Source organism: Castanea sativa, chromosome 3 (genome assembly GCF_040712315.1).
Source record: "Castanea sativa cultivar Marrone di Chiusa Pesio chromosome 3, ASM4071231v1".
NCBI classification, from domain to species: Eukaryota; Viridiplantae; Streptophyta; class Magnoliopsida; order Fagales; family Fagaceae; genus Castanea; species Castanea sativa.
In genome coordinates this window covers 43,434,147-43,501,806 of record NC_134015.1, presented here as the reverse complement: position 1 = coordinate 43,501,806, position 67,660 = coordinate 43,434,147, and the positions used below count along the sequence as shown (strand labels likewise).

General features: G+C 33.9%; 4 protein-coding genes across 6 annotated transcripts; 2 read left to right on the top strand and 2 right to left on the bottom strand.

Moving 5' to 3' along the window:
- Nucleotides 1–11,292: 11,292 nt before the first annotated feature.
- On the top strand, nt 11,293–13,612 carry LOC142627522 (E3 ubiquitin-protein ligase AIRP2-like). The gene is made up of 5 exons (XM_075801398.1): nt 11,293–11,615; nt 12,244–12,406; nt 12,488–12,554; nt 12,660–12,894; nt 13,010–13,612. Exons 1-5 carry the CDS (start codon nt 11,533–11,535, stop codon nt 13,215–13,217), a joined length of 756 nt encoding a protein of 251 aa, XP_075657513.1. The 5' UTR covers nt 11,293–11,532; the 3' UTR covers nt 13,218–13,612.
- Nucleotides 13,613–30,547: 16,935 nt separating this feature from the next.
- Nucleotides 30,548–36,627, top strand: LOC142628072 (two-component response regulator ARR11). The gene is made up of 5 exons (XM_075802030.1): nt 30,548–30,888; nt 33,151–33,303; nt 33,425–33,796; nt 34,690–34,766; nt 35,359–36,627. The coding sequence occupies exons 1-5, from the start codon at nt 30,762–30,764 to the stop codon at nt 36,361–36,363; spliced, it is 1,734 nt and encodes a 577-aa protein (XP_075658145.1). The 5' UTR covers nt 30,548–30,761; the 3' UTR covers nt 36,364–36,627.
- Nucleotides 36,628–37,056: 429 nt separating this feature from the next.
- On the bottom strand, nt 37,057–42,786 carry LOC142628073 (protein WVD2-like 7). Of its 3 annotated transcripts, XM_075802033.1 has the most exons (9): nt 42,252–42,490; nt 40,862–41,422; nt 40,425–40,781; nt 40,214–40,272; nt 40,017–40,091; nt 39,091–39,193; nt 38,916–38,987; nt 38,482–38,589; nt 37,103–37,650 (listed from the first exon to the last, which is right to left on the bottom strand). In XM_075802033.1, the coding sequence occupies exons 1-9, from the start codon at nt 42,321–42,323 to the stop codon at nt 37,435–37,437; spliced, it is 1,623 nt and encodes a 540-aa protein (XP_075658148.1). In that variant the 5' UTR covers nt 42,324–42,490; the 3' UTR covers nt 37,103–37,434. The 3 variants fall into 3 exon arrangements, with proteins under 3 accessions (XP_075658146.1, XP_075658147.1, XP_075658148.1); XM_075802031.1 differs by lacking the exon at nt 38,482–38,589 and having other exon boundaries at nt 37,057–37,650; nt 42,252–42,786; XM_075802032.1 differs by lacking the exons at nt 38,482–38,589; nt 42,252–42,490 and adding an exon at nt 41,527–41,666 and having other exon boundaries at nt 37,057–37,650.
- A 5,829-nt stretch (nt 42,787–48,615) lies between these two features.
- On the bottom strand, nt 48,616–50,119 carry LOC142629548 (small heat shock protein, chloroplastic-like). Its single transcript, XM_075803555.1, has 2 exons — nt 49,633–50,119; nt 48,616–49,200 (listed from the first exon to the last, which is right to left on the bottom strand). The coding sequence occupies exons 1-2, from the start codon at nt 49,880–49,882 to the stop codon at nt 48,728–48,730; spliced, it is 723 nt and encodes a 240-aa protein (XP_075659670.1). The 5' UTR covers nt 49,883–50,119; the 3' UTR covers nt 48,616–48,727.
- Between the last annotated feature and the right edge of the window lie 17,541 nt (nt 50,120–67,660).

Genomic DNA, 67,660 nt, shown 5'->3' with positions numbered 1-67,660 from the left:
AGAAATAGCATTATCACAATAAGGCATTTAATAATGAAATGCTTTGCTTTGTTTTCCCTCTTGCTTTAGCTTACAACAAAATCTCTTTCTCTTCCTTTGGACCAACTTGTCTTCTGCTTTTCAAAGTTTGAAGTGTGCAGATGATGCCAGTATGCCACCTTTATATCTGGACCCAGTACAGCTAGGTCCCCATCTCCATCTCCATCGTTATCTCTCATCAATGCGGTAACAACCACATTCAAGACAATTGGATATGTCTTTGGATTTACTTTTATTTTTTTCCGCTAATGTGACATGGTACTCTTAAAGCATCTTATTGTTATAATTTCGGCGGGTATGTGTAGTCCCTTCGCTCTCTTTTCACACCTCTAAGTCGTAATTAGGCACAGACAAAAAGTAATGCTAAGGACACAAAAAATTTCTCAATATTTTTCATAATATTGAATTCTTATCTAAACTCTTACGAATTCTTATCTAAACTTAACCACTTATATCACTTTTTTACATACCATTAACCATCTATCACATTTAGTTATGAAATTTTTTGTCAATTTTTGTGCTAATAAACTTTCTCTAGAGAGAAATCCTTGGAATAACCCCAAAATGCTGACAAGAGTTAGAACCCTAATTTTAACTTAATTGCCTATATTCACATTTTTAAAACCTCAATTTTTTTAGATACAAATAAATAAATGAACTTTCAACAAAAATTAAAAGAACTTGTATTTGACAGTAGGTTTTGCATTTAAAAATAATAAATAATAAATAATAAATAATATAAAATAAAAACTTTTTTACTTTTTGATATCATGATCTTAGGTGGGGGTGGCGATTCTTGTTCAAGTCGAGTTCATATCATGTCAATTCATGAGCATTTGCACTAACTTAACATGTTTTTTTAAATAGGATAGGATTTCTCAACGTTAACATGACATGTTTACTAAACAGATTACTCATGCTGAACCATTTATCAAATTTTTTCAAAGAGAAAAAAAAATACAAATTTTTGTATTAATTTAATTGATCTGAATTATGAAAGGCCAGACAAATAGATGTTTTTAATATAAAATTCAAAACTAACAAAGCATCACAAATAATCATTCAAAACTAAAGCATATCTCAATATCACAAATAATCAACTACAATATGTCAAACAAAATAAACCACAACTGCTAATATCATATTCCAACAGTCAATTTAAAGAAGATAGATCAAGGTAAAGGTAAAAATAAAGGACAACAATGATGATGCGATGGTGCTCGAGAGTTCAAAGATGAAAGTAAAAAACAACAGTGACTAGGTTTTCGATTGATAAATAGAAGTGAAGGGTGAAGGGATAATAGTTTGGCATTGTAGTGTCAAAAGAGTTACGATGGCTAAGAAAATAAGTTGAGATTGAGGTCTGAGAGTGAGAGGCAGCCATGGGACCTGGGAGAATGTAACTAAGAAAGAAAATAAGTTTATATATCTAGAGTTTTGAAGGGTGTATTGGTAAAAGGACATTTAGTTAAACAGGTTCTGTGAGTTAGACACGGACCCGACACGTTTATTAAATAGGTTAGTCATGTCAACCTTAATATGACACGAACTCATTAAACCCAACCCATAACCTACGAACCTCGTGTTGTGTTAGTAGGTCATGTTAGATTTTGTCACTCGGCCTAGTTTTAGATACTAATTTCTAAATCTAATATATTCCAATATATGCCATATGTTAGACTTATTACAATATACAATACAATTTAGCAAAAATATAGCCATTTAGGTTTTGCATTGTGGACATAGATTACAAGGCTGAACCACATTAATTCTCCTGCCTTAAACGCATTCTCTCTATTTACATCACTTTTTTTTTTTTCTTCTTTCTATCTTAAAATTGGTACAAGATCCAGGTTTCCATCTAGTACCCTAAAAACCACTATCTCACTGATGTCTTTCAACTCCCACGACACTTTCTTCTACCAATGTCAGGATTGCAATAATAGTGCTATTGCTATGGCTGGTGTTTATCTCGTCTATATCATCCTCAAACTATTGTTCTTTTATTGACATCCTCTAAGCCACCGGTGTGGCCATTATTTAACCATGGTGCACTAGTCCTCCAACCACGGTAGCCGTCTTTTGATCTCAATCTATCGTTGCCAGACATCATTCACTACTTTACAAAGTTACATTACAAATGCAAGGCATCTTCAAACTTTCCACCTTTACTTTGAAGGAGAATGTTATGAAATACCATTAGGGTATTACTATATATACACAGACTATGACTTTGTAGAATATCTCATCAGTGCTGGCTCAAGGCCAAGGCAACTTAGGCCTAGGCCTAGGCCTAGGCCTAAGGCCCCACAACCAAAAAAAAAAACTCCCTACTAAAAAAAGGCCTCATCTCCATTTGTAAAGGCCTAAAATTTTATAAAAATATAATATTTTTTAAATAATTGGTACTTTTTTTTTAAAGTAATGTTAAAGATATCACAAATTTTACTATAGGTTTAAGTTTAGATTTAACTAACATGTCACCAATCACATAAAAAATTAATTCAAACACAAATAAATTAAGTTGTTGAATTTTATCAATTACAGTTATTATCACATTATATTGTAAACATTTTGCAATATCTGTAGTATTGTTCTTTTTCATTTCTAACAAGGCTTCCAAAATAGGAGACCAATAGAAATTAAAACCAATTGAAACCCTAAAATGTTTTTTAAAAAAAATGCTGCAAATGTGATAGATCATCAATGATGACTAATCTCCTCTAATAGTTTGAGATCTTAATTTTTGTAAATTAATATCCTACAAAGCCACGCACCAAATAATATTTATCTATCTTTTTCTCTTAAAAAGAATATATAAATTAAAATTTAGGTTACAACTGTACTTAACTATGCATAGTTATATATCCAAGTTAAAGTAAAGTTCTTTTTTTTTAAAATAATATTTTTTTTTATTTCTTTTTGTTTAAATTTATGGTTCAACTATGGTACTCAATTCTCTGTATGGAATTAACCTTAGTTTAATTATTATCATTCATCAATTTCTGTATTTACATCAAATTAATCTTAATTTGATTATTATTATGTAAATTTATTTAATTAATGTTTATATATAAAAAGGCCTCATATAAAATTTCCGCCTTAGGCCTCAAATTTTGTTGGGCCGGCCCTATATCTCATAATATTGTGGTTTTAGAATACTTAGACCTAACACATCTATGTATACCCTCCATTGAATTTGAATTTATTGTACACATAGTAAAAAGCAAAGATGCAGTTTTTTTAGACCTTTTCATTTGTGGACCTAGAACATTAGGTTAAATCATGTTAATTCCATTACTTTTATTTCTCCCTACATCATTTTATTTTCTTTCTTTTTGTAAATTTTTTTTAGAAACTTTATCTAACTCGTGATGACTCTATAAAGAAACAGGCTCATATCATCTCAATTAAACAAACTAGCTAAATTCTTGCACAATGTGCAATGCAACTTATTATTAGTTTTCTCCAATATTTTAATAAGTTTACCAAGAATCTTGTAACTTAATTGGTTGTCACATAAATTTCCAATAGAGACATTCATGATTCAGATCCTCCAACTATTGATGTATAAAAAAAAAATTGAATAAATTTCCTTGTAAAAAATTGTAATCTTTAGTTATTTTATAGAAAAAATAGAAATCACACTATATATATATATATATATATATATATGTGTGTGTGTGTGTGTGTGTGTGTGTGTGTGTGTGTGTGTTCAAAAATTGAAAATTGCATGATATAGTGGTTAATATAGATAAACATGTTTCATGCCTACTAAAAAAATGCATATATCCTACTAAAAATGTTACTAATTTTTTTCCCCACTCTGTTGGACATTGCTTCAATTATTTGCATGATATACTGTTTCAATTGTTTCTCAAATAAATAAAAATTGTTTTTCATATAAATCTTAGAAAAATGATATTAAAATTTCATTATGCTATAACAAAATAAATATATTTATTCTATTACACACCCACACACACCCACACACACACACACATATATATGGCTAAAAGAGTTAGGAAATTTAAAGGACTAAACTTTATTTTAGTGAATTCACAAATATTTAATTTTTTATGGCTTTTATATCAATTGTTGTCAAAGCAACTAAATATGAGTAAGAATGTCATATTCTAAATTTTTTATTATTATTCCAACTAAAAATTATCTTTTATATAGAGTTTATAAAAATAATCATATAAGATCATTTGATATAAATAATTAACGTACAACTATAGATATTAATATATGTATTTAATCTATTGTCTAATTTGATGAACTAATACTTGATATAAATGCAAACTTTGTTGGTTTAGAACCCTATATAAAAAGAACTTCAAGGAATGCACCACATGACACAATCTCATACTCTCAAATATGAGGTCTTCGCTTATATATATAAAGTTTGTTTAGAACCCTAAATAAAAAGAACTTCAAGGAATGCACCACATGGCACAATCTCATACTCTCTAATATGAGGTCTCTGCTTATATATATATATATATATATAAAGAGAGAGAGAGAGAGAGAGAGAGAGAGAGAGAGAGATTATTCAAAGTTCTTAGCATTAACATTAATAAAAAGAAAAATCGTCAACATAAAAAATTTCATTTATCCATAAAATACTATTGTTTTAACTTTATTACATACTAAAATAAGCAAAACAAGAAGAAGAATGATGAACATACAAAATAAGCTGAAACAACCGGGGTTTTTGTGTGTGTGTGTGTGGATAATTCAGTAGTTACAATGGGAGATGAAGGATTTAAATCCTGGATGTCATTGACAAACAATATGTTTTAGGGGAATAAGTCCACCAAATTTATTATTAGTATGATATATCCTTAAAAAAATAAATATTAATTGTGAAAAATGGTATTAAAATAAAGTTTTATAATTTTGTAATAGTTTTATAATCATGCAATACTTCGAGACTTCAAGTCATTAAATTTACATCTTATTTGTTTCTTAAAAGAAAAAAAAAATTACATCTTATTTATTGCAAAAGAAAGCAACATTCAATAATAATATCCCTTATCATGTAGACATTTTAAAAGACACGAAGGTAATATTCACATTTAAAATATGAAAAGTAATGCTATAATCACAAGTTATTTTACAATATTTTTACAAAATGTTAATGTGTCCAATTTCTTATTGGTTTTAATTTAGGCCTACTATTAATATCATCTTTTCATTTACCAATAACCACTACTCACCACACCAGTATTTTGTAATTTTTTTTTATAAAAAAGTTTGTATCTCTAGCATAACTCAAAACATGAAAGTAGATGTGAGAGAATAAAACCCAGGTATAATTACTTTAGGTAAATGAAATATTATTATATTAATATGCTAACCTGGCAAGAGATAATCTTCATCGGGCCCAAATGTCACTCCTTGTAAGAAATGTTTTTTACTTTTTCCGTTTAACTATAATAACGCTATTGACACAAAATTTAGGTACATATTTTTATGTGTTATACTTTAATTATATATATGAAATCAATTATGTGATTGTATTGATTAGTTATTTATATGATGAAATTTAATTGTCCAAGATAGCTTTATTTTCTTGCATTGGCCAATACAACTATAGGTTGAATTTAATTAGAAAACCTAATCTAATAATTTTCATCTTTGTGTAGTCGTGATATGTAACACTTCTCTCACACCTAGTGTGGGACTCACCCCCATTTGAAAGGAGTATTACATATGATGGTTACACGTAAAAGTAACCACTTCCTAGATTATGCCACCCAAAAAAATGTATCTAAGGAATACCCTAAATAATAAATAGAAAAGTAATATTTTAATCCAATAATTTAGTAATGTCACAAATTAAATCATAGGCCAAAAACCTAGTTATCTTTAAGTGTAGTATATTAAGTTCCCAATTAAAACACATAAAGGCCAAAAATTTTATAACTTAATTGGCACATTCCCAGGCACAAAGTGCTTGAGGTCTAAAGAGGAAAATGTACAAGCTGCATAGTTAGCAACATATTGTAACTATCTAAGTAAAATAAAATTAAAACACAAGTATTGAATTAATTTCCTTGAAAAATATAACATTATTTGTGCTTTGATTGGACAATTCAACCATACATTTAAATTTAATTGTACCTTGAGGATAAGGTGTTTCAAATTTCATGGTTTAATTTATCAATTTTAAAAACTATAGGGTTTGAAATGTTAGGCTTGTGTGCTAGAAATCCCTATCCACTTCTTTAATATATATAGAGTCCGGTTAATGTGTGAATATTAATATGTACCTTAAAGATACACGTTAGTAAATCTCATATATATATATATATATATCCCTACTAGGTAGATACTCACAACAAGTTTAGCAAATCTATTAGAGCAACCACATCAGCTCGTCTAAAAATTTCTGTCTATTTTACACTAAAAATCTATTTTTTTCTATTTTACACAATCACTTTTACAAAACAACCATATCAGTTTATTTATTTTACACACTATTTTAATTAAATAATCAAATTTTTATTATTTTTTTACCTTAAATTTATGCGTTTCTCTCTCATCAGCCTGTGTTGGTTTCTCCGTCCCCTGTATTCTCCCCTTCCCTCATCTCCTTCCCTCAACCCATAAAAGAATACATGTGGTTTCTCCCTTGCAATTTGATCTCCATCCTCTGTTTCTCAATCTGATCCAGCCAAAACCCCACTAATCTCCGTCAACCCACCACTAATCTCCATCCTCTATTTCTCAATCTGACCTAGCCAAAACCCCAATGTTTCTCTCTTGCAATCTAATCGCCAACAAGACGAAATCACTGGTTTTTTGGGTTGAAAGCTCACTTGATCTCACCCATGACCCAAACATGGGTTTTTTGGGTTGAGGTGAAACGGTTCGAGATGAAGTTGGGTCAAGGTGTAACAAGTTTTCTAGGTTTAGGCAAAGCGAGTTTTCTGGGTTTCCTTTGAATTTGGTTTGTGTTTTTGTTTATTTTGGGTTGATTTTTTTGTTGATTTTAGTTTAATTTTCTGTTGATTTTTGGGTCAATTTTGTGTTATAAGGTGTTGTGATTGGCTGCGGTGGTGATGTGGGTGTTGCTAGGTTGCGGAGGTGGGTGGTGCTATTGCGGTGGTGGGTGGTGTTGTTGTGGTGGTGGTTGGACAATGATCGATGGTTGGTGGTCGATGAGTTTTGTCCCGTTCAGAGGAAGAAGGAGAGGGAGAGAGAGAGAGAAGTCAGATGGAGAGAGAAGAGAGGTGAGAGAAAAAAAATATAAAATAATAATTTATACAGCTACAGTAACTATGTATATTTACACGGTTACTGTAGCAATTTGAACAAAAATATAAAATATACACACTTATGCACTAACTGATGTGGGCTGTTTTTGAACAAAAATATATAAATTTAAGCATTTTTTTTATTATACACACTTATACACCTATTGATGCAATTGCCCTGCACTAACTTTTTTACATTTCACTCACGTAACATTTGAGATAGTACTTGATCAACTGGACCTTCAGCCACACAAAAATCAAGAGGGCAGTGTATTATTCGGTGTGGAGAGACCTTTCCCAAATTTAATGGTACTTTAAAAAAAAAAAATTATTGAGGAACAGATATAATGGTACTTTAGGTGATGGATTGAAACCCAATGCTACTTTGTTTGGGGCCTTCAAAGTTCAACTGCCGACTCATTTATTTTTGTTACGTGACATAAACTTTTATTCAGTCAACATCAACCGAAAGAGAAATTGAAGCCAACGACCAGTGTCAGAGTGCCTTCGCTCTTCATGCAGAAAGCAGTATCGACTTTTTTTTTTTTGACAATAATTGCATAAAAATAGGTAGTATCGACTTGTATCCAAAACCTAAACCTATTAAATTAGGTAGGTAATTAATATTAAAGTTTGGCTTCTATATATGATGTCCCCACACGCTAAAAACGTAGCACTCGACCATCATATCGTACGTGCAAATGCTGAACAACTTTCTTGTATGTTATAATAAAATTTGAACAATTTGCTCTACTCCCTAGTGTCCTACAAATCACGATGACAAAATGGCATAGTCTTCCTCCGGTTAAAAAAATAAAAAGTAAAAAAAAGTTTATTGTCTTATTGGGACTATTTTATGATAATATTGAAAACTTTTTTTGGTGAAAGTAAAGTGGTTCATGCCTTCATGGCATAGTTATATTTTATATAAATAAAATATAATTACATAGCTGTATAACTACATGAACAAATAAGTTAAAAAGATTGAAAAGAAACAAAAACAAAATCCATGCCAAACCAACATTAGGGACAAGAATATCTATTCACGTTTTACTGTAAAATAAATAATACAATAAAGATTTGCAATATCCCGTGTGTTGTATTGGTAAAAATGTATATTTTCAAGTGTTTAGTTTTAATCTTGAAAATATTATAAAAAATATATTTTTTATTATATTTTTGTGTAATAAAAAAATAAGTTTAGATAAAAAAAAATCGTGAGAAAAGAGAGTTACGATGATGACAATGGAAGACGGGCAACGTTAATAGGAGGTGTTGGTTGGGATAATAAGTTTTGAATAAAGTGTAAAATGTTATGACTGCAAATAAAAGAGTAAAATATTTTACGCTAAAAGTGCATCTATAATTTTGTATTATAGTCAACTTGAAATTTGACTAGTAATTTCAGCTACCCTAAACATTCACAAATGGAAAAAATGTTTTTCAGATATCAATTTTTGTCGAACCAAACGCAACCTAAGAGTAAAAGTTTTCCTTGAACTTCAATTTTCAACTCGATTTTGTATTTTTGTGATCTAGAATATAATAAGAACTTGAAAAAATAAAATAAAAAAAAAGGGTGAGCTTTCAAAGAAAAAACAGCATGAAATTTATAAACCCAATAATCTCAGGTCAACTTCAATGAATGAAATTAACTTGCTAGAGGTAATAATAGAGACTTATCAAGAGGGGTGAGTGGGGTTTAGAAATAGAATGCTCGTGTTTTCCAAAGACAAGTCACAACAAGTACTAGAATTTCTTGTAAATGACAAAACCATATTTTCCTTTTTCTTGGTGATGACAAAGTCACAAAATCAGCATCTCAGATTTGTTGGTGGACCATGTTTCTCATTTCCAAAACCCCCCCATAATTGACTATTGATCTGGGCCCCTTGACGGCTTCACCCAGCTTATGTTCAAACAAAGGGAGGCCTTGAATTTATGGACCTGTTCAAACTAATGGGCCTGAATGTAATTTGATAGGCTGAGCCTCAAATCACACCTATTAAATACATGGATTTGTGTTGAATATATTAGAATAAAATTATATTTTAAATCATTTAATTTAGGCTAGTTTCAAATTTAACCATTTAGAACTGTTATAACTTATAAATTAAAGATAATAACTTGCCCACTTTTAAATCGAACTTAAACTTTTAAAATTGAATCGATTAAAATTTTAGAATTTTGGGGTTTGATTTAAGCTTTGATTGGGGTTTTACCCTTTTAAACTCATTGGATTTTAAAAGATTAAGATTCAATTCAAAACTAATGGATCCATAGGTTTAATTTGTGAACGGTTTAAAATTTTTAGGGTTAAATTGAAAGTTTTAAAATTATACAGTTTAATTTGAAACTACTCATAAATATATGAGTTTAAAAAAAAATTTACATAATATTATATTTATCATTCACCTCTCAACTCTTTTGTTTGACCTAAATTTCTGAAGGGCTCATGCATGCAATTGAAACAAATGTTTATTTTTATTTTTAGTGTGGAATATCTTAGATTTATTTGATTTAAAATATAAGTTAGATAAATTAGAGTTATTATTATTTTTAAATAAAGCCATTAAGGAACTATACTTAAATTTAGGACCCTTAAATTTAAATTTGACTGTTTTTAGTTTTTGAAATTTAAAAGATGACCATCATTAATTCATTACCATTTGTATTTTTATACAAGATATAAATTCTACTCTACTCTAATCTAAGGACATGTTTGGTAAACTATAATAGCCGCTGTAATGTAATAGTTATTCCTATGATTTAGTTGTTCTTTAGTTTGGTTATGTTTTTATTACAAGGAATAGTTATTCCTTATGAATTGCTATTCTTCAAAATGAGGAATAACAATTCCTCTTTAAAATGTTGTATTAGTTATTCTTTAGTAAGTGCAATAATTTCAAAACTTAATATATTTCCAAATAAACAAACTTTTCATATACGTCTAACAATTATAAAAATAAAAAATCATAAAAAATAACACATATCTCTCTTAAATTTAAAAATAAAAAATTTAAGGAGATATAATTGAATGAGTAAGATATTTTCTAAAATAAATATTAAGTTTCATTTTAGTGTTATAACTCACAACCAAACTAATGAATATGTTTAGTTATTACATTACAACACAACACATTTTATTACTAGTAATAAAAATTACAATTTCTGTCATAATCCTCATTCAGTGTACCAAACGTACCATAGGTGCATATGTGTGTAAAACTCCATTCTAGAGACTTGAACCCCAATCTTTGCCCTTCACACCCCACAAACACTTATATTTGTATAGTGGCCATTGTGCCAATGGTGTGCTGTGGTAATTCATTACAATTTGTTAACTTAGGCTAGTTTTCTTACCCGTGTGTCAAATAAAGAAATGAGATTATTTTTTTGTTTGTTTGTTTAATGAGGTGTACATATTAATACACCTTTAATTAATAAATATTTTCTTTCTTAATAAAAAAAACAGTGAAAAGTTGTCACCAGTTACCACCTCCTCCCACCCCCAATTTTCTATTGAACTTTAAGAATATGAATTGAATCCACAGAATATGTCTTATGGTGGTCGTTGATTTCTGTTAAACCTAATTATTTATAATTTCTATTTATCAATCATATAGTTAGTGCCTCAACAAATAAAATATAATAAAAAATTACTATAAAGTTAGTACCTCAATTTTCTCATAGTATAATTGGGGGAGGGAGAAAGAACTAAGAAAGAGTACTTCTTCTGTTTGGACTTTCCAATTGCATGCCTCTTTTTGACCTTAGTTTTTATTTGTTTCTTATTATTTTTTTTTTTAACAAAGTATATAAATAATGGGAAATTGGGGCTTTTATTGGGCAAACAATGCTTAAAACAAAGTCAGACTTAGAAATAATGGCAAACCCAAATAGCAGTTGAGAAAATAATGTAGGCAAATGGTTAAGGAAAGCAAAGATACACATACATGTAACAGAGAAGGTATCCCTTTCTTTTCTTGAAGTGTGAAAGGTTATTAGTTTCAACACTAAGCAACCTTCTCTCTCTCTCTCTCTCTCTCTCTCTCCCTTTATCAAGTTATCTCTTTTTAAAAGTCTCAATCTATAATCTCCTCCTCCAATATTCTTTCAACAGAACAAAGCCACTCTGCCAGAAAAAAAAAAAAAAGGCAAGTCTTTTTGTCTTTCTTTCTCCCTTTGTTCCATTTTTGTTTTTTCAAGGAATTCATAGACACAACAAATGTGGCAAAAACAGCCCAGTCAATCATGTTTCAGAGAATCTATCAAAGCTCTTGAAGCTGATATACAACATGCCAATACCCTGTAAGTTCTATATTTTTTTATTTTTTTATTTTTTTGGTCTGAGGAAGAGACTGTAAGCTTCACATTTAGATTTTTGTTTTTATTTTTAAAACCATAAAGTTCTATTTTTGGTATATTGTTCTTTCACAACTCAAATTCTGTAGAGGCCTTTTGCATATTAGTTATCCTTAAATGGCAAAGAATGGTTGATTCGTTCCTGAATTTCTGTTCTGAATTTTTCTTTGTAGTTTAGCCTTTACAATTGGGATGGTTAGATGTTGTTTTTATCATCAAATAAAGGTTAGGAGGGTGAATTTGTATGTGAATTTGGGGTTTTGTGGATATAAGCATGTATTGCAGTCTGCTTTTGTGAGGGTTTTCTAGTTGGAAATGTCTCAATTTCAATTATATGAACACTATAGCCATTATATTTCATAAAGTTGTTTCTTTCTTGAAATTTCTACCTCTAGAACACGACAGAGAAAACCCATTAGGCTACACATACAATGCCAGCACCCCAGGTCCCCAAAGCTGTTTTGCCTCTATATTGCCTCCAAGTTGTTTGCTTTCATGGTTTTGGTAAATATTGAAGTTAAACATTGACTAAGAGAATTTCTTTTATTGGGGTTTTGGGATGGGGTTTTTGCAGGGCAGCTGCTCTTCCTAGAGATTATTGTGGGGATTGTGTTCAGATGAGATTATCTTACGGCCCCTTTGCCCCCTTTCTTCTTTATTTGATTGAGTGGATGGATTATAGTTGTACAGATACTCTCCCCAATTATTTAGGCCTTCTCAACGTACTTGTATATAAGGTGGGTTGTTACCTATTTCTTCTCATTGTCAGTTCAATTCTAATTTTTGCATTGCTGTTAAAGCTCTACATAATTGTATAGGTATACGTTGATGGAATGCCAACAATGTCCTCAAAAGAAAGGAAAGCAACCTTACGCGAATTTTATGGTCTGTTCTTCTTTGTGGCTTCTTGTTAACAACCATTCAATTTCCTGGTCTCCATATTTTGTGTTCTCAACTTCTAAATGCATTTAATTGTAAAATTTCTTGCAGCCGTGATATACCCTTCTCTTAGGCAACTTGAAGGTGAGTTTATTGAATTGGAAGATAGTACCTCCAGAAGCCAAACGACAGAAATTTTAACCAAAAAGAGAGTAGAAGAGAGGAGGAATCTTTCTGATAAGGATCTAGAGAGAGATGAAGAATGTGGGATATGCATGGAAGATTGCACAAGGATGGTCTTGCCCAGCTGTGGGCACGCGATGTGCAACAATTGCTTCCATGACTGGTAGCCCCAACTCCCACTTGCATTGTTAATGTTTTTATTAAGTACTAAGAATTTCACTTTATCTTGATTGTAGTTGGAATATATCTATAACATTGTGTTTGATACTAAACTGCAGGAACGTGCGGTCTCAGTCCTGCCCTTTTTGCCGCGGCAGCCTGAAGAGAGTTAGTTCTAGAGATTTATGGGAACTTATTAGTAACAGTGGTATGATTGATACAATTACTCTTGCAAGGGAAAACTTGACGCGTTTCTACCTTTATATTGAAAACCTGCCTCTTGTGATGCCTGACACACATTTGTTTGTATATGATTACATGCTCTGATTTAAGATGAAGAACGAAGTAGTACACACTACATGAAATGCTGATAACCCTTTGTATATAAAATATAGAGTATGATGAAGCTTAAATCTTGTCTACCATGGTAGGTTGAGGATCTATTACATGGTAGCAGTATATATATAGTTAAGTGAACTATCGCATATCCCTTCTCATTGACTTGGAATGAGGGTATTGATAATCAGGTGGCTCTTAGAACATTCATGGAATCTCTCAATTAGCAGTCTAGAGTCTTGGACAAAGGCAAGAAGGTATGCTTGCTTGGCATTCAACTCAGCTTTTTGAAACCTGAGTGTTGAGAATTTAGCTATGCAAGTGGCAAGAAATTTGATTAAATTGTGGATTTCTGTTTATAATATTATACTACTTGTTCCGACCCAGTTTGTTTGTTCTCTATTTCATTTTGGAATGCCTTAAAATATTGTTTTGTTTCTAAAAATAAAATTAATTAATTTACTAATATTCCTATTATACTCCTATTTTATTTTCAAAACTATTTGAAAAGAAAATTAACAAATATTTAAAAAATTAATCTAATTAAGGCACCTTTTTAGTTGCCTCATTAAGAATATTTTTTTTATAAAAAAGTTGATAAATTTATTTAAGGACAGTTTTGTAAATTTATATATTTTTACAAGGCACATAAAATAATAAATGATATTTTTTTAAAAAAAATTAACTTTTCAAACCGGACAAATAAAGTAACGGTGGAAGGATGATATATGCCAAAAGTCATGGGTCAAGTTTATGTTATCTAAGACTTTTTCTTCTTCAATTCCCGTAAAGGCCAAAATAGAATCCAAAAAAAAGATTTGCCATTATTAAAGGGCACTCGATGGTTCTTTTTTTGTTTTTTTTGTTGATAAATTAAATTATGAAAGGTTATTACAAATTATCCCCATTCTAATAACCCATTTCAAAATTTGATCCACAACTTTTAAAACATACCGCCCTCAGGTTGGACTATATTGAAATCGATAGCGGTCGGTTTGACCTCCTTTTTAAAAATTAAAAAATAAAAAACTACAAAAAATAAAAGTACTACATTTGAATTTTGAACCTTTGTTTTTATTTGTCCACCAAATTTGATTATATTTTCAAAATAATTCTTCTATTAATCTTTGTTATTGATCTAGCTAGCCAAATTTTTTTTTTGTGGAGAAAACTGAACCAGCAAACTAAACACTGCCCTCTCTCTCTCTCTCTCTCTAAAGAGCTAGAGTGCTAGCCAATAATGAAGATGGATTGAATGATTATTTTGAAAATGAAATCAAAGCTTGGCAGATCAAAATGTAAAATTTCAAATTTAGGATGCCAAACTAAAAATAATCATAAACTTTAAGGTAAAAAAGTGATTTAACTTTTTTCTTTTTTTAATTTTTATATTAACTGATTTTGTAATTTTTATTTTGAGAAATGAATTTGTTATGGACACAACTTTTTCACAAACTATTTTTTAAGTAGGTTTTAGGTGGTAGACAAATTTAGTTTGTTATTGTGAAATTGTTGTGACCTTAGCTTAAAAGAAATTAAAAATAAATAAAATCTCTTGCTTGTATTAATTAGTTGAGTGCATCAAACTTTGAGAGGAAAATTGATTGAATCCAACTTATTGTTTAATAGAAGCATTGAAAAACAAAAGAATCTAAGTTATTAGAAAATCTTTTTTCCACTAATGCCTTGTTCTATTCACAATCAAAATTTTGATTCCGCCAAGATGATACAATGATTACCCAAAAATAAAAAAGAGGCAAAATTCGCCAAGAATAGGACTCGATTTCTATGAAGTTGAGCACCGTGCAATATTTAAACTAAGCTGTATCTCTCATTTTCATTATATTTTATTACTCTCAGTTGCTTGTCTTGCTCTCTCTTTCTCATTGCTTCCTTCTTTTCGTTTATGTGCTTGCTTATTAGCTTGTCTTGTTGTGATTTATCCTCTACGCTACAGACATGAGTATGTTTCTACTTAAATTCATGGGCCCTTCTTTTTTTTTTTTTTTTTTACCCCCTAGTTCAGTTTTCTTTTTTCCTTCTTCTCCTAATAGTTTATCAAAATGTAATTATACAGCTAATGTAAGAATGTGTTTGGATTCACGTTTTACTGCTGTGTTTTAAGTCTGTTGCGTTTTCAGTTAGTTTTTTTTTTTCTTTTTTTTCTCCAGCACGTGAACAGTAAAGGTTACTGTTCATGCACATGAAGTTACTATGCGGAGACCATAAGTACTATTCATGTACTATTCACGCACTGTTCGTGAGACCTACAAGTACTTTTTCAGAAAAAAAAAAATTAAAAATGGGTCTTACAATACTATTCACACATTTAAAAATTATTTTGCTACAGTGTTTTTAGTTTTCAATTTTCAGCAATAAGTTCTATCCAAACAGACTCTAAGTTTGTTTTTGTTTATACTTTAAATTCTTGGGTTTCCCTGATTCTTAATAATTTCATGATTTATGACTAACGTTGTTATTTCCATAAACTCTCAAGTGACTCTGATTTTGTGAGTGGTGATGAAATTGACACCATTTTTATTTACCACTTACAACCGATAGGGAAAAAAAAAGGTTGTAGATTCTTTAAAAATTAACCCTCACCAAACAATTTCCACAATCGCTAACTTCAACAAATCGCCATCAACAATCATCAAAACATTAAATCCGCCCACCCAAATTACCACCACTCCCTTAAGCCCACGCCGCTGCCATCGTCCAAAGCAATATTGACCATTAGGAGGTTGTGGTGCAATTGGTGGTCAAACATGACAAAGACACCACACCCCACACCCCACACTTGAAAGTTTTAGTCATTCAACTCCTTCAACACAATGTCGTAATCACCATAACTCCAAAACTGCCGGCCAAAACCCATATCCACATTGCCACTTTGACTCCAGTTTAATTCTGTAAGAATGTCACCTTTCTCAGCATAATGTTTGTCAATAATAGTTGGAGTAAAATTATGGGGTTCTTCAACCTTAAGACTGAAGATAGCAAACATTGGACTATGACGATGGTTCATGCTTGCACATATATTGCACTAAGTCAACATTTAATAATGCAAAAGTTGAGGGACAGGTATTTGAATTCTTGACCGCTAAATAGGGATGTGCTTGAATTGGATTATATATATATATATATATATATATATATATATATATATATATATATATATATATATATATTTTACTCAAACTGATCTTGTTGGACAATAATAATTCAATCCAACTCAACTCATCAAAAATGTAGAATTCAATCCAACCCAACCTAGGTTGGGGCAGAATGTATGTACATATTTTATTTATTGTAAAAAAAAAAATTAGGCTTTTATTAATTATTTAAAAAATTTTCAATATAATTATTATAACTCATATAATATGCTTAAATTAAATTTCAAATTTGTCAAAACTAATTCTCAAAAATATCAAAATCAATAAAAAAAAATTTTAAACAAGAGTAACAAAATAAACTTATGTACATAGTGAGATGAGTTAGGTCAAATAGGATGAAAAAAACCTATCAACTTGAACTTAAATCTGATTTAATCCAAAGCTCAAAATAAAATTACAACCCAACCCACAAAAACTAACCTAAAGTATTTAGATTGAGTTAAATTAGGTTGGTTCTTGGGTTGATGAATTTGATGCACACACTACTGGGAAGTACCAATCAAAAATTTTAAAGTTAAAGCTATCGTAAGTTGACAAAAAAAAAAAGTTGTTCCGAGTCACCGACTCTTTTGTCATTTGTGGACTCCCTCCAAAAGTCATTAATGGAGTAGGTGAATACTTACAGTGCCTACTTTGTTACCTTACAAGATTTCCTGTGTACCTACCTACGTTTTAATGAGGCATTTACAGTTATCATCACTGCAAGCAAAACATTATGCTATCTTGTCCTTAAACTTAATGGGTACCTTAAATTACCATTATTGCGTCCTTAAGGTACCACTAGGTCTGAGTCATAAGTTAAAGTTAATTAAACTACTCACATGGTAGGCTGACTGTATGGTTTTGACCAGCTGAAACAAATTAACTGAAGTCATCTCTGGCCTCTATTGATATGAGCTTGACTTTGACTACTAAAGTTAGGTCAAATTGATTAATTTAGGTACTTTGCTTGCGACATGGAATTAAAAGCTGTGCTCCTGGAAAAAAAAAATTATAAATTTAATGAAAAGATCTTTGCGCCTGTTCTGATTGTGTTCGTTCGGAAACATGAGTGAGTTGGGCCTGCATGGCCCATTTTTTGTGAGAAAAGGTGAGTCCAATTATATTGATCCACCATTTTTTATTGGGCCAAGAACCTAAACTAGCTAGCTGCTCTGGCTCACGTAAGGGTGTTAGCAAGTCATGTTTGTATCATGTCAAAGCAAAATTGTTTGATTACATGGATCAGTCCTAATTTAACCCATTTAATAATTTGGTCAAAATATTTCAATCCTAATACCACCTATTTATTAAGCCGATCGACACAACACAATTCATTTAAAATTTTGTAATGGACTTAATATGGGCATGACCTATTTCAACTCATTTAAAAAAATGACCTAAAATGATAACATATTTTTATATTTTGTTAAAAAAATAGATTATACTTATAAAAAAAAGATTATAATAATTATTAATAAATTCTACAAAAACTCCATTTCATAACAACATTAATTAAAGTAGTAATAGCATATAATGTAGATAATAATATTTTAATCTAATGAAATTCCATCAGAATTTATGAGTACAATATTTAAGAAAAATAAAGGTTTTTTTTTTCTTTTCCATTGTTTTGGGTAAAATGATTAAGGACAATTTTGTCAATATAATCATTACAAATCTTTTAATTATTCAATTGTATATTTATAATTTAAATTTACATTTGGATAAAAATAACATTTATTTTTATGAATTAAATTATTTCGAGTTGGTTGTCGTTAAGTAGATTAACATAGAATTGACCTAATTATTAATAGTTTGAAGGAAGTGGATCGAAATTTTTGGTATGAACTGGTTTACACTAAATACTAACCGGTAAAAAATCATGTCGTATTCCCTAGTCATATCAAACAATTGCCACTTTGAGCATTTATATAAGTCTATCCAAAATAACATAAGCCCCACAATTTGCCTAACCAACCCCAAAAAAACCCACACATGCTTATGCAAAATTGTACAAAATAAGATTTTAACTATAGTAACCATGCAAATATATACAATTACTGTTCATATGTAAATTTATTTTTTAATATTTTCTTGAAGAGAGTAAGAGATGATTTGGAAGAGTAATAAAAATTGATAAAAAAATAAATAATTTAATAAAGTGTAGTGTAAAATAGATAATATGAAGTGAGTTTTTTTTTAAAGTAATTATATATGAGAGTTCTATTTGTAGGTGCCTTTAGGGAATTTTTTAATGGACAATTTAAAAAAATAAAATTGATACTACTTTTATGAGAAATATAAAAATGTATCAAAAAAGTCAATTGTTTTTTTTTTTCCTCATAAAAAATTTCCAAAAATAATTTCTAAACCAATACTCTTAGGATATCCTTATGTTTTTTTTTTTTTTCTCTATATAAAAATAGTTAAAATAGATTCTTAAAGCATTCACATTAAAACCTTCAAAAAATTTAGCATTTGACAATTTAAAACACTACATTTTCTATTTTAAAGTCTCACTTTAGTACTTTACCACTCATCCAACATCAAAGGTTCTATTTTTCACATCACCTAAAAACTATTCAATTTTTTATTCATCTCTCTCTCTCTCTCTCTCTCTCTCTCTCTCTCTCTCTCTCTCTCTCTCTCTCTCTCTCTCTCTCTCTCTCTCTCTCTCTCAACCCACCATTCACCATCTTCACAAACTCACAACCAACAACCACCCAATCACCACCACCAACAAGCCTTCATAAAACCCAAACAACCACTACTCAACGTCACAATCGCCACAACCCACCATCCTAACCACCACAACCAAACCCAACTCAGTTTCAACCCCAACCATCCCAACTTGATCTTAACACCAACTACCTTATCTCTACCCACCCCAACCTCAAACCCAACCACCCCAAACTCAACCCTAGCCACCCTGACTCAAGCCACCCTAGTCGGTCTCAACTTACCCACCCCACCCCACCCCGATCTCAACCCACCATAGCCTTCATGAGCCACTGCACCACTAGTCACCACAAGAGTGAGAAACACGAATAAGAGAGAGAGAAGAGAATGAGAAAAGTTGATAGAAAGTGAGAGACACGAATGAGAGAGAGAAGAAAAAATAATTTAATAAAGTGAGATGGAAGAGAAAGTAATTTTTTATTAGTAGCAACTTGCTACAGTAGGGTGTTAGTAATAGCAACTTATTGTAACAAGTTGCTAAAAAAATTTGAGTTTGACACCCTTGATAAAGATGGTTTTTTGGTGGAAGTGTTGCTAAAATAAGTTTTTAGCACTTTTCACACCTTTGGTGTGTGAATGCTTTTATGGTGTAATCCATATGCAAGTGCACTTCAACTCATGCAACCAAACATTTTAACCCAAAGCCTAGGATGGTGCGCTGAGCCCGTTAATTACTAAGAAAATGGGCTCCACAACTTCTAATTTACTATATATTTACTTTTCTTTTTGGGCCACTAATTTACTCCTCATTCCACAACCCTATTTGCAGTAATAAGCTTTGCCTAACATAATCACAGCCGTACAAACCGTTCTCATACCTTATTTATTCATCCTTAGTTTTTTTAAATCTATTATGATTAGGTGTTTATTTTTGGATATATGTGTACAATTTGATTTGATTTTTTAAAAAATATATAAAATATTATTTAACCCTCATGGCATTATTTATTTATATTTTTTTCTAAGAAGTTTTTAGAATTTCATGACTTCATGGTAAAGGACCCACATTTGAGTGAGACATATCTGGGTACGAAAAAACCATAGGCTTTCCCATATTGCAAAGACAAATTGCTCACTGCATGATTCAGCATCTTGGTGGGGTGGCAGTTAGAACTTAGAAGAATAAAAAAAGATTTTAAAAAGTAAAAAAAAGAAAAAAAAGAAAAGAATAAACAGGTAAAGAACAATAGTCGAAGCATCATAAGCCATATTCTAAACTTTTAATTAAACAATTAAAAAGCTAAACTCCACTTATGATAAGTTGCATGTTGTTCATCCTCTCATTTGTTGGTCTTCGATAATGATCACTCTCTCTTCCAAGAAAAATAATTCTCTTGGATATAAAAGAATTTCTTAGTGGGCATTTTCCTTTTAAGCTCCATTTGATTTTTTCTTCTTCTTGACAAACCCTACTCTCTATACCCCACTCTCAAAAAAGGCATACCTCTAAAAAGTTTAAACCCCTATTTGTTCAAAGTTAAACCCTGAACCAGCATTATCAACTTAGGCATTAAACTAATACACAAAGTAAAAACACCGACATTAGTCTAATATGAAAGGGAAATTTGTGTTAGATCCACTAATGGGGCTCAACATGTACTTAGAGAAAATGCTTAAATCACTCACAAACCATTTTTTTGATCGAGTATTCAATGAAACACACAAAGTGCGCAAATAAACTTGCTCTCGTTGGTCCTTAAACATAATTAACTCATCATTATGGTGTACATAGATAGAAGCCGTTCTAATCTAATTTTTCTAAGTGGAATTCTAGAAGATGCCAACTTATATATATATAAATATATATATATATATATATATATATATATATATATATATATATATATATATATATATATATATATTATGTGTCAGCAATATGAAGCACATGGCACTATCATGGCCGCTTTTAAAGCCTTTGGGGCCTTTTAATTTTGTGTAGGGTTTTATCGTGGCCTCATTCTTTCAAAATGATTAGCTATTGGTCGATTGTGTGATCAATAGTTTTTTTTTTCTTCTTCTTTTTAGGCATTTTTGTATTAATTCTTCCATTGATTATTCGACAACACAATAAACATTTCTTTGTTATTCCTTGACGCATTTATCATTATGCCATTAGTGCGAACATTGTACTGTTTAGATACCCCATTTAGAGTAAATAGAACCTTCTGTTTTTTCACTAGAGTGAAAATTCCTCGAACCTTCTTCCTTCCAAATTAATTTAAGGTTCTTTATTTGCATGCTATGCACTAGACCAATAAGACCTAAATCACCAAATATTAGGTGAAGGAAAAAGTTTTAAAATATTAGTAATAATACATATACGTGTGTGGCTTTGCTCATTGCTGACATATAATAGAAAAAGAAGTATCTAAAATGTCATTAGGTTTGCAGATTAAGTAGCACTTCTTTGTTTTTTCAATGAAGATGTCTATAGTTCAAGACCCTCTTCTTGCTGTACTATTAAATTATCACAAAAAAAAACTCACGGCTAAATTGAAATCTCACATACACAACAAAGACCCATGCTAAAATCCCTCTAAAACTCACGCTCAAATAACTTTGTAAAACATTTTACAAAAACAGATAGTGGCTCTCTCCTCCCCCATTTGGTGGTTGGGTTACCAATCTAGTATTCGGTGTTGGCAGTTTGGTTGTAGGAGCCATCAGTCTGGCCACCAAACTTCCTACACCAGCAGCTCTAATGGCTAAGCCACCAATTTTGGTAGTTTGTGCTTGCAAAATTTTTACATATGATATCAAACACTTGAAAGTATTTTACATTGGTTAAATAGGGTATCAGTATCAACTCTCGTAAAAGAGATATTTCAAAGCAAAAAGATCCCGATTAAATCGAATGCCACTTTAGCGTGTCTTGTCTCAAAAATTACCAAGCTTGATGATTACCTAGTTTCGTCCTATTGGCTCATGTAATACCTTGTACTACACAATCACAAAGATCCTAGCTCGTATACTTAAACCCTACCTTGACCCATTGGTCCACTTATTGCAAGCTGGTTTTGTTCTAGGTAGGAAGGTGGGAAAGTTAGTGGCAATGTCATCCTTTTTTAGGAGATTGTCCAGTCAAGGACTACTTCAAAGAGCGAGTAAGGGTTTTTTAGTAGTAAATGTTGATTTTGAAAGGGCCTGTGATAGGCTCGAATGAAGTTTCTTTTGACAAACAATAACCTGATTTGGTTTTCCTTCGAACTGGATCGAATTAATTATGTAATTCATTTTTTCCTCAAAGTCCAGTAGTGCTTTAATCTATGATTTTTTTTTGAAGAACTCATAAGAAAGATTATATGAATGAATTTAATCACCTTAAAATACAGGGCCAAAATGGGCTTTTACCCATTTCTTACAAACTTTCTAGCACAATGCCCAATGTCCGAAACTAATTAGGAAAATGCCCATATTTTGAAACTCGATTTTTGGAACATCGAGTTGTAGCGAACGTGAACTTAGATTTTTTTTTTTTTTTTGGAACTTGAGTTCATGTAAAGTACTCGAGTTCCACTTGAATTTTTTCAAGGAACTCGAGTTCCATGAACTTGAGTACTTCACGTGGAACTTGAGTTCTAGAATTTTTTTTTTTTTAAATTTTCAGTTCCCTATAACTCGATTGTCCAAAAATCGAATTTTAAATTGAAACTCAATTTTTAGAAAATCGAGTTTCAAAACAGGGGCATTTCCCTATATGATTTCAAATATGGAGCATTTTACTGAAAAGTTTTGGTGAAAGGGGAAAATGTTCATTTTCTCCTAAAATACAGTATCCAAGCTGATGGGACTAACGATACCACTTTCCTTGGACGACCTCATGAAACACCCTCGTCCACCTGCAACACGGCATGGACGAGGGCAGGCAAGTCATTAATAAGAGGATTCAATGCCTCGGACAGTTACTAGCTAACTGTCAGACCGTTGAAGTTTCATCAAGACCTACATTAATAAGCCCTAAGACGTTACAAGAAGAGCATTAAAATCACAATCAATGACCCAACAGCTAGAAACCACAAAGATATATATACACACTCATTAGAAGCAAAGAAGGTACAGAATTCTCACCCAAAAAAAATACTTTTACACAGATAACTTTGGTATTTAGAACTTTCTTATTTCTCTCAAGATTTCTATATATTGACTTTGGCATCGGAGACGTTGTGACAGACACCACACCGGTGACCACCTTAGAAGAACTTTCGTTTTACGCTTGCAGGAGTAGTGACGAGAGCTCAGCAACGTCTGGACAAACCCACTTGACTAACGATTTATACATCATCACAAGCTATATTCCAACCTTTTGAGTTGGCACATATTTAGCTGAAAAAGGAATCATTATACAAGCATCTTAGCATAGGCCAAAAGTAGTAACTGAGTCATTTTGATTTGTATTTGAACCCTCTATCTATTGTTACAAGTAGAAATGTTCACAGTGCGGTGCAGTGCAGTTTCAGGCAATTTTCAACACCGCACTTTGCGGTGCGGTTTAGCCAATACCATAACCGCACCCCACCTCATATTTGCTGTCACATGTGTGGTATGATGTGGTTTAGAGTTGAGCCAAAACTATAACTGCAACGTACCCTATTTTTGCAATCACATGTGCGGTGCAGTGTATAAGATGCGATTTCAAGTCAGTAAAATTTTCAAATTTTGGGCTTTTCTTGCCCAGCCCAAAATTGATTTTTCCTTTTTTTTTTTTGGGTCAAGTTTTAAACTATTGAATTAGTTTTTCTTAATTTTGGGCTGGTTTTCTAATCAACAGTTGCTATGATTATTAAACTTTTTTTTATAAAAAACTAGGGTTATTAAACTATTAATAATATATTTAATATTACAAAATAAATATATTAATATATAGAGAGGGTGCGGTGCATTGTTACTTATGGTGCAGTACAGTTATGCTATTTTGTGGGCGATTTTGGTGCGATTTTTGTAGTTTGTGTAGTTTGGTGAACACCCCTAATTACAAGCCAAGGATTGGCTGATATATGGGGTGTTAATTACCTAAATGGTTTTGTATTTGACTTCTATGTGCTTAAATATATCAATTCCCTTTTCACACAAAAAAAAAAAGATAAGAAAAAAGGGAAGAGAATATTTAATTCATACATTTAATCACTTTCTAATTGTTTTGGTTTTTTTCCCCCTTTGATTTTTGTGATAAAAGGCAGAAAATTTTCATACTACAATGTTGGTTAATAGCATAAATGCAAAAATATTTATATACTTGTAATGAGAGCATTTTACGGGGAAAAAAATAAACTTTTTTTTGGGACTAGACTTTGGAAAAAAATAAACTTTTTTTTGGGACTAGACTAGACATAATAATATATTTTGACAAAGCTTGTTATTTAAAATTTGAGTTTTCAAAGATTACTTGTGGGGTCATGGATTTTGAGATTTGGCCGAGAGCATGTGGTTTTGGCCGAGAAACATGTGGTTTTGGCCGAGAAGCATGGGTCGTCCGAGTCCGAGGAGTACTATCTTCTCGGACTAAAGTTAAACGCAAATCTAGTATAGATCCTAATGATTAAAGATGACATTTCAGGAAGTTCTAATGATAGCAACGAGCACCATGAATGTACAAGAGGGATAAGGGCTCAAAAATATCTAAGGGGAAGCTGCTACCACCGCATTAATGAGGAAGTGACCTCTGAAAAGTATTATGGCAGCCTTACAGCCACCCTAGAAGACTTTTAGAGGGGGCTGATAGGACAAGTATCAGCATAAACCATCAACTGTCCACACGTAATCCACATGTAGGGTAAGGATGAAGGGAGAGATGTAATATAAATAAGGGTAGAGATCCTAGAGAGAGGGAGATGAAAAAAGGAGAAGAGAAAACACTATAGCAATCTCAACAACTCTTGTAACCATGGTCATCCAATATACGCTAGAACAGAGCTCCTCGGACTGTGCCGAGAACCAACTTTCTCGCACAAACCGGGTTCAATTCTTGTTGGCTCATCATCCAAAATCATATTAACTGTTATCCAAGCACTAAAACCTAGCTCTTTGACCCACTCTCTACAAATTTATTGTACTGGGTTCACTGGGCCAAGATCCCTTACATTTTGGGCTTGGTCTGAAAATTGTGTCCCCACATTACTTAAATAAAAAAAAATTATTATGAAAATATACTAATACATCATTTCAATATGAAGCCAAAATTGTAATTAAAATTCAAGTTATTTTTATATCTCATTTTTTTTTTCATTAATATCAAACAAGGAAAAATTATACCTATTTTATGATAAAAATGATACCTATTTTCATTTCATGTATATGATCATTCCTTCCTACCAAACAACTATGATAAAAAATAAAAATAAAACCTTATTTCCATATAGTTTTATATCTATACACATTTTTCATCCATTCAAATTTTTATTATTCATAATGACGCATTATTTAAAATTTTGAATGATGTTATATTGGATACTTATTAAAATTATGAGGCAAATCAATTTTAAATAAAAATATTAACGAGTATCTTTAGAGTATTTGTTAATAAATCATTTTAAAAAAATTTTGATATCACTTTTATGAAAAATATAATAAGTTATAAATAAATTCAGTTTTTTTTTTTCTTTTTCCATAAAAAATTTTTAAGATAATTTTTTTGAAACTAATACCCTTAATAAATTCCTTAACTTTCCCCTACAAAGTAAATAATTGTTCCAAAAGTTGCTATTATGAAGTGATTAATGAATAAATAAAGATTGTCACGGAATCTACTAACTTCATTATGCCTATGTGTCAAAGGTGACAATATCAAAGCGTACAAATCACGCACCAATGCACGGAAAAGTGCACACACTCAAAGACTTGACAAGGATATTTTGTCCATATGAGATTGGAGCGTGTTGTAAAAGCTTTTATAGGATCCAACGTACTAGTTGACAAGGAGAATGAGAAAATGGGATATTGGGTTGGATTTTTGGTCATTATAATATAATCACTATAATATTGAATAGAATTTCACTCACCCAAAGTACATAAAGAGGGCTTAAATTATTTTAATTATTGTGGGCATCAAGCAAATTAAAAAAATGGTTTTCATTGCACCCACTTCTATTATTTTAGGTTTTCTAAGGTTTCCAAAGATTAGTGACCAAGTTGAGTGAGCTTCAATATATGTCTCACATTTATTGGTTGACTAGAACAATTGGCTCGAATGAGAGACTACTAATATAAGGTACTTTTCATGTTGTACGAACTCACAAAAAAGTTGTTTAAGATTTCACTATTACTCTCTTGCTAACTATCCCCTCTAGATCTCAAATGCATTCCACGTGTCTATGCACCAAACTAACCATCTATAGGAAGTTCAAATTGTTTATCTTCCTCCTTTGGCCCAAGTGAAAACATTGTTTAATGTCCCAACTATGAGGATAACGTTTCTCTTATTAAATACTCATGGGAACTATAGAGAAATTATGTGTAGCATGAGATCTTATTTCTTTCTCACTTGGAAGTATAACCATGTATTTTAGCAATTAATCTGAATTTTAGAACTTTCATTAGAATATGTTTAACATGTTAAAAATCAACTAAGCAAATTAAAGAAAACAATTTCCATTGAGAGAATAATTCCTCTAGTGCCATATGATACTTGCCTCTCTCAATTTTCAATTTTAAGGCTTTGTTTGGTTCAACGGAAAATAGCTTTCAAAAACGAAATTATTTTTAAGCGTTTGGTTGCATTCTTGAAAATTTTATGGATAACGTATTTTCTACTACTCTCTCACATTTTCTCATCTCTTAAGCACATATATTATAAAAAAGAGAAAATTTTAGATTAAAAAAATTGTGAATCGAGGACCAATGATGGCTACCAGCCACCGACGGTAATGGTTGACCACTAGAGATTGGGGATGTTAGTGGGGGTGATGGTTGAGTGGCAAATAGTAGAGATTAAAGGGTGCAGGTTTTGTTGATAAGTTTTGGATGAGGAAAAAAAATGGCTTACAAAAAATGAAAGTGTAAACCAATTTTCATTAAGTATGTTTATTTTATGGTCAACTAGAAAACAATTTTCGATTGACCAACATTTTCCATCACCCCAAAGGCTTATACATACAAAAAATATTTTCTGAAGATTAATTTCCGTGAAACCAATCACAGTCTTAATCAAATACACCGTTTATTTGGAAGTCAATTACTAAATCACTTTCATGCATAATGTTCTTTTTTTTTTGAAATAGTTTCAACCTATGACGTTCGCTCCTGATAATAGCTCTTTATCATCCGACCAAGACATCAATTGGTTTTTGGTGTAAGCGGGAATTGAATTACAGATCTGTTATTCAACAATCAGAGACTTCACCTATTGAGTTAACTAGAACCACTCTCATGCATAATGTTAAGTTCATACGTCATAGTCAAGGCTTAGAGAGAAGCATGAAAACAATAGATTTAATGACTAAAAAAAAATTAAATATAGAGGAGAAAAGAGCCTTTCATATGTATCCGACCTTGTTCTTAGTCCACATTCTTTCTTGGATCAATCCCATTTAGTGAAACATTAAGTGAAGTTAGACACTCATTGGTGAATGGTGATAGTGAAATTTGACCTCAATGTGAAACTGCCTACTAGGATAGTATCTATTTTAAGATTTCTTGGATTAAATCCATTTAGTGAAACATTAAGTGAAGTTAGACACTCATTGATGAATAGTGATAGTGAAATTCCCCAATGTGAGACTGCCTACTAGGATACTATTTATTTTAAGATTTCTTGGATTAATCCCATTTAGTGAAACAATGAGTGAAGTTAGACTCTCATTGGTAAATGGTGATAATGAAATTTGACCCCAATGTGAGAGAAGGGAGTACGCATTTATGATACTCCGGGAGTACCTAATAATTTTCCTCCAATGTGAGACAGCCTACTAAGACAATATTTATTTTAAGATTTCTTGGATTAATCTCATTTAGTGAAACATTAAGTGAAGTTAGACACTCATTGGTGAATGGTGATAGTGAAATTTGACCCCAACATGGGACTGCCTGTTAGGATAATATTTATTTTAAGAATCGCTTACTAGGATAATATGATTGGTAAAAAAGGGTTTCAACTTTTCAAATGTAGCGCCCACACAAGAGCAGCACACAAAATTATTTTTAACTTTTGGAAAATCATATTCTTACCCTATACCAGGGTGAGAAGTCTAATCAACCTTTGAATGTCAAAATTAGCTTGCCTCAATAAGCTATCTACTATCATTTATTAGATTCCTTTTTCCATTCAAACATTCTTTCACAGTTTCACACCCCTGCCCTCAAATTGCTCTTTGACCCAAAATTAAAAAAAAAAAAAAAAAAAACCCCACATCATATTCTTCTCCGTATGTCTTTTCTTTGGGTTGGTGAAGTCCCGCAGCATTCGGTACAGTTTTTATTTTTCAACTTTTTTAAAAATAAATATAATTTACTTCAAAGTAAGTTAAGTTTTGAAACACAAGTTTGGTACGTGTATAAAGAAGTAAAGACATGTTTTTAGTTTTTAAATAATATTACACGTATTTTCATATATTTTTTCACCGTATTTCTAATAAATACAAACAACATTACTAGAACAACATTACCAAACAACTCCTAATATCTTAAAGAAGTAAGATTTCAATGGCTTTGTCAATTGACTCGATTACCAAACAGCTCCTAATATCTTAAAGAAGTAAGATTTCGATGGCTTTGTCAATTGACTCAATCGAGTAGTAAGAAAATCACAGGACAAAGTTTGGTTTGAAATGTGTTTGGAGTCTTAAGGTCCAACTACCAAAGGAATGTGACATTTGTATTTATCATGTGTAATGTATATGATTCACTTAACCTAAATAACCAAGTGAGTCATGTGCATTGTACTTAAAAAACATGTGTCATCTTTTTATTGGTAGTTAGAGCCTTAGGTTAGGACTATAAATGAGCTGCATTGAGTATTAAAATTTCAAAATTGTCCATTTAAATTTCTTTTTTGAACACAAGTTGAGCTCAAACTTATCGCCAAACAAGATTTTATGTTAAGCTTGTTAAGCAAGCTTAAGCTTATTCACGCGTTACTTGATTAACTTATTTTTTTCCCAATATATTGTGAAACCATGGCTAAAATGTTTTACCTCTTCACAATTCTATGTGTTTTTACTATGAGTAGACTGTTTATATCATCAATAAGTTATAAATAATAATTTAATATCATATAAACCTATCAACAAACTTGTACAATCCAATTTCAAGTCTATATAAATATATTTTTAGAAAAATATCATATAAAAATGTAATATTATATATAATTAAATCACACCCTCATGTTCACTAGCTTGTTCACGAAAAACCTAATATGTTTGAGTTTAACTCGTTTAGTAATTAATCCTAAACTTAAGGCTTGAATCTAATTTGTTTTTTAAACAAACAAATATAAACAAGTTTTTTCCTGAATCAAACTTGGTATGTTCATAAACAGTTTGGTTCATTTATAGCCTTACCCAAGACTCCAAATATATTTGGAGCCAAAAAATTTTCACTACATAATCACAAAAAAGTAATTCAAATATTCATTTATTATAATATTGAAATCAACCAATCACATTTATCAAGTGTTTTAAAGGAAAACATTAAGGTGAAGTTTTCAACATAATCAATAGACTTTTTATAGGCAAAAAAAAGAGTCAAACTTTTACTTTTGCTATTTTTCTTGCTTTTCAACATAAATCAGTTTTATTCTCTTTAATGATGACTTTAAGAGAACTCGTTAACATACTCTATAGTAAAATTTGTAATACATTTAGAATTTTCCTTACCAATTAAGTATCCTAATTCCTACCATTCAATTTCTCAAAGTTACTTTTCCATTATTTTATGAAAAATATTATGTTCACAATATTTTTTAAAGTAATTTTACAGCAAATTTTAAGTGGTAGGTTGTTATTGACAGTTACTAAAGAACTAAAAAGTAATATCAGTGTAGATTTTAGTTAGCTCAACTGGTAAAATCTCTGATAGTTAAATAAAAGATTTGTAGTTTAATCTCTACTTACATTAAAAAGCGATTGGTGTCTTGGTTTGATAATAAAGAACAATCATAAGGAGTGGACGTCATATAATAAAACTATCTCTCTAAAAAAACAAAACGGCAATTTAGTGATAGGTGGAATTTAGAATTAATAAATTACCAAAAAAAAATTAAAATTAAAATTAATAACAACTCACCACAACTAATTTATTATAAGTACGGTGAAAATATCATAAACTTATAGCTTATCTTATTTTATTATCTCTTTCACACTCTTTCTTTCTTACACCATTAACACGTTTATGTTCCTAATTTTGTTTTTTTGAAAAGAGAAAGTGCCAAACCGAAAGGTGCAAAAGAGGCTAACTGCGCCACAGTGACCGTTAGCTAAGCTAACCGGCGCCAAAATATTCTCGTTGGTGCTATCCCCCACACACATACACACACTCTCTCTCTGTCTCTGTCTCTCTCTCTCTTTGATCCTTCCCTTAAAAACCAAAGAAACCCAATATTTAAAACTCAAAGACATTGATCCTCGTAGTCTGTTTTTTGGTCTTGCAGAGTTTCAACTCTCTCTCTCCCCAAACCACTTCAATTGATACTTTGGTTTTTTCTTTCATGGAGAACGGCTTCTCTTCTCCTCGGAGCGAATCGTTCCCGGCCGGTCTCCGCGTTCTCGTTGTTGATGATGATCCAACATGGCTCAAAATTCTTGAAAAGATGCTCAAGAAGTGTGCTTATGATGGTAATGCTTGCTTTTGTTACTTTTTTTTTTCTCTCATGTCTTGAAAAGATATTCTCTGCGTTTAAGTTTGCTTTTGTTTTTTGTTGTTGATTTTTTTGGTTTCTTTTGCTAATTCTTGTTGTTTACGAGGTGGGTTTCTCAAATTATGTGTTAGTTCCAGTATAATGGCTTCTGGGTATGTTTCATTTTTTTTTTTTTTTTTACATGTTCTATTCTATGTTTTCTTCAAGGGTTTAATTTTAAGTAATAGAATTGCATGTAAAGCTCATCACTTTATGTTTAATATGTAGGTGTTAAGGCTGTGAAATCTTGAAAATGAAATAGAAGGGGAGAGATTAAGGATATTTTTATTTATTTTGTCACTTTCATGTTGTTGCTTGAGGCTTTTAATGTGAAAATTGTTAGTTTCATTGATGAAAATTGATAATCGAATTGATCTGGGTTAATTAAAGGGTATTTGTTGAGAACCTCAATTAACAGAGTCACACCAAAACCGAGACATGGATGAACTGCATAAGTTAAGACTTCTATTTACTGCACTGTAGTCCCGACTTTAAAAATGGTAGTTCTGAATAAAGCTGTAATAGAGAAAAAATTTCTGTCTGTAATTGAAGTATGAGATAGTATTTTAACATTAATTTTGAACACTTATATCTGAGGAAGAGAAAACCTTTTTTTATTATTTTATTATTTTTTATAATTTGATTGTTACAAAAGGCTTCTTAAAGGTGGTGAATTAGGGGTAACAAGGGCTTTCTTTGGTGCCTATGCTATGATACTTGTGTTGTTCGTATCTATACTAGTTGTGATGCAAAAGGCCTTTTGTCCAAGAGCAATAAACAGGCATAATTAGATTCCACCTTGTTGTATTCATATATTTGTGATGATAAGGATAGAATTGGGAATTTGTTTCCAACAGAATTTAGATTTTTGAATTATGAAATTTTATTTTTAAGTGATGCTACTTTTAAAAGAGCAGTTAAATGATAGAAGCTTCTTGTAGATCTGGAGTTGGGCTCAATAACTAGACCTTGGGTGGGCTTATTATCTTGAGTAATTTAGGCTTGGGAACATAAACATATGTGTATATATATGTGTGTCTATTCAGTTGTACTCAATTGACTTACCTCTTGTGAGGCTGATAATCAAAGGACCAACACGTGAACTTTTTGAGTCTAGTACACTGCTCAGCTTGTCACTGAAGAGGGCAATGATTTGAAGAAAAGATTTTAAGCTTGTCTTGACAAGAAACAATTGAGTAAAACAAGATTCCTTGAGTAGGCTTTTGAAAATTTGATGTGCACAAGGTGCAGGCTTAATAACTTAATGATGTAATTGCAGCGGGGTCTGATGAAGAATTTCTTAATTTAATGGATTTCTTCTGTGTTCTGAAATGCTAATTGTCATTTGTAGCATTAGGATTGAATAATGTTCATCGGATCATGCATGTAATGCTAGGCTAATGAACAATATTTGTTGTTAAAGAAGATTCTTGAGCTTAATTGTACCTACTCTAACCAAACTTGAACATGGCTACTTGAAATCTGTTCAAGTTTGAATTATTTCAGCTTGTTTTGGATAACTTCTTTTGAGCAGTAGGATTGGCTTCATGAATGTGGGCTCCCAATATTCATTTTCTTTAGAGACCATCTTTCTATCAGTAAACATGCCTTCACATATTTTCAAAATTGAAGTGAACTTCCATATTGGCTTTTAAGCCTATTCATAGTTCATTTTTTTTCCTATTCAGTTTCTTTTTTATATCCACTAGTGCTGTTGAAAACTTTTATTGATGATTGAAACTTCTCATATGACCTTCAAAGTCGTTACCATCTCTTTGTGTTTAAAATAACCAACAGTATTGATTACTTTTCCTAGTCATGTCACACTATATTTAGGGAAGTATTTCAGGTATCTCATTCCTATTTGTATGATTTTCCCGATTCACTCACCATATCTTTTGCTGCCATTCACTTTAATACTGTGGAAACTATGTCTTGTCTTATCTGGTTTCTTATTTATGATAAAAAGAAGAAGATAGAAAAGGCTTTTTATTTGCAATGAAATTGTTGATCCAAACAATTGAAACATATTTTTAGACTTGATTGAATAAAGATGCATTTGTTATTTATGTTCTTGCTATGTTGAAACTTTTTTGAATGACTTCTGCTCACTAATATACTCTGTTGATCAATCATCTCTACCATGACAGCAAAAATTTGAAACTATTCTCACTTATCTTTGTTATTTTGTTTATTTCAGTGACCACATGTCATTTAGCACGGGAGGCTCTGAACCTTCTTCGGGAGAGGAAGGATGGCTATGACATTGTAATCAGCGATGTTAACATGCCTGACATGGATGGCTTCAAACTTCTTGAGCATGTTGGACTGGAAATGGATCTTCCAGTGATTAGTCAGTTCTCTGATACTATTATACAAAATTTTTACTAACATTCTAAAATTTCCATCGATTTTTAATTCACATCCACTGGGATCCTTGCTTCTGACAAGTTGCATTTTGTGAACCTGCACAGTGATGTCAGTTGACGGTGAAACGAGTAAAGTTATGAAAGGAGTTCAGCATGGTGCATGTGATTATCTCCTCAAGCCGATAAGAATGAAGGAACTCCGCAATATATGGCAGCATGTTTTCAGAAAGAAGATACATGAAATCAGAGATATTGAACATGAAAACATAGACATTATTCAAATGTCTAGAAATGGATCAGATTTAGATGATGGGCACATGTATTGTGGGGAAGATTTCAACTCAAAAAAACGAAAAGATTTTGACAAGAATGATGATAAGGATTTCGGTGATCATTCTACAAAGAAACATAGAGTAGTTTGGTCGGTTGATCTGCACCAGAAATTTGTCAAAGCTGTGAACCAGATTGGGTTTGATAGTAAGTACAGTATAAACTTCTAGTCGTAGAGTTTCTTTATGATATGTGATTCCAAAACTAAACATATATTGGATTCTTACCATTAATGTCTTTAAACAAATTAACCATTCACACCCTTTTGGTGGGAGGCGCCATTTATTTGGTCCCTTAACTATCAAATTTGCAATTTACATTCTCACAGTATGACAATGATGTCAATGTGACCCTTTCTTCAGGATCTGTCAATAATGTTCCATTAAGCACCCCAAAAAGATTTTTTTTTTTTTTTTCAGAAGAAAATAATTTTAAAAGGAGAAAAATAATAAAAAATTGGGGATTCAATTTTTTTTTAAGGGAATGAAGTGGTTGCTCATTTGCAGCAATACTGATCACAAGTTGCATTTGGCTCTCCACTACATTCCTTCAGCTTAGATTTAAGGCTTCTCCAACACTGGGTCTTGGTATTTCCCACATTCAGGTTGATGGCTGTTAAGGATTTGTGGAAGGAAACAGCAACCTGCTTCATCAATCCAAGCAATGGGTTCCTGAAAACCTGTTTTCAAATCCACTTCGAACATAGCTGATGAGTTTCCGTATAATTTGAATAATATATGAGTAATGATCTCCCAAAATTTGACCCATAAAATTGAATCACAATTTTACTTTTTTGTAAATATTTATTTTTCCTATTTTCCTACTGAAAATTGGAGTCTTTTTTGGATGGGTTAACGGTGAGATTGTGACAGATTCTGATGGAAGGGTCATATTGACATCAATATCACACTTGAGGGTGTATATTGCAAGTTTTGATAGTCAAGAGACCAAACTGGTGGTGCCCCCATACTAATGGGTATAAGGGGTGTTTTTTTCCTTGTCTTTATGTGGTCCTCAATCACATAGTGTCTTTTTGGCAGAAGTTGGCCCCAAAAAGATACTCGACTTGATGAATGTGCAATGGTTGACTAGAGAAAATGTTGCTAGTCACTTACAGGTAGATCCCCTCACCCTTTCAGTCTTGGTCTTGACAATTTTTAAAAGTCATTATCAAGTAGGCTATTTACAACGTCTTGCTTTTCCTTTATGGTAGTATAGTTTCCAAGGAACAATGCAATTACAAAATCAAGTAAATACTTGGCTCATTAATGATGTATTTGATGACTAGTTTTTTTTTAAATTTTTTATCCCACTGTATATCTGACCTATATCTTTTTTGACAAGTGATTGGTATGATCACACCCAATCTTGTTTTTGGAATTTATTCAAATATATGTATCAAAAATTGATGTCATCATATATACATCCATATTTTATGTGCCTTTTTGACTTTGCATAAGCAGATATCTCGAGTGAACTTCTATCCAATTTTATCACAAGCAATTCTTGGTCTATTTTTAATATTGCATAGACTTTTACAACCTCCCACCTACAACACTATTCAATTGTACAACTAGAGACACTATTTAATCAAACACTAAGAACAGCTTATTAGAAAATAGTCAAGAAGAGTGCAAAAAGTTCTCTGTAATGATCAATCTGTTTGAATATCATGGTGATTCTCATTGAAGATATTTTTATTTTTCCAGAAGTACCGCCTCTACTTGAGTAGGTTGCAAAAAGAAAATGATTTAAAAGCTTCTTTTGGTGGCATAAAGCATTCAGATTTTCCTCCAACGGATCCTGCAGCAAGTTATGGACATCAGAGTTCAATTAACTTGAACCAAAATGATGTTGCAAATGGTTACCAGTTTTGTGGCAGTAACTTTGTTGCACAGGATGCTGAGACAAAAAATAATGAAGGTGATCTCAAAATTGTTTCAGAGATCAAAAGAACGTTGACTGCTGATGTCAGTGATCCTCAGAAGATGAGGAGTTCACAGAGCTTCAGTCATTCTTTTGCATCGCTGGAAACCGAAGCAAGCTATCCGGCATTTGATTCTACCAACCCACCGGAGTTCTCTTGGAGTGAAAACCCTGAAACTCAAATCAAGAAAGAACATAAGCCACATCTTCAGTTGGAGGATGGCTACAGTCAGCTACCACCACATGGACAACAGCATCAAATCCCAATTAATCAATTACAGTCAGATCCAGCAGTTACTTCTGTACTTTCTTTGACAGGAAGAGACATGAGTGGCTCTATTGAAATTAAGCCTTTGTTCAACGAGTGCAAGAGCAAGAATGTGAGCCATGTCAGTCCAACGGAAAGTGCAATTGACACATTTCCCGTTCAAACCAAGAGCCAATTAATAAATCATCAATCTTTTGAGCCCATTTCCACTGTGATTTCAAGCATGAAACCACAGGGCTTCAATCTAAGCATTACTGACTTAGAGTCTTGCCAAAGAAACCTGACATCGGCAAGTGACCCAAATTTTGCACCAATCAATGAGGACTTAACCGTCTGGCTTCAAGGTGATTATTATAGTATGAATTTTGGACAGAGTATAGATTTTATTGACTACGATGATCCGGGCTTCCTGGCTGAAGTTCCATTCTACTTGTATGACCCACTTACTTCTGACTTCCAGTGTCCTATTGACTCAACAACAGAGTGTCCAATTGTTGATCAAGGTCTATTTATAGCTTGACCGTGCTCTGCAGCTCTGCACCTTCTTGCAGGAAGAGAGGTTTGGGATATTATTTCCTGACCACTTTGGACTTGGATGTTTTAATTTGTATAATAGGAGTGTTGTCAAACTTTTAGCATAATAAGTTTGCTTGTCGAAGTTCAGTTCTTGACATGGGACATGCATTAGGAGTGTTTTGTGTGTTTGTAGAAACAATCCAAGCCTATGGGCCTATGATGTGCACAAAAGTCATTTGCCTTCACAAATTTTCTGAACCAAACAAAAGAGCTTTCATCTGTACAAAAATGATCAGTTGTGCCCTTCTAGTAAGCTGATTTGGATTTTTGAACCTAAAAATGACATTACTTTTGGTCTCTAATTTCTGCTACTAGACTAATCACACCATTCTATAGCTGCTATTGCAAGATGCAGATTTGTTCCATCCTGGCAAAAAATTATCTTATGAGACCAGTTTATACTGCACCTCCGTCACAATATATGGATTTCACAGGTGTGTGGAGTCTACCAAATGTGAGGGAGTGCTGCATATGATAGTCACAAGATACTTCCTTCATCTTGGCATGCCATATCAGAAAGCTGGAATCTGCAACTGCTAAGCAGCCCTTCCTCATTCCCCCAAATAATTCTGAGAATTCAGTTAGGTTTTTAGCTTTTAGTCTCAATACAAGCTTAAATGTTTCAGTCACATGGTAATTTAAGCTTTGTACCTTAGTTCAAGGTAAAGCAATAAGAAATAGTATAAACTAAGATCAACTGTACATGCTACCAACACAAATAAGCACAAAGCCAGTCTTATTACAAATATGCTTGCTATTCCACTGCCAATGCTTATCTCCTACACGTTTACAAAGAAAAAAAGTACCGGAAAAACTGCTACAAAATTTCACTTGTCACTGATTTTATTAGAAGCTCTCAACACAAAGTACTAACTTTGCATTGATATCCTCCCTCAGGTGAATCCCATTTCACTTATCACTCTCTCCATACTACGTAATTACAAGGATAGGTCCGGGTTGTCAGGATGTCCAATAATATGCTTATATGAAACAATCTGCTCTCTTCTTTTGATACTTAATGCTGAATATTTGGAGAAGCATTCTCATATGCATTCTTCTTAGGTAGTGAAGTGACTGAACAAGTTGTGGTTCTATCAAATTTTTCTGTAACACGCTTAGAGTTACCATTTCTGACTAAAGGTATTCGAGGAGGCCGAGAGCTTGAATCCTGGACTGGGCTGGGAATTGGCTTTCTTCTGAAATTTGGTGATCGAGGCTGTGTCAATGAGATCTGCAAAATGTGAATGATCAGTATATTTTTCTTTCAGTGACTCTGATTGGATAAACATCTAACCAACCCTCAGAAAACAGCCACAAACTCGGCTTCTCTGCCTGGAAGAGAAGGGGAAGGAGAAACAAATACTACAAGAGAAGATAAAAAAAAAAAAAAAAAATGGTAACAAATTAACAATACTTGAGGGTGTCTACAGAGAATCAGGCCCCTCTCCACTCACCAGCAAGCAGCAACAAATAACATAAAAAGGCAAAAATACACTTTACACCCTCTTAACTTTGATCAATTGTCATTTTAGTCCACTAAGTTTAAAAATTCTCATTTCAGTCCATATTAAGTTTGAACAATTGTCATTTTAGTCCACTAAATTTAAAAATTCTTTTTTTTTTTTGGGTTTAAATATATTAATAAAATAATCTTACATTACTTTAATGTTAAAAATGAGATATAATGTCATTTTAAGGAAGTTAGCAAAAACTTTTTAACTGCAACGGATGGAAGGACTATAGTGACTTTGTTATAGGATGAACTAAAATGACAATTTATCAAAGTTATAGGATCTGAAGTGTATTTTTGCCACACAAAAACAAAGAGTTATTGAACTGACAAAGTAGTAACCATCAGAACTGACATAATAAGCTGGAACAAAACATCCTGAAATTACTTTTCTTTTTCTTTTTTTGCAGTGCTAAGTACCTGTACGGCTGTGCATATAAACTCATAGCAGAGCCTTTCCAAATTACTTAAAAAGCATTTACTGCAAATGTAATGCATGCTTTAACCCAAAATTCTGCATCATAGAGAGTCAAGTTAAGAAGCTACAAGTACCTTCTTTGGGGGATTGCTCAGTGATTGTGATCTATGATTTAAATCTTCATTCAGTTTGGCTTTAAAATCAGTACTCTGTTGCAAATTTTTGATGTCAAAGTGCGATTTCTCCCGCACAGAAGTTTAAAAGGAAAGAAGATTTTAAATGAGCTCACCAAGCAAGTAATATGATTTGTGCATGCAATCACTTCACATCACTATATTATTGGGAAACATACACAACCCTGAAGTTATGTGTTATAACAGATCACCTGGGCAACTCATGCAATAACCCTTGAACCAATATACACAGTTGGACTCCTCAATACATTTCTGCATTTTGTTATTGGCCCCAAAAAGCCAGTTATAGAGTTGCACAATTTTTATTTATTTATTTATTTTCCATATGGGATTCCATCACCTACTCAAAGCTATAGTAAGGCAATGAGATCAACCTTAGGCCTGGTTTGTGGCTGCACTTTTTCTGCCTCCTTGGCATATATTTTGTCTTCCAACTTCTGAAAGAACTGGCATAAATAATAGCAAAAAGATTTGTAAGTAATGACACAATTTTAAATCATAACATATAATAAGAAGTAAAAAACAGGAAACTATTGGATCTAATCTTGCCTCTTTGCGTTTTGCTGCTCTTTCTTCGCTCCTGAAAGTAAACGGAGAGGATATAGTAGGAGTTCGTGCTTTAAATCCACTTGCATATGATGGTTTTGAGCAGCTGTCACACAAACATTTTATGAAAATTTTCTCTAAGTTTCCAAATGAAAATGTTACAGAGCCTGGTAAAATACATTTTACACCCAATTTAGAATATGAAATCATGAAAAAAAAAAAAAAAAAAAAAAACCTCTCTACAAGTTGATTATAATATTTGTCAAGGATAAGCATGATGTTGGTCAATTACTTAAGAAAATTTAGAGGTTTCATATGTGCAGTGACTGTAAACTGAAACAGTATAATTTAGGGCCCATGTGGAAAATGGCATCAGAAAAGAGTGTATCAGTGCATGTTATTCTTTATATCACATTGAGTGTATACATAGGATAATGCAATCTGTTGCAGGTGAAAGTTCAACGATTCTCCACTGGATTTTGCAGTCAGTTTAAATGCAAGAAGTGATATAATTCCTGGGCTCCTTCACAAATAGTTTCAGAATGAAAGTTCAGAGTGTGTTTGGTTCCTTAGGTAGATTGCCTCAATTTGGACCCAATCATGCATCTACCTCACCTAAAAACCACACTTTCCTTCTCTTCTCTTCTCTCTCTCACACACACAAGTGATAGGATTCCACTCTTGTCAAAATCTAAGGGAACTATTTGGCTGTTTGCTCAAAAAATTATTGAAATAAATTGGCTAAATATAACAGTGCTTTATTTTTTATAGAAGTAATAACAGTTCTCTATATGCATTCTAGAGATCAATGAAGTTAAAGTAAATAAATCCTGAAGAGCAAGAGTAGCAAAAGCAGGATCAATTTAGGTGGTAATCCAGTGTCTATACAAAAGGTAACCACTAAGGTGATAAATAGGAAAACTCCTTACTCCATAGAGAGAGAGTGCTCTTTCCCATCCCCTGCTATTCCTCCTGAAATTGACTTGCTAAGTAGTGTTCTAGTCCTGAAATCGATAGATGTAATAATGTCAGTGTAAGGGATAGTTCTTTTGTATGCACACATCAATAGCACAGATGGAAAAGGAACCATTTGAGATATTGCAAGGACATTCAGAATGCAAAGTACCTTCGATCTTCTGGCTGGAGCTTTACTGAACGTTGCTTAATTAACTTATTTACAGATGCCTGCAGTGCACAAAAGAACTCCTCAGTCATGTTAACAGATCTTTCCTGGTAAAGATAACACTCAGATATGTACTTTTGTGGGCGTGTGTGTACAAGTGGAAGAAGGTGAATGGCAGAAAGATTAAACAAATGCAAGTAATAGAAGTAAATACCCTAGTCGAAGTTCGTACAGGAGTTGAACTGTCTTGGGATGTGTCAAACAAATTTTCATCACTTCTTGCACTTCCAACCTCTTGGAAAACAGAATTTGTTTTACTAGTTTTGCCAGTACCAGATGCAAAATTGACTGACATGTGAAGTGATTTTACAGTTAATCTCTTTTTCTCAACTAGATCTCCTGCTGTCCTCTCACACTCTGCCGCACTATTAATTCCGTTTCTAAGCGGCACAGAAATCATTCGTTTGGAAGGAGAGACTGGGAGCTTGGATGCTCGAGTTAAAAGCTTCGAAGAACAATTCGCTTGTCTTTTCTTGCTTGGTGAAGCAGGAATATCCTTACTGGGAGCTACCTGCAATAAGAAAGTGAAGAGAGCAGTATTAGGCACATTTAATTTACTAAAGACAAGTAAAAAAGGCATAACTGAACAACCTTATTGAGTTTCTTCTCTTCTTGGGTAGTCACAATCTTGTGGTGGTCTTCAACTTTTTCAATTAGGTCTATATTTTCAACCAGAGCAGAATCCTCCACTTCAACACCTTCTACCATTACAGCCTCAGCTGATTCTACCTTTGTAGTTTCCAATTCTTCAACATTAGGATTACATACATTCATTTCAGCAGAATAACATATTGCAGTACTAGGGGCATCTTCCACGTGTGGTCCATCAATGGCCTTGTGGCTGTCTGCTTCCACCAACTCTGAATCCATGAAAGACTCATTGTGATGTTTGTCATTAGTTTCTGACTCAGAAACATTATGAGCTGCTGCATTTGCTTCCTCAACCAATGCTGCTGCTCTTTCTGCAGCTTTTTTCTTGTAATGAGCTTCAAAATAAGCTCTCTTCTGAGCAACAGAACCTGGCTTGGAAAACTTCTCAGCTTCCTCTAAATAACGATTGTGAGAGAAGGTTGACCATTTTTCCCAGGCCAAGGATTCTGACATATACCTTCCAAACGAGATCGATTCTCCAAGACATCGATTGGGGTCACTCTGCAATTAAAATTAATTACTCAGAATTTCCTAAAATAAATTAGAAATACATCAAAATTCAAATTAAACTTTGATTATTTAGTTAAAAAAAAAAAGCTAGATACCCAGGACATTTAAACCCCATCAATTACTTGCTCCTCTCTGTGATGCAAAACAATAGAAGCTCAAGATTTTTCCAGAAGGAAGCCATGAAATGCTAATTATAAATTAAAAGATAAGGAAGAAAATTGATGTATAATTATATATTACACCAAGGGCATATCAAAATTCAAAAGCTTCATTGATGGATATATGTGCAAAACAGGAAAAAAAAATTAGGCAAAAACATCCACGATAATTTGGGAATCCAAAACGGAAACACAAATTTCCCATTTGGTTCCCTGATTTTATTTAAAGAAAAAGGTGGAAAAACTGCTTATTGCTTAATAGTGGCTTCCTTGATTAAGCATCTGGAAGCACTTTCTCTCCAATTCTCTCTCACTCTTCCAAGAACCAAACAAGAAGTTATGAACCAAACAAAAAAACCATAAACCGTCTAAGCAATAACAGGCCACAGTGTGTGGTTGTTAAATGAAAGAAACGAAACAAGTACAACAGCCATATTAATCTCAACCCGTTACAAGATTCCCATGTCCTGTCATATTCCGACGTTTTCTCAGGATCCAAACAGACCATAACAAAAAACAAAAAAAAAGACAAAAGCAGTTACAATAAAATACAAAACCCATCAAGAATTTATAGAAAATACAAGAAACCCATTAACTAAACACTAACTTAGAATCCAAAAACCAAAAAGAAAGAAACTTTCAAGAATGTTTGGAAAACTGACCTCTTTAGCTTCTCTTGAACTATCTGAAGGAGGGTGAGAGAACGATCTCCTAAGACACGCTGAATCACCCATTTCCTTGCACACTAAACCAACAAAAATGCCACACCAATATAGTTCAAAGAAATACAACAACAAAAGCTTTTTAGTCTTTCTTAACAAGAAAAGCTTTAGTCTTTATGCAAACCCTTGAAGGCTTTAAATTTGAATCACAGGCTCTCTCCTGGGTCCATTTCATGTTGCAGAAAAAAGGAAGGTTTTTATTTTTATTATTATTTTTATTTAAGGAAAGGAAGTGTTTTATTTAAGGAAAGGAAGTGTTTTTTGGTTGGCCTTTGAAACTAATTTTTATTATTGATCTTCTAAAAAAGCACTATTCTTTTTAACGTTTAGGATTTGAGTTGGGCCACATGGGTGAGAATTTTAAAGCTTCTCTAACGTCTAGTTCCGTTTTTAATGTATACAAGTCAAGGTTTTTTTTGTTTGATAGAATATACAAGTCAAGGTTGTGAATGAGGTGTGTGAAATTTATAGATTGGATTAATCTCTCTATAATACTTTATTGGGTTACTTAATTAAGCTAAAAGTTGTACCATTATTATTTTTTCTGACTTGGGTTAATATTTGAATTTGAACAACCATGGTAAGATAATAGAGGAAGACAACTCTAATTCCAATTATAGACTTTGCAACGTCTTTTGTCTCCAACGGATACAAGTGAGGGGAGGGGTGATTTCTCTTCAACACATGCGTGGGGTTTGACAAGGATCCAGGAAATACGACTTATGCAAGGCTGTTCTTCTGACTTTGGGAGCGCTTCTCTTTCTCATCATTTTTTTTTTTCTTGTGTGTGAGTGTTTGTTTTTTTTTTTTTCCTGCTTTTGTCTTGGGCTTTTTCTCTTTCCTTTTTTCCTTCATTTTCTTGTTTTCTTGTAATATAGAGAATGGAAAATGCATGCCTTATCACAAACATCATACCACTAAGTTCACATAGGAAGACCAATTACAAAGCGCCACGTATTACTCATGGTTTCCATTGTCGCTATTCAAAGACCAACATAAATTTGTCAAGCGTCACTGAAGCAAAAGCATCAAAAGCATACAAGAGCCAATTACACACTAACACTTTTTTTTTTGAGAAGGAATTACACATCAACACTTGTTGGTAATAACACAAGCATGCTGACATGTGTCATCTTAATATTAAGACATTTCAACCAATCAAATGATGTCTTGTGTCTTGGAGACAAAATCTGAAGGTTCCTCCACTCAGATCATGACATGTGTCACAATCAAATTCAGCCACGTGCCAAACTATTATAAATAGGAGCTTTCTTAAGGCATTTTAGACACCAAGAAGCATCCAGAAAGCATAGAAGCTCAGCAGGAACCAAGCCATAAAGCCTCCAAGAACTTTAAGAACTTCAGCTTTCAAATACGAAGAATATTTGAAAAAAAAAAAATCCAAATCATCTTTCTAAATCTTAAAGTTGGAATCAAGCTCAAAAGCCTCCAAAAGTTTCAAGAAATCATTAATCGGTGAAGCTTTATAGATTCAAGCCTCCAAATCTCCAAAGAACTTCCACCATAACCCTTTAAAGACAAAGAGCGCATAAAGAACACAAAGAACATGAATAACGCGAAGAACAGAGAATTTCTAACAAGCTCATAATCAGAGATTCATTGTAGTTTTGTTCAAAAGATCTTTGATCCATCATCCATTCTTCAACCAAATTGAAAGATATTTGATGTTTGAATCAAGATTACATTTCTACAATTCCTGAATCAATAAATCTTTCAAGGAGATCAAATCAGATGATCACTTTTTTTTTTGTAATTATAGAGAATTGTACCAACTATTCATTAATACGAATTCACATTATGCAAAACACTCCTCTCTCATTATGCAATGCACCATTTCCATCCAATACAACCTTAAACACCAAGAATTGAAAAAACACTTAAAATACATCATATTTTACCTCCGTACACTACAACTACCAAAGTTTTTAGAAATTTCTTATCCAAACCATCATCACTCATTCCTAACAAACATTTTCAAAGGCATTGCTAGGTCATACAATCAACAAAACCTAAAGGTGTCAAGTTGACATTCCACCAAATCAATATTTGAAGGTATAAAAGCACAATTCCCTGACATAAAGTATGTTTGGTTGGGATTATTTTGGGGAGGATAGAAAAGGGAGAGTGAAAAATATGAGAGAAAATGGATGGGTGGGGTATTTGGTTTGGAAAGGAGGGGAAGAGAAAAATGGTGGGGCCCGATTATTTTATCTCTAGGCCCACCAAAACTTAAGGCTATGTTTGGTTTTAGCATGACTTAAAACTCTAACCCATATCTCATATCCTATTCTCTATTTCTCTCATTACTCTCTCCCAACTATGTCTAACTCAAAAACTTAGGTGTAGTTTTGAGCTAAAAGACTCATCTTTAACTCAAAATGTGGAGCCCACAAGCTAAAAGTGGGTAGAAAGGTTCTAGTCCTTAACCCGCGTGTTCTTCAAATAGTTTTTTTGCATCCAATCATTCCATTTTATGGGTTTGATGATTATGAGTTTTTGATTTATGGGTTTGTTGATTATGGGTGGATTTATGGGTTTGAGACATATTGATTTATGGGGAGAAGATTGTGATGAGACTGTAGATTTCTAGTGTTAGTAGGAAAAGAAGAAGAATGAAGACTTCAGAGCAAGATGAATTATTGAATCTATTAGATGAGTATGAATAATCATAGTTGAGAGATTATTTCAATTTCTATCCAGACACTCAAAGAATGTTATTGCTATGGCAAAGAAAAATAGAAACAAAAAAAGAGAGATCAATGCTTGAAGGAAAAGGATGTCACTGCACATTTCTAGACCCATATTAAGCTTATTGAGATGTTGTGATTGCTATTCATCTTCAGGTTCTTGAAAAAAAAAATGAATTAAGAAAAAAGAAAGAAAAAAAATAAATAAAAGGAGCCGTTGGGAGCAAAGTAATTGTTGTGATTTGACTCGATAAGACAAGTCATTACCATGGGTCCCACACAATTGCTCAAATTTACAAGTATGCCATTGAATCTCAATTTTCATAACTTGAAAATTCTAAAAATTTGTTCTCAATTTCCATAATTCTAACTCAATTTTTTGAGCTTTGAGTTATGGAAATTAAGAACAAAAATTGAACAAAACAAATTTTCTTAAGGTGGGACCCACAGATTTTGAGAATTGGGTGATGAAAATTGGGTTTTGAGTTAGAGTTTTACTTAAACCAATCATTCTCTAATCTCCCCAAATTGGGGAGAAAATGGGGTGGCATACTGGTGGGTGGTTTTGGATGAAATTGTCCTTCACCACCAAGTTCATTTTTTTTTTTTATAACCTTTTTGTCTTTTATCTTCCTTGTGTTTTTTGTGTGATGCCTCTATTCTCATTCTGTGTTTGGATCCATTGGTTTGTTCTCTTATTTTTTTACAAATGAAATGCCATACACAATTTTTTTAAATTAAAAAAAAAGTGTTACCTTTTGTTTTATTTAATAAGGACATAATCGTAAAATTATACCAACTATATTTTCCATCATCTCATTTTTCTATTCAACTAAACAAATGAATTTTTCATCTTTGTACTTTTCCACCCTCCTAATCAAACATATATGAGAGAAAACTAAATCTCTTTTATCCTCCCACTTTTCTATCATTTCCCTGTTTCTATCATCCCACTTTTTCACCCATCTAACTAAACGAATCCTTATGGTTGGGCGGATTTTAGAGAGAATGGATAAGAGAGGAGAGAAAAGAGGAGAGAAAAGGGGAGGGAAAATGTTTTTTGGAGTGTTTGATTGGGTGGATTTTAAAGAGAGAAAAATTAGTGGGGCCCAAGTTTTTTTTCCTCAGGCCTACCAAAATAATATCTCTCCAATTTGAGGACAAAATAGAGAGTAGAATAGTAGTTGCAGTCAAATGACAAACTATGACAAACTACCCCTTCTTTCACATTTTGATTGTTTCTTATTCTATTTTTGTTTGTTCTAGGTGTGATACACTACTCTTCTTTTTCTTTTTCGTTTTGGTCTTTTTTCGGTCTGGTGTTTGGATATTTTTAGGGTGTTTTGCTCTTTCTTCTTCTTCTTCTTCTTCTTTTTTACTAGGCATGATTTTTCTTTTTTAATAAACTTGGGTGGTTGCATTATTTTTTTTGGTTGGTTGTTTACCTTTTTTTTTTTTAATTTTAATTGGGCACCATTTTTTAATAAAGATATATGAGTAAATTTATACAAATTCTATATTCTATCCTCCCATTTTTCTTCTTAACCAAATAAAAAAGTTTTACATCCCTTTACTTTTCCACACCCGCAACCAAACAAACAAGTTTTACATCCCTCTACTTTTCCACCCCCACAACCAAACACAAATTAGAGAAACTATAAGGGCTTGCTTAGTTAGCTGAAAAAAGTGCAATATTTTGTATTTATTTTCAGTTTTCTGTGGAACCCACCACTAAAAACTTGTTTGGTTTTAGTATTTGTGCTTAGTTTTCATTTTTAGTATCCCAAAAATTGGATTTGAATACAAAAAATAAAATAAAAAACTTTTTAGCATTTTTGTTTTCTATGAATATGAATGTAGTAGCATATTCATAAATATTGTGAAAATACAAAATTACTTCTTTTGAGTGATGAGTATGTGTAAGTGAGGAAAGTTACTTTAAAAAATATATATATATAATGACCAAACTTGGGTATGATATATTCTATACCAAAATTATGTATTCAAAACAACTTACCAAACATTACCAAATATGAAAATAAATGCTTTTTTTTATATTCAAATTCAGGATTTGAATATAGAATAGAGAATAGAGAAAATGAAAAGTGGATACACCACTTTTTGAAACCAAGTAGGCTCTAAAGTCTCTTCCATCCTCCCACTTTTTCATTCTCTCGCCATTTTCTACTCTCTTACTTTTTCACCCCTAACAAAACAGGTTATCAAGAGGAAGGAGCATGAGAGCATCATTGTTTCTAGCAAGTAGCACTCATTCTTAATAGTAATTTACCACTAGTCCTTTATGTGAGGCAATGAATACAGATATAGCCCTACACGGCTAAACCTCTTTTAGTTTTCTACATAATATAAATAGGCCACGTTTTGATGGAATAGGTTGGATAATTAGTGAATATTCTCTTCAAATAAAGCTACAATATGATGAAATATGACATATTATTATTATATTTGATAAGCACACATGCTCAAATCTGAGTGTGGTATGATGATTTGTGATTATGAAAAATAAGATGAACATCTAATTCTTTTTTGATGAATTTATTTATTTTTTTATTTTTTTATGAATGATGAACATATAATTCTAGTTATGATTGTCAAAACTATTTAGTATGTTCATGGTATGGTGATAGCACCATATGTATTGTATGTTTGAATATTCATAACATCATATGACTATTAAATTTTATAAGTATGATTTTTAATTTGGGTGAAATTGGTGCCGAACATCTTTCAATTTTGTAACCTTGCCTTCAATTTTGATTTTGGGCTCTGGATTAGCTAATTATCTATCTAAGTTTATATTTTGCCCACCATGTTTATAGAATTCGGAATTCTTATGATGTACTAATTGGGTTGAGAAAAGCGCTTTATACGAGTTTGGATTTAATGAGATTGGGATTTATGAGTCTCTTTATTAATTTTTTTTTTATTGAAACTTTCATTTATACGTTGTTTGTGAATATAGAGGCAGAACAAGTAACTTTGTCTTTCATGTGTAACTTTGTCTTTCATGTGTAATTATTTTTTCTATTTTTTTAAAATTTCTATTTCGCATAAAATTTTTATTATTTTTAATTACATTCCCAGTATCAAGGTGTTCGTAATCTCAAAATTGCCTTCATGATTACTAAATAAATTACATATTGCAGCCTTTCAAGTCATATTGTTTGGCATATTAGTGCTGATGCAATCATGAAAACTTGTTCACATTACCCCAATCTTGTTTTAATTAGGAGACTGAAGATTAAATAGAATGTTCAAGAAAAAATCCCGAGGCATTGAACACTCTGGAAGCCTCAAGCGCCTGTGATCAAGGGCCAGTGTTTGTTGTCATGTTGTGAAATGTAGTTTTCAGAATGTCTTCAGAACCTACCTTTTACTATTACATGATAAAGATATTCAATCATATTCACAAGGGCCTTCGAGGAAAAACATAGACTATACTAGAAACTAAGGTTACAAACACACACACACACTCACAATTGCTTTGCAGACCTTCGCATGAAGTCATAAACAGGAAATCGCATCCAAAAACATAGATAAATAAATCCAAAATGAAGTGAAGACACCTTAAATTTGCAAATGATTCCCTTTACACTTAAAACTTTGAAAGACATTTGCTAGGAATAGTTAAAAATTCATTAAAAAACAAAACAGAAAAAACATACATTTACTCTAGCGCACAAATTTTCATTCAACATTGATGTCCAAAACTTTGCCATGGCTGCTAGCCTTAGGAATAGTTATATACAAAACCCCATCTTTCACCTCTGCCTTAATCTTCTCAAACTGAATATTATCCGGTAAAGCAATCCTACAGCTATACTTGCCATAGCTCTTAGCAGACCAATCCTCTTCTTCTTCCTTATTATCCTGACCTTCCTTCTTTTTGAGCACCTTCTCAGCCTTCAAAACCAGCATCTTCTCCTCCACACAAACTTTCACATCTTCCTTAGCCATACCAGGCATGTCAAACCTCATCTTGTACTCACTCTCACCCTCTTTGATCTCCCATGGTGTCCTTCCCCTACTGTACCCTCTTCCCTCACTAGGCACCGGCGATGGCCACCCACTAGAATAGGCAAATGGGTCCTCCATCACTCTCTCCATCGTCTCCATCATCTGCTGCACTGTCCTTGCTGATGGAAATCGATCCCATAACCCTGCATATGTACACACAAATTGAAATAAAAAACAAATAAATCAGTACCCAACAATTATAAAACTAAGTTCATAAAAGATTGAGATTAGTTGGGCAACCAAGAATTTTATAACTCAATTGATACTTCCTAACATTTATAATGAATACGTGCAAAATTCAAATCCCTCTACCCCACTTATTAAATATAAAATAAATAAATAAAGTAATAAACCAACAATGGCTAATAGATTAGGCCACAAAGTGTTATTTTTTGCTGCTTTTTGTTTTTTGGTGTTGTCTAAACTTATGTATTTTGATATGTTATGTCACTCCTTTCCCTTACATCTTGTGTTATACATAGTTGTATGTTGAAGATTTTTCTATAATAGTAATATTTCCCAGTACCTACATCGAAAAGAAAAAAGAAGATAGCTAAAAGTTTGGATATAGTTACCTATGGGGGCAACAGGGGCGACTCGGCTCTTGGGGTTGGGCTGCTGTTGCTTGCTGTTGGCTCTCTGCAATTGGTCAAGATTGTCTTTGATCTCCCCTGCCATGGCCCTGATGCTGTTTTGGCTTAAACCTCTGCCGCCAATTGGTTTGAAAAAGTGGGGGACTGTTGAACATAGAGGCTTATAAGAATTACTGGCTCTTCCACATGGCAGAGGCAAAGAAAGGCTCATATTTGAAACAGCTTGGGACATGATTTTACTTATTTTTTATTATCCTGATGAAGAAATGGTTAGGGTGTTTAAGGCTGTTGGTAATAGTCTAGTAGATGTGTGGCAAAGATTTTGATGAGAATAAGAGTTGGGGACCAAATATTTAAAGGGAGGTGATGAGGTTTCTGGAAAGGACATTGCCACATTGGGAGCGTAGTGTAGAAGATTTTGGTTTCTCGAGAAATCCAGAAACCTTAGCCTGAATAAATGAAGATCCCCCACAAGCTGAGAATTTCTGGCAACTTCTGATATGACAAAAATTGACAACTTTTAGTCAAAACGACTCAAAACCGGTTGAGGGGAAAAAGGGTAACCAAGATCTCAATTCATAATAAACGACATGCCGTTCCTACCATCTTCTCAACTACGGCAGAACCTACTACCCAGAAATGTTTTTAATTTTTTTTTTTTTGAGAGAGTTTCAACCTATAGTATCTGTTTCTGATAATTGCTCTTTATTATCAGAGCAAGATATTAATCAGTTTTTGGTGTAGGCGGGAATTGAACCCTAAATCTCTTATACAACCATAAAAAACTTTAACAGCTGAGTTAACTGGAACCCACTGTTTTTAAAATTTTAAAAATATTGTTTCACGCTTCCTATAATCCTATGTGCACAAGGTATTCACTTTAACATCAAATGTCCACAATATCTTTTTATAAATATCCTAATTAACACGGTGACAAATGATATGTATGGAGAGTGAGACAATTAAAGCTCCTTTAAAATTAATATTAGCCATGAAATCATTGAAATGCATTGATTTGGAACGAAGATTTGTTTTCCTATTCTTCCTTTGATTTCTCTACATGTCTCAAGTCACTTTGACATTTGTAACTAAAAATGAATAATTATATTACTCTTAGGCCGTTTAGTTGGAGAATTTCAGGCAGGAAAACTAGTGAAATTTGAGGGTTTTCTCCCTGAGCACTAAAATGTTTTCTCTCCAGATCGAGGAGAAAACTAAGTTTGTTTTGTGGAATGTTGTTTTAGCCCATTCTTTTACGTTTTTACCACTCTTTAAATAGCAACTATGCCCCGCTAACCACACATCTTTTTTTTCTCTCTCTCTCTCTCTCTCTCTCTCCACTACATTCCACTGATTTCCACGGATCTCTGTCTCTCTAGAGTCTCTACCCAGCCAAATCTTCCCTATTATGTTTTTTTCCCTCATTATAATATGTCCAATTTTTTTTATATAAAATATATATAATATAATATAATAACAAGTAAAAGTAATATAATATAATACGTATGATGTGTAAATTTTTATAAAATGTTATTTTATTAATTTTAATTAAAATTAAGTAATTATTTGGTGAGTATAAAAAATTATCTTATATATTATGTAATAAGGGTATAAAAGTAATTTTTTACAAAATATTTCTTCCATCCTCTCATTCCATTTCTCCACTTTTCCAACTCCAACCATATACACGGAGAGAAAACTAAGATTTCTTCTATCTCCCTACTTCTCCATCTCCTCCCCATTTTCTATCATCCCACTTTTCAATTGCCCAACCAAATGGACCTAGGCAAGCCATTATTGAATACTGTTTTGGTTTGGTAATATATATATATATTTATATATTTAGGTACTAGTGTACCTTTTCAAGAATATCACTCTCTTTATGTGTGTGTGTGTGTGTGTGTGTGTGTGTAATTAAATGTAATAATTGTTATTTTCATTGAATTTTAAAGCAAATAATTTTTTTTTAAAGAGAGTTTCAACTTATAGCGTCTACTCTTGATGTTAGCTCTTTATCATTAGACCAAGACAACAATCAGTTTTTGGTGTAGGCGAAAATTGAACCCTAGATCTCTTATTCAACCATCAGAAACTTTACCAATTGAGCTAGCTGAAACCTACTAAAACAAATAATTTTAATAGAATGCATCTTGACAAGATAAAATTTTTCTAAAGTTATTTCTTTTACTAATTATTAGGTCAATTAATATAGTTTAATTTTTATTTTTGTTTGTCCCAAAACATAATACACTCGTCGAAAACTATTTCCTTCTATTTTTTCCTCATCTATCCGTTTCTCCCCATTGTTATATGTCCTTTTCCTTCCCTCTCCACTCACACGTGTGGTTGTAACAATGAACTATTCAAAGAAACAAAATATGGAGATACTCAAGGGTTGAAAGCCAAACTGGAATTCATAAAGAGTTTGAACCATAATGATGTTATAATTAATTTAATAATATATAAAGTTCAATAATATATAATAATTTTTATAAAAAATTAGTGACGTTGATTGTAAAAAATGTTATTGAAATTTAAGTCATTTTCAAACACAGTTTCCCAACCCTCTGTGTGTGTGTGTGTATAAAAGCATCCTTTTAGGAACAGCTTATTTAGTTGAAATTAAATATTTTTTTTTATTGAGAGTATTATAGATAAAGCTAAAAAGTAGCTAAAATAGTCATCCCAAGCTGCCGATTAGCGTCGGTGGATGGCTGGGTTTGTGGCATCGGTGGGCTGTGGTGTGGTTGAATAGTCGGCGTCGGTTGGGTTCATTGACGTCGGTGTGCTATGGTGTGGTTGGTGTACTATGGTGTGGTTGGTGTGCTATGGTGGGTCAATGTGGTTCGTGGTCACTGGTTTGAATACGGTGTTTGTGTGGGTGGGTTTGTGGGTAGATTTGTGTTTGTAGTGGTGGCTCGGGTGGGTTTCGTGGTGATGGGTGTGGGTGTTGCCTGGTGGGTGTGGGCTTGGTTGATTTTTTTTTTTCTTTGTTGTGGGTTGTGGTGGTGGTGGTGGTGGTTGTGTGTGTGGCTGTGATGATTGTGTGTAGTGGATATATTATTTTATTATAGTGAATATATTATTTTATTGTAGTAGATATCTTATTTTATTGTGATTTTTATTTTATTTTATTGTGTGAAAAACTAAAATAGATACATTGCTGCAGCATATGTGTAGGTAAAATAGATTAAATAACTTTATATAGTGCCAAATAGCTTAATTTTTAACTCCACTGCTGTAAATGCTCAAAACAGCACGAGAATTAAACCAGCCAATTGCATCCAAAGAAACATCAGACCCAAACTTGGTACAATGAACAATCCAAAAAAATTTCTTCATGATTTCGTATAAAAAAATTGCTTTCTGGATAGTGGTTATTAATGTTGAAGTTAAATCGGTCGAGCAAGACAGACTTGTTCGGGTTTTAAAACAGTGACCATGACTCAATACCTCTTCTCCAATGTTGAATTCTCTCTCTCTCTCTCTCTCTCTCTCTCATTAATGGCTCAGTAGTTGAAGTAGCTAACCACCATACCATTTCCTTTACAATTCAATGCTCGGTATGGTTTTAAATATTTTGATAACCATGACTTTAGAGCATTCACAGTACGTGTACACAATTTTGAGTACATTCTAATTAAAATCCATACTTTTTATTTTTACTTAAACAACTATTCGCATACATACCCATCAAACTCTATTTATTTCTCAATTCTATTTAAATATTATTTAATTTTTTATTATTTTTTCTTGTCCAAGATAAATAAATATATTTGATTTCACTTTTGGCATCTCTTCTCTTCTATTAACTCTCCTTGTTCACATGAAAAAAAAATCACAAATTTAGAGCAACAACTGTGGATGCCATGGGCAATTCTGTGGTGTAGAAACCTCAGTTGCCTATTTGACTCTATTGAAACAACGGTGGTGACGTAGTTTTGTTGTTGACCACCGAGAAGACCGCATCTCCGATGCAATTTCACTTCACCTTCTTTTGGAACTCGGCCTTTAAATTTGCCATCGAACCATCCGACAAAAATCTACATCAAAAGAGCCATCAGTTATAAATGGGCTTCAATTAGTGATGAGAGACGGGAAGAAAATGATCATAAATGGTTTGTTGAGCTACATTTAATGGGGTGGGGTTCGAAACATATAAATGAGGTATTATAAAATGGGATTCAGATCCTCTAGAGTTCTTAGGGTACTCTACCAGTAGAGTTCATTAAATCCTAACCACTCTTTAATGATTTAATGGTTTAGATTCTGCCATGTCAGCATTTCATTAATAATATTCTTGAAATAATAAAATAATGTTGTAAACAAAACAATTAAGATGATTGTTAATGAAATGCTGACATGGCAAAATCTAGACCATTAAATCATTAAAGAGTGGTTAGGATTTAATGAACTCTACTTGGTAGAGTACCCTAGGAACTCTAGAGGATCTGAATCCTATAAAATGATGCTATTTGCCTATTTCTACATGGAGAGCTTGGTGCGAACAATGATATTCATTTGATTTAAAGGAATTTATGTTGTTCTTACATTATTTAAAATCTTATTTGATTCAATAAAAATGATAACTAATTTTAAATAATATGATGCCATATTTTTTAAAATATTTTTGGCTAAACAATTTTTTTTAGCTTTTTTGAATTATTTGCTTAGATATAACTTTTCAAAACTTTCCTTTTTCTGAGTTCAACTATAGTTTTATCCTTTTTTTTAAAGTTAAATAAGTCAAGCAAATAAGTATCTTTCTTTTTCTCTCTCTATTTCAAACAATTGGTATTAGGGTTAATACTATTTGGAATTGTTAATGAACTAAGATGTTTATGAGTAGTTTGGCGCTTGACTAAGGAAAAACTTTGTTTAAGTTCATTTGTTAAGAAAATAAGCCATGCTCAAGATTAACTTTAGGCTCGACATATTAAGCAAGCTGGGTTCAAATACATAATGTGCTTGTGAACAAGCTTGTGAGTATGTGGCTTAATTTAAATATATATATAAAATTGTTTGTCCATATATATAATGTATAAAATATACTTATATAAATTTGAAATTGAATTGTATAAGTTTGTAAATTATTTGAAATATTAATAATGATGATGCAAAGAAAATCAGTAGGCTGGATGTTTCGGACTTGACAGGACTGCTTGCTCCTTCGATGGCCTGGAAAAGAAAGAAAAGCGATCAAAGATGACCGGGATTGCCAGCCAAGAACCCTCCGATGACAAAGTTAGTCTTCTCTCTATATATTTTCAGAGTTCCAATTTTTTGGGAAATGTCAAGCGTACATTTTTCTGGTCTGAATGGGTGTTTATATAGTGTCCTAGGAACATTTATTGGGATTGTAACCTCTCCTGAATTTGAGGAGGTGCGAGGGTTCAAGGATAACTTCCACAACCGTTTAGGAGTTATAATTTCTCATACATCGGTTACTGGAAGTTATGCGTATGTTGCGGAGTTGTGAAATGTACTTAGTAATTCCCAAGTGTAAAAGTCTCTTTCAGGGGTCCTCTTGTGGACGAATCCCTTCAGGATGAGGATGATAGCTTTCCTAGGATGAGTGTTGCGGGTGTGTTTTCGTCTATAGATGACCATGATCGTTAGCCTCGTCTTGGTGCTTTCTTCTAGACGGCTGCTAGTGTGGATGACCATGGATGGTCTGGAGTAAATTTTTCCTCATTCCTCATCAGTTGCCCCTTCGTCCAGGGGTCATGTAGTACATCACTAGACTTCAGGACGAGTTTTCTAAGAACATTTATTATTATTATTATTTTCTATTTTATTTGTTTTTCAGACAGCATACCACGTGTCATGCTTTCATAGGTGGTTGGTCACGTCGACTTACCTCCTTGAGGTAGATGCCACGTGTCGCCTTCTCATTGGTCTCGTCGTTGTGAATACCGAGACTTCTCTACCTATAAATAGTGGTTTCCCTCTCGTGCCCCTCTCATTTTTTCAAATTTTCTGTTTTGACATTCTCGTCCGTCGCCTCGTCTAGGAGTGTTCTCAGCGTACTTAGTATCTTTCTTCTAGAGCCAGGTATTCCCCTTACTCTCACTCTCAGGCTTTCCTTTTTAAGCTTTAGAACGTCTGAAATGGCTACCTGTTCGTCTAGCAACAGTGTAGACAAGGCCATAGACGAGTACCATGATTCTTCTAGTTATAGCACTTCCAGTAACGATAGTAGTAGTAGTAGTGGCCACACAACAGAGGAATATACCTCTGGTGTTCCTGGAATTCCCGTTGAAACCTTACAGGAAAATATTAGGACGAGGGTAGCCTCTGGAGCTGATACCTCAATAAGCGTCCCGCCGTCATCCCCTTTGGACGAAGAAGAAACTGCGTATAGTTGTGCTATAGAAATCCCTTCTAAGACGGACGAGAAGAGGTTAGATGCTTTTAGGAGTTGGTTCCAAATCCCAGACGACCTGAATCCTAGGTTAGTCGTCCGAAAGGAATGGTGTTGCCAACCCCGTTTTGGAATAGGTATTTACGAAGCTTATTTGCTAGGGGGGCTTAGATTTCCTTTGAATGCCTTCGCTAGAGAATTACTCACTAGGCTGGGCTTGGGAGTTTGTCAGTTTAACCCCAACGCGTGGAGACTTATTGTCTTTATGCAAGTCTTATGGAGGGAGGTATTTGATGGGAACCGTCCTATCACTGTAGACGAGTTTCTATACTGTTATAAACCCTCCGGGATAAGTCAAACTTTGGGTTTTTATCAGTTCACAGCTAAGGGCAATGACTGTAGGTTGATTAAGTCTTTGCCTTCATCTGACAGAAACTGGAAGACAGAATTTTTCTTTGTCTTTGGTTTCTGGGTGAGGCATCCTATTGAGGTTGGTAGAGATGTATTTCCCCCTTATACTGGAGATTTAGGGAACCTTCATCAAGAAGGTATGTTATGTTTTTCCTTCATTCTTTTTTTATTTTGTTTTGTTATATTTTATTTTTAGACAGTTGTCTAACCTTAATTTTCCTCTTTTTTTTTTAGCTGTTAGATGTCCTTCTTTAAGTAAGTTTCACTGTGACTGCGTCCACAAAGCTCATCTACACCCTGAGAGGAATTTTCACTCGTTGGTGACTCTTCAACGCTTGCACAGGTGGGGACTTGGCCCAGATCCATCTGCTGAAGCCCTTACGCACAAGCAAACTGTCCGTAGACGTGAGTGCCTTTCTTACTTGAATTTTTTTTAATTTTATATATATACATATGTGTACATGTGTTTTTCAGGAATGACAACCATGAAAGAAAATAAGGGAAATGAAGTGATTGACGAGACGACCAGACTTGAAGTTCAGCCCCAGCCTCATCCTGTGGCTAGAGACAAGAGGAAAATCTTGTCCAAAAATTTGGACCTGGGAAGCTTACCTAGTGGTCGGGGGAAGAAGACCAAACATGGGTCGTCTAGGCCCGAAAATGCTAAGTTTGACCCTCCTTCCTCCTTGCCGTCCATCACAGTCGTTGATGTTGACTCGTCTACGCCCATTGGCGTCGCTCCGTCCAAGACCCATGCTCCTGCTTCGTCCCAGCCTCCTCAAAGGATTTCTATGAACTTATTGGAGAATGAGGATTTGGCTTGGGAACGATTCCAAGAGGCTGTAATAGGTGAGGACGTGGCTGCGTGCTACGACATGTCTTTGAAGAAGTTTAAGCATTCCGGTGTCCACGATCTTTTTAAGGTGAGCACCTTTGTCTCGTCTTGTTTTAGCCATGTTATCTATTTTTATTTTTATCTCTTGAACCTTCTTGTCTTCCATGTAGGTAATGTTGAAGTTCATAGCGTCCAGGCAGGCCACGGAAATGGACAAGACGAGAATCCTTCTAGAAAAAAGAATAGAAGAGATTAAAAATGACTGCAGAACTTGGGCCGAGGTGGCGGATAAGGCCTAGGACGAGGTTATGGGTTGAGTGCTTTGGTGGGGGAGCTGAAATCTGATGCTGCTAAGAAGGACGACCGATTTGACTTTCTTCAAAAGAAGAACAACGAGCTGAGTCTCCTCCTCAAGAAGGCTAAAGATGACGCAGTGGAGGAGTTTAAAGCGTCCAAGGAGTTTATTGACCTGCTGGACACAAACTATGCAGTAGGGTTTGAATATTTTAGAATGGATGCTATAGACAACTTTCCTGGAGTTGACTTTAGCACCATTAAACTCAACCTTGGCGCTGCTACAAGTTCTCTCCTCCAAACAGGCTCAGACGATGTTAACATTGAGGATGATGCCACCACCAAGCCATCTCAAGACGACCCCAACGTTGATGCCCCCCCTTCTTGAAGATAATTTTTAAATTAGTGCTATTGTTATTCTACTTTTCTTTTGGTCCGTTGTTTTTGGACCCTTTTTACGATGTATTTGAGTACAATTATCTTGTCCAGAGTGTTCAGGACGAGTTTATTAACAATTGCCTTTTAAGGTTTATTTTATAAGAGTTTTTGGACGGTGGTCGTCTACTCTCTTTAGACTAAAGAATATTTTTCTTTTATCCATTATATATTGTATGGACGAGTTTATCCACTATTTTGACCATTTATGTCATTGGCTTTTAAACAGTGTTCTAAGTGTTGAATGGTCGTCCATGTGATTTTCTTATGGACGACCCACCTAGGCATGGACGTCTTTGTTAGCCAGTCAAATTTTTACAAGTGTAACTCGTCCTAGGACGACAATGACAACTACCAGTGTTTTACTTCATCCTTTGGGCAATTATCACTCGTCTCCTTGCGAGAGGTTTATAATGTTTTACTCGTCCTAAGACATTGAGGCGTCTTGGCTAGATCATCGTCTTTGGAATTTTATGCTTTAACGTATGCCTTTTTCTTGTCTATCTATTCTTAGACGAGTATGCTTTGACTTTTCTTTTTGCTTTATCCTTATTTCAAGGAAAGTTTAGACGAGTATGCCTTAGCTTTTTTTATCCTTATTTCGAGGAAAACTTATGAACGTTACATCCCTGCGTCCAAAGATTTTCATTCATCTTAGGCTTTTGCCCCCCTTGTAGGTATCATTATGGAAACTAGATTAAGTATATCAGAAATCCAAACCATATTATTGCATGAATTGTCCACAAATATGGCACGCTTTAGAAGCTGGTGCCTTATTAAAACATTTAAGAAAATACATAACCTTGTCTTTTACAAACTGGTCTGTAGACGGTGCAAAAGTTTAAGAACTAATGCACTTTTTATTCTTAGTACACACTATAGTAGTAATAAGAACACAACAGTAGGTATAACTAAACACATGGATCGTGGCTTTAGTTGTCCATAGTATCAACCTCGTCCCCGAATCATTTCGTCCAAGTTCATCACTGATAGTACCTCCTCAGGTGTTCCACGTTCTAGGGGTGCTTTAACTTTCGTCCGTCCAGGGCCTCTAGGTAGTATAACCCCTATCTCTTGCAGTTGATTATCCTGTAGGTTCCTTCCTAATTGGGTCCAATTTTCCATGAGTCGGATTCCTAGTTGCTAAGGAGACTCTTTTGAGAACAAGGTCCCCAACACTGAATCGTCTGGGTTTCACCATGACATCATGCTGCCTAGCCATAAGATTCTTGTATCTTGCTATCCTTTGCTCCGCATCCATTCTTACCTTGTCAATAAGATCGAGGTCAAGACGAAGTTGTTCCCCTCTCTCTCCTGATACTTCATCACTCGATGATTAGCCATATGAACTTCTATCGGTATGACGACTTCACTTCCATAGGCTAGCTTAAAGGGGGTCTCTCTTGTCGGAGTTCGTACAGTCGTCCTGTAGGCCCAAAGAACACTTGGTAACTCGTCTGGCCATGTCCCTTTTGCCCCTTGAGCCGAGTCATGATGGTTTTCAGCAGGGATCGGTTCGCTACTTCTGCTTGTCTATTCGCTTGTGGATGGGAGGGTGAGGAATAGTGATTCTTGATTCCAAAATGTTTGCAAAAGTTCCTGAAGGGTGCGTTGTCAAACTAACGTCCGTTATCCAATACTAGTACCCAGGGTACTCCGAACCTACATAGAATATTCTTCCATACAAAATTTTTAACATTTTGTTGAGTGATTATTGCAAGAGGTTCGGCCTCTACCCACTTGGTAAAGTAATCAATCCCTATTACCAAAAACTTCATTTGTCTGGTTCCCATGGGGAAGGGACCTAGGATATCCAGTCCCCACTGTGCAAAGGGCCATGGGGCCATCATTGGGGTCTGGTACTCTGACGGCTGTCTAGGGACATTGCTATAGCGTTGACACTGGTCACAGACCTTGACATAGGCCTTAGCATCTGCCTACATTGTAGGCCAATAGTAGTTGCACGGACGACCTTATGGACTAGTGATCTCGCTCCTGAATGATTTCCACATGCTCCTTCATGAACTTCCCTCAAAACATAGTTTGACTCGTCAGGAGCCAAGCACCTTAAGTAAGGTTGGGAAAAACCTCGCTTGTACAGCACTTCGTTTATGAGGACGTATTTGGCTGCCTTGACTCTCAACTTCCTAGCTTCATCTTTGTTTTCTAGAAGCCTTCCATCTTTAAGATAGATTACTATTGGACTCATCTAATTTTCTCCCCCTTCTATCTGCTGTATGTCCGAAAAGTCTATACTTGGCATATATTGGACATTGTCGTACTCGTCTGTAATTCCTCTTGCCGAAGCTGCTTTTGCCAAGGCATCTGCTTCCATATTTTCCTCCCTAGGGAGTTGAACAAAACTTACTGCTGAAAACTTTCGTACAAGTCATTTCACTTTGCTGAGGTATTTCTTTATCCGATCTTCCTTGGTATCATACATTCCATTTACTTGGTTGATGACTAGTTGAGAATCTCTTCTGACTATTATTGACTCCGCCCCTAAGGACTTAGCCAATTCCAATCCTTTGAGTAGAGTTTTGTACTCAGCCTTGTTGTTGGTGGTTTAATACTGCAGACGGGCCACATACTCTAGCTTATCACCCTCCGGGGACTTGAGTATGACTCCAATCCCTCCTGCATATAGTGTGGATGATCTGTCTACATTGATAACTCACCTTTCAACTCCATCGTCTTTGTCCAGCTCGTCTTGGCTAAGGGTGAACTCTGCAATGAAATCTGCTAATGTCTGCACCTTTATTGCACTCCTTGGAAGGTATCTGATGTCAAACTCGCTAAGTTCCACAGCCCACTGTATTAATCATCCAGCGGCTTCCAACTTGTTCATTGCCTTCTTTATGGGGTGATCTATTAGGACGTTGATAATATGAGCTTGGAAATAATGCTTCAGCTTCCTGGAAGCCGTAATTAAGGCAAAAGCTAGCTTCTCCATCATCGAATATCGTCCTTCTGCTCCTCTTATTGCACGGCTTGTGTAATAAACCGGTTTCTGAATTCTCCCCTCTTCTCTGACCAACACCGAGCTTACTGCATGTGGGGACACCGCCAAGTACAAATACAGCTTTTCTCTAGGTACAAACGAACTCAGTAACGACATTGTCATGAGATATGTCTTCAAGTCTTGGAAGGCCTTTTGACGCTCGTCTGTCCACTCAAATGCCTTCCTGAGGACTTTAAAGAATGGCAAACACTTATCAGTAGCTTTTGACATAAACTTGTTAAGGGCCGTAACTTGTCCGGTAAGAGATTGGACTTCCTTGATATTTTTCGGTGGTTCCATATTCAGTATCGCTTGGATTTTGTCCAGATTTGCTTTAATTCCTCTGTGCGAAACCATGAACCCCAAAAACTTCCCAGACGAAACTCCAAAAGCACAATTGCTTCGATTTAATTTCTTGTTATATCGCCGAAGTGTATTAAAAGTCTCTTGAAGGTCGTCCAAATGATTGTCCTCGTCCAGGCTTTTCACCAGCATATCATCTACATAAACCTCCACATTTCACTCGATTTGAGGATGGAACATGTGGTTAACTAGTCTTTGGTAAGTCGCCCCTGCGTTCTTCAAACCGAAGGGCATCACTTTGTAGCAATACAACCCTTGGCTTGTAATGAATGAGGTTTTTTCTTGAACCACTTCGCCCATCTTTATCTGGTTGTAGCCTGAGAAGGCGTTCATGAAGCTCAGCACCCTATGACCTGTCGTCAAGTCCACCAGCTGGTCAATGCGTGGCAATGGGTAACAATCCTTGGGGCAAGCTTTGTTTAAGTCAGTAAAGTCCACGCACATTTGCCACTTGCCGTTAGCTTTCTTCACCATGACTACGTTCGCCAACCAATCTGGATAATAAACTTCTCGGATGAACTCCACGGTAACCAACTTCTGGACTTCTTCCTTGATGGCATTGTCTCGCTTAGGAGCGAAAACCATTTTCTTCTGACGCATTGGTTTTGAATAGGGACACACGTTCAGGCTGTGAGTAATAACACTTGGATCAATGCCAGGCATGTCTTCATGACTCCATGCAAAGACATTGAGGCTTTTCTTCAAAAACTGGACCAAAGCATGCTTTGCCTTTCCTTTCATGCTCGCCCCAATTCTAGTGAACTTCTCAGGCTGGTTCTCATCTAATGGGATGTCTTCTAACACCTCAGTGGGTTCCACTACGATCCTTCTCATGTCTATACTCATTGCCTGTATATGCTCGTCCATTGCCAACATGGCTAAGTGGCATTCTCTGGAGGCTAATTGATCTCCTTGTACTTGGCCCACTCCGTGCTCGGTCGAAAATTTGATGGACAAATGGCAGGTAGAGGTTACTGCCTTCTAACTATTTAGAGTTGGTCTTCTAATAATTGCATTATATGACGATGCACAATCGACAACAAGGAAATTTACCTCCTTGGTTATCTGCTGTGGATATGTTCCAATGACCACTGGTAATGTGATGGTGCCCACTAGTTGCACCTTCATTCCTTCGAATCCCACCAATGACGAATTCACTAGTTGAAGCTGATCTCGTCCTAGCCTTATTTGCTAGAAGGCAGGGTAATACAGAATGTCCGTAGAACTGCCATTGTCTATCAACACCCTCCTAGTCATGTAGTCATCAATGAGTAGGGTGATGACTATCGCGTCATCGTGTGGGTGGTGAAGTCGTCCTGTGTCCTCGTCTGTGAACGTAATGGCCTGCTCGTCTACTTCCCTAGTCTTAGGAGGTCGTCTAGACAGCTGGATGTTCTGCACTACCTTCAGGTATGTCTTCCTCAACTTGGATGACTACGCTGTCGAGTTTCCTCCTATAATTACTCTTATCTCTCCTAGTGGGGGTCGTGATTACTCTTCTACCTTAGTTTTCAGTTTCTCATCTCTCTGGTCTAGTCCAAGGAAGTTCTTTAGCTTTCCTTGTCTAATGAGATTCTCTATTTGCTGCTTCAAATCAAAGCACTCGTCCGTGTCATGCCCGTGGTCTCTATGAAAGCGGCAATACTTGCTCCTATTGCACTTGTTAGGATCTCCTTTCATCTTATTCGGCCACTTCAAGGACGGATCATCCTTGATCTGCATGAGAACCTGCTCTAGTGCCATAGTTAGTGGTGTGTATTGCGGATTCCTTGCTGAGGAACTTGCCTTCTTACCATCCTTATTTTTTCTCTCGTCTACCTGAGCCTTCTTTAGACAAGGTCCCTGATCTGAGTAACTCTGGTGGCCCGCTTCTGAGCGCTCTGCTTTCTTTCTCTTCTTAGCTATGATAGCGTCCTTAGCATTCATGAAATTCTGGGCCGAATGGACGAGTTTGGCCATAGTCCGTGGTTCTTGCTCGTAAAGCTTATGGATGAACAAGTCAGAATTGACCCCATTATGGAAGGCGGCCAACAATAACTTGTCATCCATTTCGTTTATTGTCAAGGCTTCTCTATTACATCGGGTAATGAAGGACCGCAAACTCTCATTTTCCTCTTACTCTATAGTCAGCAAACTAGAAGAGGAACGCTTGTGGCGTTGTCCTCCAATGAAATTATTGACAAACAACTTACTCAACTCTTCAAACGATCCCACTGAGTTTAGGGGTATTTTGCTAAACCACACCTGCGCTGGTCTCTTAAGTGTGGTAGGGAAAGCTCTGCACATAATCTCGTCCGGGACCCCTTGAAGGTGCATGGTCGTCTTGAAAGTAGCAATGTGATCACACGGGTTGCGATTTCCATCATACGAATCCAAGGAAGGCATTTTGAATTTTGGAGGTAGGGGATGACTGTTGATGGAAGCTGTGAAAGGGGAATCCGTTCGGTTAACTAAATCATCCACTAGGTTTGCCCGCCTCATGTTCTCCCTCATCTCATCCATGGCTTTTCTCATTTGGTCCATCTCTCTTTCCAAGTGTGACACTCTTTTTGGAGCGGTACCCCTTATCTGATTTTCGGACTCAACATTTTCTCCTCCACCTTCCTAACTTTGGGCTCGTCCTTCCGTGTGCCTATCTTGGCGCTACCTCCTAAGGTTGATCTTTCTATTCAACTCCTGATTCTGATGAGTTAGTTTTGCCATAGTGGCAGCCATAGATTGTATATGTTGAACAGAAGGCGGTTGTATGACAAGCGCTGACTTACGATCGTGAAAGGGATTACTTGAAGCATCCCTACTCTTCTGGTGGCTTGGGCTGGTAGCCCTTGATCTTGTTCGAACCATTCAGCCTTTTGTCTTGGAAAAGCTAATCGTTGACAACAAAAACTGATAGTTGAACGAAAAGAACAGTGAATAGAGTTCCCATAGACGGCGCTAACTGATGATGCAAAGAAAATCAGTAGGCTGAATGCTTCAGACTTGACAGGACTGCTTGCTTTTTCGATGACCTGGAAAAAAAGAAAAGCGATCAAAGGTAATCAGGATTGCCGGCCAAGAACCCTCCGATGGTAAAGTTAGTCTTCTTTCTATATATTTTTGGAGTTCCAATTTTTTGGGAAATGTCAAGCGTACCTTTTTCTAGTCTGAATGTATGTTTATATAGTGTCCTAGGAGCAGTTATTGAGATTGTAACCTCTCCTGGATTTGAGGAGGTGCGAGAGTTCAAGGATAACTTCCACAACTGTTTAGGAGTTATATTTTCTCATACAACGGTTATCGGAAGTTATGCGTATGTTGCGGAGTGGTGAAATGTAGTCAGTAATTCCCAAGTGTAAAAGTCTTGTCCAGGGGTCCTCTTGTGGACGAACCCCTTCATGATGGGGATGATAGCTTTCCTAAGACGAGTGCTGCGGGTGTGTTTTCGTCTATGGACGGTCTGGAGTAAATTTTTCTTCATTCCTCATCAAAAAATATAAATAGTCCATTTTTTTATGCTAGTGTCCTATTTTATATAATTTTATAAACAAAAATCATTCTATCTAATTAATTTAAGTATTTCATGAATAAGTAGAGATTGTTTAATAAGAAAATGAAACAAACTTGAACATGTAATATAGTTTGGTAATGAGCTTGAGTTTGGCCTGTGTTTAATATATATATATATATATATATATATATATAGGAGATATATGTGTTCCAAATAAAATTAAATGAAATAATCTTGAATTTTTAAGGATCGGTTGAATTTGTTTACAATCCTAATATTATTGATACTTACATCTAGAGTGTGTTTAGATGTGCTTTCCGAATTACTTATCTTCTAAAAGTACTATTGAAAATTGGGGAAAATTTTTTTTTTTAAAGTTTTTGAATTGTGGTCTGTCAAAATAAACTAAAAAAAGTGGCTTATTTATTTATTTATTTAAGCCACAAACTCAATCAATAATAGACTTGTTTGGTATCTCACTTGCTAATTAAAAAAAAAAAAACTCTTTCTCTATATGAGATATTGTTACTTACTGCATCATCAAATTCTGTAAAAATTATTAAAAATGTCTTATAAAACAAACTATAAGGGAGGTAAATGTCTTGTAAGTGCAAACCACAAGAGATAAACCACATGATAATTCCAGGTAAAAAATATATGTTTAAAAAATTATGGTTTTGATATTATCTGACATAAATATTTTTTTTTCTCCCCCTCCAAGTGGATAAGAGCGCATAAGTCTTCATGACGGGAAATCATTTTTTTATTTTTGGGTTGAGGTAACAAAATAAACTAAAAAAAGTGTCTTTGGTTATTTTATTATTATTTTTAAGCATAGTAGACTAGTTTGATATCTCACTCTGGCATCTCACATGCTAATTTTTTTTTTATAAAATTATTTCTCTATATGAAATACTATCCGTTTTTACCGTATCATCAAATTCTGTCAAAAAATAATTGAAAATATCTTACAAAACAAACTATGATTACTCTATGAGAAAGGTAAATGTCTCCTAATTAAGCAAATCATAAGAGATATTTGTCAAAATAAATCATATAATAGTTCCATATTATAAGAGTATAACATTAGAATCCTTCCCGCAATTTATCAATTTGTAAAAAAACAAATGTTACAAAAATTATGGTTTTGATAATATCTTTATAATTATGGGTCTAGGTATATAGTAAACGCGTACATTACCCATTCATAATAGAAACTTTCAATAGAAAACTTAAAGAACTTTGAAATCAATTAACTACTTTTTCATTTTTCATAAATGCACTTTTAGCCCCTACATTTTGACTTTTTTCCTTTTTAGTCCCTAAATCAATTTACGCGGGACATTTAAGTCCTTGAAGCACCATTCCGTCAGCCAATTAACGGAGAAACTAACAGATCAATAAAATAATAATAAAATTTCTAACTTTTTTTTTTTTAAAGAAAAAAATTAAATTAATTTTGTTTATCTTTTTTGGGAAGAACATGAAGAATCTAGAACATGTGTTCTTCCCAGTTAATCATGTTCTTCATTTTCTTCCCAGCAATTCAAAAAATCAATTTTTTTTTCTCTTTTCTTGTATTTCCTTAGCAACGAAACCCATAAAATCAATCACACCCGATCGCAAACCCTGAACTTAAAAAAAAAAAACGCTACTTTTTTTTTTCCTCTTCTTCCTTTCTGCTCTGTCTCTTTCCTCTTCCCTTTTCTTCTCTAAGCTCTCCATCTCAAAACTCTCTCTCTAATGGAACCTTAGCCACGGTGAAGCCCATAACTTGGTCATCGACATCAACGACACCACCACACAAGGTTTTCCTAATTCCCACCGCAAGATTGACCTTGTCCGATCTTACCTGACTCGAACAACAGAAAATCCGGTGGAGGAGGCAGATCCTCGGCGGCCAACTGGTGGACCCCGTTATTTGGCTGGTCATCGGAGCCAGATTACATTGATTCCGGAAACAACATCAACAAGAAGAAGCGGATCGAGTTGGAGAAATTGGAGATGGAACCGGATCTTGCGAGAACCCGAACCCGGTTCACCCCGGGTTGCTTCACAGAGGAGAAGGCGAAGCAGCTCCGGATGATGACCAAGGAAACGAAGTCGTTTCATGACAAGATGTACCACTCTGCCATTGCCTCCCGCCTCGCCTCCGATTTCAAAAACAACTTCGATCTGTGACTCTAAAAGTTGCATGTCTTTTTCTATCTCAAAAAAGACGGTTAGGAGATGTAGTTTTTTTAGTTTTTTTTTTTTTTTCCTATCTCAAACCCATCACACCCGATCTTAGCCTCTTTGATTATGGTTTGGTTTGGGAGTGGATGAGTTCGGTGCTTTGTATACTTTCAATGGTTTGGTTTGGGAGTGGTTTCGTTGATGTGTGGCAGTGGATGATTTGATTCGTGGTGGTGCTTTGCTGCTTGCTGGCTTTCTATTCTTTTACTTAGGTTTGATCTTCATGTTCTTTGATTCACTGGTGGTGATTGGGGTTTTTTTTTCCAGTAGGTTTTTTTTTTTTTTTGTGTTTGTTTGCCAAGAAAATTTATGGGTTTGAAGGCTAAGGTTTGCTTTACTAGGGATATGGGTTTGGGGTTTGGTTAGGATCTGGGTTTGATGTTTGTTTTTTGCTGGAGATTGATTATAGGGAGGTACACGAGAGAAGAACACAAAGAACATGAACTGAAAAAAATAATGAGAAAAAAATATGTTCTTATGTAAAATTTTTGTTTGATAGAAATTTTGTTTTTGTTTTTTTTAACTAAAATTGAGTAATTAATTTTTTTTTAATTTTGATATTTAAAAAATGTAAAATAATTTTTT

What these genes read in the sequence shown, in the direction of transcription:
- LOC142627522 (XM_075801398.1), top strand. Translation starts at nt 11,533, where the DNA reads ATGTGGCAAAAACAGCCCAGTCAATCATGTTTCAGAGAATCTATCAAA. An exon ending in TCAACGTACTTGTATATAAG is followed by an intron (nt 12,407 to 12,487) that starts GTGGGTTGTTAC and finishes ATAATTGTATAG; the next exon opens with GTATACGTTGATGGAATGCC. An exon ending in AACAATTGCTTCCATGACTG is followed by an intron (nt 12,895 to 13,009) that starts GTAGCCCCAACT and finishes ACTAAACTGCAG; the next exon opens with GAACGTGCGGTCTCAGTCCT.
- LOC142628072 (XM_075802030.1), top strand. Translation starts at nt 30,762, where the DNA reads ATGGAGAACGGCTTCTCTTCTCCTCGGAGCGAATCGTTCCCGGCCGGT. An exon ending in CAAGAAGTGTGCTTATGATG is followed by an intron (nt 30,889 to 33,150) that starts GTAATGCTTGCT and finishes TGTTTATTTCAG; the next exon opens with TGACCACATGTCATTTAGCA. An exon ending in AATGGATCTTCCAGTGATTA is followed by an intron (nt 33,304 to 33,424) that starts GTCAGTTCTCTG and finishes GAACCTGCACAG; the next exon opens with TGATGTCAGTTGACGGTGAA.
- LOC142628073 (XM_075802033.1), bottom strand. Translation starts at nt 42,323, where the DNA reads ATGGGTGATTCAGCGTGTCTTAGGAGATCGTTCTCTCACCCTCCTTCA. An exon ending in GTTCAAGAGAAGCTAAAGAG is followed by an intron (nt 41,423 to 42,251) that starts GTCAGTTTTCCA and finishes TTTTAATTGCAG; the next exon opens with AGTGACCCCAATCGATGTCT. An exon ending in TGAGCAATCCCCCAAAGAAG is followed by an intron (nt 37,651 to 38,481) that starts GTACTTGTAGCT and finishes CACATTTTGCAG; the next exon opens with ATCTCATTGACACAGCCTCG.
- LOC142629548 (XM_075803555.1), bottom strand. Translation starts at nt 49,882, where the DNA reads ATGTCCCAAGCTGTTTCAAATATGAGCCTTTCTTTGCCTCTGCCATGT. An exon ending in CGCCCCTGTTGCCCCCATAG is followed by an intron (nt 49,201 to 49,632) that starts GTAACTATATCC and finishes GTACATATGCAG; the next exon opens with GGTTATGGGATCGATTTCCA.